At 37.8% G+C, this 72,089-nt stretch overlaps 1 pseudogene; it reads right to left on the bottom strand.

Annotated features, from left to right (window-relative positions):
• Positions 1 to 47,739: 47,739 nt before the first annotated feature.
• On the bottom strand, positions 47,740 to 50,378 carry LOC122746656 (annotated as a pseudogene).
• Positions 50,379 to 72,089: the final 21,711 nt, after the last annotated feature.

Here is a 72,089-nt window from a genome sequence, read left to right as displayed (position 1 = left end):
TTCAAGTGTCTGAGGCTGGATTTGAACTCAGGTACTCCTGAATCCAGGGCCAGTCCTTTATCCACTGCGCCACCTAGCTGCCCACATGAGCAGGACTCTCCCCCTCTCTCTTAAAACTGTATAACCAATTTCCAGATCTACCAACAATAAATTTCCATTCATATGTGGGCTATCATAAAGATATTTAAGGGATTCTTACTTTCTTTTACAAGAGGTAGCAGAAGAGACACATGAAAACGGTATGATACAGTGAAATAGCTTTGAATTTGAAGGCAGGAGATATGAGTTCAAATCCAGCCTCTCACACCTGATTAATATGCATGACCTTAGGCGAGTAACAGCCTCTGTAGATTTTGTTGTCCTAATCAATAAAATAAGGAGGATTAAACTCAATAACCTCTAAAATTACCTCCAGTTCTTAATCTCTGATTCTGTGACAATAGACACTATTTCCTTATTTATAAGTCATAGAACTAGAGCTAGAAGAGAGAACCTCAGAAACCATTTGATCCAATCATCTTATGATTAGAAACTGAGGCCTAGGCTGGTCAGTGACTTACCTATGCTCATATAGATAGTTCTTGTCAGAGGCAAGTTATGAAGGAAGGTCCTCTGGCACCAGAGTCCACGTTCTTTCACTATACAGGGAAAGAAAAGGAAGAATACTGAAAGGAAGGTATGGTGCAGTTGTCTCCCCATGCCGCTATAGATAGTTCTTGTCAGAGGCATGTTATGAAGGAAGGTCCTCTGGCACCAGAGTCCACGTTCTTTCACTATACAGGGAAAGAAAAGGAAGAATACTGAAAGGAAGGTATGGTGCAGTTGTCTCCCCATGCCGCTGATATACTAAGATAAAAGCACTAGAACCCTCTACCAATTTAAAAAGAGGCTTGAGTGGATTCTACATCACAATAATCATTCTTATCTCTATAGTGCTTGAAGATTAATGTCATGGGGGCAGCTAGGTGGTGCAGTGGATAGAGCACTGGCCCTGAATTCAGGAGTACCTGAGTTCAAATCCTGCCTCAGACACTTGACACTTACTAGCTGTGTGACCTTAGGAAAGTCACTTAACCATCATTGACCCACCAAAAACAAACAAACAAAAATAGTGTTTAGAAGAACCAAAAATGATAACATTTAAGCTAGGTGATACAGTAGATAAAGCACTGGCCCTGGATTCAGGAGGACCTGCATACAAATCTGACCTCAGACACTTGGCACTTACTAGCTGTGTGACCCTGGGAAAGTCACTTAACACTCATTGCCCCCTTCCCCCAAAAAAACCCACAAAAGAATAACAAGTCATTTTCTTCACCAACAACCCTTCACAGTGGGTAACAGAAGCATCATTGTACCCATTTTACAGATGAGGAAACGGAGGCTTAGAATGGTCACATAACTTGCCCAAAGTCACACATCTAATAAGCAAAAGAGGAGCAGGAGTCAAATCCTGGAGCTCCTCTAAATCCAGTTTTCTTTCTGTCATATTGTCTGTGTCTCAAAATTTAATTCATTTGCAACACACATGTGATTTTCTCTGAAGTGTACCTGAATAGGGAAACTTCCATTTGGACATATTTTCTTTCTTCCTAAAGCTGGTCATGAATAGTTGTACCATCCTAGGGGCAGGAGTTATGTTTATGCAAGTCTGACTATTGTGTCCCTTATTCAGTGCTATCATCAAACATCAAGCCGTGGCTCTGACAGATGTATATTGTGTGGTTTTCTGGTCAGTCAGAGTACAGTGGTGTCATTTGTTATTTGTAAAACCATCAATATGTGTCCTTTTGCGCTTGGTGCTTTCCTTTTGTCAGCACAGAAAGTGAACGACTGTGGCTCTGAGGTCAACCATAAATACAGCAGCAGCATTTCTCCCTGAGAATTTTCAATAAAGGAAGCACAAAAGATTGGAGAGAGATAATAGTTTGCATTCAGCACCTCTAAGGAAGTCTGAGATAAACAAGATTCAACCCTATTTCTCATAACTTTACCATAAAAAAAAAATGGAGCCGTTTGGTTGTCAGTAGGAACAGAACACCATTACAAGTTCATATCATCCTGAGTTCATGCAGCCAAATACATTGGCATTTACAGCATATTCTCCTAGGGCACATTTCAAACTGAAACTGAAACTTGATGGAGCAACTGCACTCTGTTAAAAAAAAAATGTTGGGTGGGGGAGGGGAAAGTACTGAGGAAAATAGCCATGAAAAATTACACAAAGTTGGTCGTGTCTCCCAAAAGACTAAGATAAAAGCACTAAAACCCTCTACCAATTTAAACAGAGGCTTGAATTGATTCTACATCACATGGCATAGTGCATGAGAAAGTACAGAATAATATAGCTATGAGAAAGGGATAGTTTCCAAACCAAATATCTTCCCTCTAGAAATCTATATGTTGAAAGTCAGTCCAAAGACACAAATCTAAATATTTATTTTGTGTGAGATTATGACTTCCACTAAGATGAATCAATCCTATTTTTTTCAGCACTTGCTTCTAGTTCTCTAAATGTACATGGGGCCATTTTATTGATGCCATTATTTTCAATATATTTGGAAACTAGGTTGGTCCCCAAAGGGCAGCATCTCTTCTAAGAACAGTAGGACACTCAGTGGACCAGGTAGATTGAAATTGAAGTAATGATACATTTTTTAATAAATATGAGGGCAAATTCTACCTTTAGAAATTTTCTCATGGTAGCCCTTATATTTTTCTTGGGTGGAAGCCATCGCAACCATACCTATTCTGTGCACACGTAAACTACCTAATATACTGCTTTGTTATATTCATCACCGTAAAGATGAGATGCTAAGAGAATAATAGGCAATATACCCAAATCAGAAACAGAAAACTTTTGCCACTTTGGAGTATTGTAGGTTCATAAGCCTATTGCAACTAATAATAATAATTAACAATAATAACATTTATATGTTACTTTAAGGTTTGCAAAGCACTTTACAAATATTATTTCATTTTATCCTCATAATAGCCCAGAGAAGTAGGTGTTATTATTATTCCTATTTTTTAAATGAGGAGACAAAGGGCAAATAACCTACCCATGCTCACACAGCTAGTAAGTGCTTTAGGCTGAATTTGAAACCAGTTTTTTTTTTTTTTTTTGAAACCCAAGGCCCAGTGGTTTTCCACTGAAAAATCTAATTTCCTAAACAAAAACACTTTTCAAATATCATTGAAATGTAGTTTATGTCAACCTTAGGACTTGTCAAAACTACCCACCTGAATAGAAACACAAATATATCTGTGTGTCTATGTATTTAGATACACACACATTTATGTGTATATATGTGTGGAAAGAGAGAGAGAAAGAGAGAGGGAGAATGCATTTTAATAGTATTTGTCCACTAAAGTGTCTCAGAAAAGATCTCATGTCAAAATTCAAGGACTTGGATACACATAAATCATAGCTAACGACCAAATATAGGCCAAACAGCAAATCAATTAGCAAATGCATGGATTATATTTACATATTTTTTCTTTTATAGAAAATAAATATTTATATCTTAATTCCAAAAGTTTGTTCCTTTGTTCTGTAGTAGTAGTGGTAGTAGTAGTGGTAGTAGTGGTGGTAGTAGTGGTGGTAGTAGTGGTGGTAGTAGTGGTGGTAGTAGTAGTGGTAGTAGTAGTGGTAGTAGTGGTGGTAGTAGTTGTTTTTGTTTAACTAAGATGACCTGCCCTAATTATAGGCTTTTTGTGATATTAAGAAAATGATAATGTGTTTAGACTTTACAAGTCTATTTCTGAATCACCCAAAGAGCAAATGAATAGGCACATGATGAGTATGAGCATGCTCACATGTGTTTGCAACACATTACAAAAAAAGAATTATACAAGAAGAGACATCTAAGGGAAATCATTAAAGAAATGTATGACTTAGGATATTGGGAGGGCAAGATGGGAGGGTCACACTGTAAGAAGAGAATCTAGTTGATGCATCAGCCTGTGTACATAGTCAGTAGACATACAATAATCCAAAGAACTCAAGGAAAGCTCTCAGAACTTGATTCTTTGGGATGAACTTTCAGAGTTCAGGATGAACATCTATGCATGGGTTGCTATCCAAGGTGCTGAAGGGACTAACACATGTAGAAGTATATTTACATCACTGTTTTGCATTTTATTCCAGGAAGCCAAGGCCATTTACAATGTTCATTTCTGAGCCAGGTATAAAGCCTTTTACTTAGAGGACCATCATTCTCAGAGGTAGTGCAAACACAAGGAGAATTAATGACTTGGCTATTCATCCTTCTCTGTTTTGAATATTTAGCAGTGGCAACATACATCCTTCCAGGGTAATACAGCAAAGACAACAGCCTCATCCCTCTCTGAGAATATTCAATAAAGAAAATACAAAAGACGAAATAATAATTTCCATTTAGGAACCCCAAGGTATACAACCAACATACTAGAATTCTTTTATTAAACCTGCCTCTCAAAAGGTTTAACTTCTTTCTAGGTGTTGCCTGCTATGGGAAACCTTACCATATTTTCCATCCCTTAACCCAAGATTTTAGTGCTCTTTCCCTTTACTAAGTAGCTTGAACTTACCAAGTAGAATATTTGCCTTGGAGACAGGAACACTTGGGTTCAATCCCACCTCAGACACTTATTAGCTATGTGACTATGGGCAAATCACTTAACCTCTCTGTGCCTCAGTTTCTTCATCTGTAAACTGAAGGCCTCTAAGGCCATTTCCAGATTTAAAACTATGAACCTATGATTAATGATCAGTACAAAGTTAGCTGTCCTTGGTAATAAAGAATTTTAAAACGTAGGGGTGGGGGGAGAGAAATAACAGTTGTAACAATTGGAATGATGCCACCTGTTGGTGACTTACTGTAGCAAAGCTCTGCCATGAGGAGAAGGTCTCTGAGGGCAAGCCATGTAGTCAGGGTCCTTAGCATCAGGAAGTGACATTTGCTCATGGGTACTGTCTATCAAGGCTACCAGCCAATCAACTTGAGGAGCCTCCCATTTCTGGGAGGAGGACACAAAGTAGGAAGCAGACATGGGTGAAGGGGTGCTGTCTCTTTTTGGTTCTTGACCTCACCATGGTGGGTCGCATGATAGGGTCTCTTAGAAATAGTTAGATTTTTACCTTTCTCTCTGATCCTAATGCTCTTTAATAAATACTTAAACATTTAAATACTCTTGCTAAAGCTTATAATTTATTGGCGACCACTCATTATATTTTAGATAGTTTAGCTAGAATTTTAGCCCCTTACACAGTTCAGCAAAAACCAACCAACACATCAAGTGAATATGACAGCACATAGAAATTTGTATACTCATAATCCCCCATTTGCAAAAAAGGGAGGGAAGTGCATTAACTCATCATTTTTCTGGGGCCAATTTTGGTAAGCCCTGAGTGTTAAGTTTTATGGAGTTTAAAAAATATATATTATACAGGTAATGATTTTTTATATATATATATATATGTGTGTGTGTGTGTGTGTGTGTGTGTGTGTGTGTGTGTGTGTGTGTGTGTGTGTGTTTGGTTCCCATAACTTACCTCTATATCAACTCATAAGTCTTTCCATTCTTCCAGTTTCTGCACAGTCATTTCTAAGGCAAAGATGTATGCTGTGACATTTGTGTATCACAAATTGTTTAGCCATCCCCCAATCAATGGACACATAATTTGTCTCTATTTTTTTTCGAAACATGACCTCTGAGGGTCAACTTTAGGTGCCTTGTCATTCTCTATGCACCAGTACAGAGTGGAGATAAGCCATGGCCCTGAGAGTGACCTTGCCTCTTTGATCAAATTAGTCAAATGGAGACCAATAGCTCTATAGGCTATAGTTGGATGAAACATTTCCTAATGTGCTTTTGGGAACTTGCCTTCCCCTTTGATTAAAAGCTTCCTATGGCCAAACACTACATTTTGTTCAAGCTTATTATTGTATATCACAGTGTTATACACAGGGAACAATTAATTCTAATTTGCTTGGCCTACAACAGCAGGCATCTAGAGTCTTGTAGAGATGTGCTAAATGCCAAAAAGCACTTTCACTTGATCATATTTTGTGAGGTGAGGGGGGTGTTCCTTAAGCCTATAATCACTGGGTCACAGAATTGATATTGGAAGAGTCCTTAGAAGTCATCTAGTCAAACATACCCATTTTATAGCTGAGGAAACATTGGTCCAGAGAAATTAACAAAGTGACCTGAGGTAATCCAGATAGCAAGGGGCAAAGTTAGGATTGGAATCCAGGTTCTCCAATTGCAGATCCAGAATTTTTCTTCTCCTTAATTCCCCCACTTCTCCATGCCACCTCCAATCATACGTGGGGCAGTGAAGTGTCTTATGTGAGTAACAATAATGGTTGAGTGTGGTTGGATTGTGGGCAGCTAGGTGAGACCATAGTGGATATAGTACTAGGCCTGGAGTCAGGAAGACTCATCTTCCTGAGTTCAAATATGGCCTCAGATGCTTATGAGCTGGGTCACCTTGGGTAAGTCACTTAACCCTGTTTCTCTCAGTTTCCCCATCTGTAAAATGAAATACAGTAGGAAATGGCAAACCATTCCACTATCATTGCCAAGAAAACCCCAAATGAAGTCACAAAGAGTTGGATATGGAGCGGCTGTGTGGCACAGTGGATAAAGCACCAGCCCTGGATTCAGGAGTTCCTTAGTTCAAATTCAGCCTTGGACACTTGACACTAGCTATGTGACCCTGGGAAAGTCACTTAACCCCCATTGCCCTTCAAAAAAAAAGAAAAAAAATAGAAAAAAGAGTTGGATATGACTGAAATGATTAAACAACAATGATGGTTGGAATATAGAAATTGGAGAGGGAAGTAACATATAGGAGGGGACTGGAAGCATAGGAAGGAACCATGTTATATAGAGCCTTAAATAGGGAATGCTAAAATTCTTAGTTCAGGTTAATCTCTTAATCACATAATATTACATTAAGATTTTTGGGATAAAGACAATTCTAAAGGATTCATTACAGAAAATGCTCTCCACATTCAGAAAAAAAAAACTGTTGAATGCGAATGCAGATTGAAACATACTATTTCTACTTTTGTTGTTTTGTTTATTGAGGTTTTTCCCTTTTGTTCTGATTCTTCTTTCACAACTTGACTAATGCATGTTTAATGTGATCATGTATATATATATATATAATCTATATCAGATTGCTTGCTGTCTTGGGGAGTGGGGAGGGAAGGGAAAGAGGGAGAAAAATTTGGAACTCAAAAAATAAATGTTGAAGACTATCTTTACATGTAATTGCAAAAAATAAAATACTATTAAGATAAAAAATAAAAGATTTTGGGGATACTCTGCATTTGATCTTTGAGATCAAATTTACTGGAGTTTATTGAGTTAGGGAAAAGGGGATAGGTATAACATGATTAGCTTTGTGCTTTAGGAAAATTACTTTGTCAGCTGTTGAAGATCTATTGGAATGGGAGAGTCTTGAGGCAAGAAGACCAATTAGGAAGATATTATAGTAGCCTGGCTAAGAGGTTATAAGAACCTGAACTAGAAGTAGAAATAATACTATTCACCAACTGATTGGATATGTGGGGTGAGTGAGAGTGAGGCAATGAAGATGGCACAAGGGTTGTGAACCTCAGTGCCAGGAAGAATAGTTGTACTCCAAATAGCAACTCAGGAGTTCAAAAGCAGGGTGAGTTTAGGGGGGAAGATAATAAGTTCTATTCTGGATATGTTGAGATTGAAGTGTCTCTGGAATATCCAGTTTGAAATGTCTAATGATCAATTTGTGCTACAGGACTGAGGCTTGGGAGAAAGACTCAGGCTGGATATATAGGTCTGAAAGTCATCTGCTTGGATGATAACTGAACCTTTTGGAATCTGATAATACCACTAAATATGAGAGTATAGAAAGAACAGAACATAAGGGTAGGATAGCGCCTTGGACTTTACCCATGGTTAGTGAGTTTGTTGATCCAGCAAAGGAGAGAGAGAGATGTATTCAAACAGGTGAGATGAGAACCAGGAAAGAACAGCAGTATAAAATCCCAGAGTATCAAGGAGTAGGTGATTGACAGTCCATAATATTATTGACAATTCAAGGAGGGTGAGGATCCTGAAAAGGCCATTTGATTGGTTGATTAAGAGATCATTAGGGGCAGCTAGGTGGAGTAGTGGATAGAGCACCAGCCCTGGAATCAGGAGGACCTGAGTTCAAATCTGACCTCAGACACTTAACACTTACTAGCTGTGTAACCCTGGGCAAGTCATTTAACCCCAGTTGCCTCACCAAAACAAAACAAAACAAAAAGAGAGAGATCATTAAAGCTAAGAGTTTTAGTTGAGTGAAGAAGTTAGAAACCAGATTGAAATGATGATAGATGGCAGGAGTAATCCAGGGTTGGATTTTGGCAAGGTGTTAATGGCAATTAAATAAGGGAGCAAGGAAATCAAGAATAGAGGGTAGCATAGAGTTGAATGATTTCCTGTTGCCCTCAAAGAATAAATTTGAAATTCCTCAATTTGTTAAAGTTTGCCACAATCTGGATCCAGCCTACCTTTCCAGGAAAAGTATCTATTACTGCACTTTATACTTTCTATGTTCCACCTAAACTGTCCTGGCTGTTCTTTCACAAACTTGCCATGCCATCTACCACCTCTAAGCCTAACATGCATTCCCTCCTTACCTTCCTTTCTTAGAATTTCTAGCTGCCATTGAAACTCAGCTCTTGTCCTCTCTCCTACAGGAAGCTTTTCCTAACTTCCTTTGTTTGTAGTGTTCCATCCTTCTTCCCCCAAATGATCATGTATGTTCTTTTTCCCCATTAAAAAGCATTCTGAACTTAACAAACAACAAATAAAATGATGACTGCACAGTAGATCAGAAAGAGGAAGTTGTATATCATGTGTATTCTTATCTGTTTATATGTTGTATTTCTGGTTCATACTAGTAGAGCATAAAGGTCATTCCCAAAGACTACTCTTTGCTACACATGATAATGATGAGAGACTGGCTAGAAAACCTGGGACTCTAGGACACTGAGTGACTGGAATGCTGGGATGCACCTGAATGAAATACCTGCTTTCCAATCATTTTACCTAAATTTTTAAAAAAGTGGCCAGAGATTAAGGCATGTTTTATATACTATATGGCCTTGTAGAGAAGGCCCAAGTTTTTTCCTCTTATACCATTGTCTCTGATTGGATACCGTCAGCAAAGGAAGCAAACCAAGAGTAGAACAACCACAGATTAACAAGTGCTGATGTACTTGTTGCTAGTCTTTTGTGAATGTTTCCAATCAAAGAGACTCCCATTTACCATGTAGCTAGCAAAACAGAATGAATTACAGAATGTCAAGGGATGCTCCAGCATCTTTCCAAGGCACTTCCATTAAACATCATCAGGATTTTCCCACAAGCAGAAACCCTAGCCCCTTCACATGTAGAGATCCTGCCAAAGCATCTCTCCAGCTGTGCCATACCATTATATAAGTATTCTTGATATTCCTAAAGTATTTTTGAAAAACTATTTGCTGGATAAAAGATTTTCTAACAATCTTTGAATCTAACTATTTCTAGAGACAATGTCAGTATTTGGTAAGCTGAATACATCATCTTAAGGTAGTGTGACTAGTGAATAGAGTGCTGGGTTTGGAGTCCAAAAAACCTTGGTTCAAAAGCAGCCTCTGACATTTGTAAGGGGCTAAAATTCTAGCTATGATATCTAAAATCTACTAAAATCTGAGTGGTCGTCTTAAATTAGAAGCTTTAGCATGAGTTTAGACTTTTAACTATTTATTAAAATATATTAGGGGTTAGTAAAGAGAAACACGTGGATAAAAAATTAGCTCTGCCTGCTCTCTCCCTAATCTCCTTCCCCTGCTCCTAAGCCAAAGTCTCCAACCCAAAAGAGACCACTCCTCAGGGGTTCCTTCCCAAAGTCTCCTGCAAAACAGGAAACAGGGCTGTCCACACACACAGCTCCAAGCTAATTGGCTGGTAACATTGATTGACACAACTAACAGGCAGTTCTATAGATGTAAGTTCCAGACACTGGGCAACTTCCAGATGCTAAAATCACATGGTTTCTTTATCACATGCTTTCTCCTCATGGCAGCACTTCCCTGCAATATCTCTCCAGCAGGGGTTGTCCTTTCAATTCTCACACATTTATGAACTTTGTGACCCTGGAAAATTCACTTATCCTTTACTTGTCTCAAGCAATTTCCTAAGATGTAAGTACAAAGTCATAGAAAGGTTACTATTTCTATTAGCTGTCCATAGTTCCCTAGGCAATATCGTCATGCTTTGCACCTATGTAGGAGCTCAGCAAACATTAATGGTAATGAAAGTAATGATTTCACACAAAGAAGCTATGATGTAAGCGATCACATAATCATAGATCCAGAGCTGGGAAGGACTTTAGAAGTCATCTGTTCAATTTCCTTCTTTCACAAATGAGGAAACACAAGCCCCAAGAGGATAAACTATTTGCTTAAACTCACATCGGTAGTAAGAGATCCTCGAGATTTGAACCCTGGCCCTCTGACTCCATTCTTCCTTACCTTAACAATCTGCCTCTCTGTGGTTCTCATAATCCTTCCATGATTGCCAGATATCAGGAGGTAACAAGAATAATCAATTGAGATTATAACTGTTTGGTTTTTAGTTATCTCTCCTTTTATTTCTTCGTGGGGAATCTGGAGACTTAGAAAGCAACAGCTCTTGGAAGGATGAGAAGTGTATTCAATTAAAATATACAGCCTACTAAGATTTTTTACTGTAAGGCAGCCATGAGTAAGAAAAGGCTCCAGTCTTTGGCTGGTTGAATACACATATAAAATACCTGAAATGTGGCTAAGTCAGGGAAGATGGCTTCCTTGTACCCTGGGCTTTTCCTTGTCTCTGGGGCTTAGCTGTGCCACCCCTCCCCCACTTTAATAGATAATTCCCCTGACTATTGTGCTGTAAGAAACGATGAGCAGGAAGAGTTCAGAGAAACCTGGAGGGTCTTGCATAGGCTGATGATGAGTGAGATGAGCAGAACCAGAAGAACATTGTACACAGTATCATCAACATTGAGTGTTGATCTACTGTGATGGACTATATTCTTCTCACCAATGCAATGGTACAGAAGAGTTCCAGGGAACTCATGATAGAAGAGGTTCTCCAAATCAAGGGGAAAAAAAAGAGCTGTGGAGTATGTGTGTGTATATATATATATATATATATATATATATATATATATATATATATATATATATATATAAAACCTATATCAGATTACCTGATGTCTAGGGGAGGGGGGAGGGAGGGGAGGGAGGGAGAAAAATCTGAAATTGGAAAGCTTGTATAAACAAAAGTTGAGAACTATCTTTACATGTAGCGGGGAAAAAAATAAAATACTTTATTAATTTAAAAAATAGATAATCCCCCTGATTATTTGCCAGGGATAGTAGAAGGAGGTTTCCAATTGAAAAAATTGGGTGCTCCACATCCCTAGAGTCCTTGAAAATCAAGTATACTTTAACCACTAAGGATTAAAAGAGGGTGGCATAGGGAATTAATTCCCCCACACTGAGACCAAAGCCACTGCACCAGGAAGTGGAATTCAAGACCAAAGAACCTGGAAATACTAGCTAGATATTTAGGCAACTGTCTCTGCTAGGTGTTCCAAAGAGCTTAGGACTTGTAACAAAGGATTTCCTGGTGAAAATTAAAAGGTCTTATGGCCAAGAGTCTGAGAGTAATAAGACAGGCCTTAAAGGGAAAAAAATGCCCATGAGGTTTCTGTTTGTTCCTTTTTCCCAACTTTTGCTATTCCATGAATAGAAACTGAAGCTTGCTATAGAACATGCTATAAAACATTTCCAAATTTGAAATTAAAGGAAATGGCAGATTCCACTCACATCAAGAGGCTGAAATAGCACTATAGAACTCGAGTGGAAGCCAGAAGTTGGCAATAGGGAGTACACTCCACTACCATGTTTTCAACAGAACTGAAAACAATGTTTATTAGAGAGTCTTTCTGGGCAACAGAACACATCCTAACTAGCCAGTGTAGCAGTGTCCAGTAAAGACAACCCTTCTGGTAGAAATTGCCCAACCTGTGCAAGGTGGCAGGTCCTGTAGAAGCAATATAATGAAGTCACCAGAAAACATCCATGTAAGGAACTGAGGTAAAAAGGGTTAAGTGACTTGCTCAGGGTCACAAAGGTAATAAGTATCTGAGATTGGATTTGAACTCAGGTCTTCTGGATTTCAGGCCTCACACTATCCACCACCTAGTTGCCCTCCTTGGAGTTGTGTAAATAAGAGTAAATGGGTGGGGGGGCAGCTAGGTGGCACAGTGAATAAAGCACCGGCCCTAGATTCAGGAGGACCTGAGTTCAAATCCGGCCTCAGACACTTGACACTTACTAGCTGTGTGACCCTGGGCAAGTCACTTAACCCCCATTGCCCTGAAAAAAAAAAGAGTAAATGGGGCAGACATCTTCACACACACATACACACAAAATGAAGAAGAAGAAGAAGATGATGCTGCTGCCACCAATATAGTTAGTCATTATAACCTGGCTTTTGATTTCCCCCTGGCAAACTAGTTTGGACTTAGAAGATAGACTGAAGGGAACTCCATAAACAAAAACTATGCATGTAAAGCAAAGTGATCCGAACCAGGAGAACACTGTACACAGTAAGGAGTATTTTAAGAATGATCAACCATAAAATACTTAAATATCAATTATCCAAGATAGTTCCAAAGGACTCATGATGAAGAGGGTTATCCACTTCTGGAGATGAACTCAGTGCACATTAAAGTATAATTTTTCCACTTTATTTTTCTTGCTTTTTTTACAACATTGATAATATGGAGATATTTTCCGAATGATTTCACATGTATAATTGATACTATATTGCTTGCCTTCACAATGGGTGGGGGAGGAGAGAATTCAGAACTCCAAAATGTTTAAATGAATGTTAAAACTACATAAATAATAAATTTATATTTTAGAAAACTTAAAAAAAAACTTTGCATGTGATCTACCTGGGAAGACAAAGGATGAAGCTACCAATCTGAGACAGAAGCCCTGTCAAAGGGAGATAATTTAGGTGGTCAAATAAGAGTTCACCCTTATACTTAACTTTTAAGGTTTGAGAAGTACTTTACAAAGATTATCTCATTTGTTTCTAACATTAAACTGGAAATAGGTGCTATTATTATCCCTGTTTTACACCTGGAAACACTGAGTCTGAGAAATGTTAAATAATTTGGTCCAGAGTCATGCTACTGATAAATAGCTGAGGCAAGTTTTGAATTCAGGTATTCTAAAGTCAAAGCTCTATCTACTATAACAAGCAACCTCACTAACAGGGAAATGCTTCCTTATTGTGAAAACCAAAGGGCCTTATTCTGACTTCTCCAGACCATGGCCATAGTTGGACATATTGGATGTGGCTAAAACATGCTTATAGAAAGGCTAGAAGAAAGGATTTTTCTGGAGGAGGAGAGGATTAATTATATTATCTACTTGACTATTGAGGGGGAATTAAGACAGGAATCAGACCTATGACAAGTTCCAAACAAAGGAGTTAAAGGTGAGGAAGTCAATTCTAGGAGAATTTCCATGCCTAACAACTTTGCCAAATCAAACACATCAGAAAGAAATCTAGAATTAATCAAGCATTCAGTCAAGACAGAAATGGGCTGGCTGACTTTGAAGAAAAGACTTGATAAGGGCTACATTTTATCAGAGAGAGAACTCAGAATAAGGCCTAGTTTCTTGGAGAACCATAAAGATTCACTTATAAGACCTTGTTAACCCCATTGTTCATTATTTTAGCTCCATGTGCATGCTTAGTAGTACATTAAAATCTCAGGAATTCAAGATTCTGATTTCATTCTCTCACCAATGCAGATGGAAACTCCTCCATTCCTTTATTAAGTGATTTACGTATGGTGGCCAAAAGAACAAGAATCCATGACCTTTTTGAATGAGGAACTCTAAATTTGTTAGGCTGATTAATGGATGACATATATAGGAGCATATACCTATGAGATAAATGATTATTAATAACCAATGATTTGGAAAAGAAACAAAACAATGATTTAGAGAGATTCAGATTTCCCCTTTTTCATTTGTTCTCATTTCAAGACCTCAGTCTCTGAAGGTTGAGCTAATCTCCTCTATCCAGACCCCACACAAGTGGGGAAGCCATTGTGTTCTGTTCCAGTTTGGGTGGGGATAAATCCTTTGAATAAATTGTCTAAGTCTGGGGTAACTTAAAAATAAATGACATAATCCTAATATTCATTCTCTCAGAGATTTTCAGCCATTCAGATTTGATTGCAGCACTCTTCCAATGGTCATATACACCATGAGTGTGCTGCCATGATTGTCATTGGTCTAAGACAGAGACAATGCTGACATTATTAATAAAATTAGTAAATTGCCCAGAAGTGATGTCTGTTGAAACTTTTGAAATGCCACACTTAATATTAAATCCCTTAAAATCAACAACTCTTCAGGGTTGTACATTATTTCTGGGGAGCACAGCAAGAGAAAAAAAGAAAAACCCAACATTCTCTCCAGTAGGCAAAGTACAAATGTCATGAAGATGTAATGGCTCTGAGAAACCAAATCAGAGATTTAGCGCTGCTAACAGTTCAATACCTTCATTTGACAAATGAGGAAACTGGTACCCAGAGAGTTTAAGTGACTTGCCCAGATATACACAGCTTTCTTTGAATCTCCAGCACTTAGCACAGTGCCTGAAACATAAATACTCATTGATTAACTGAATGACTGAAGTATCTGGGGTAGGGAGGAGGTCAAACCCAGATCTTCCTGCAAAATTCTGGGACTTGGTAGTGGAGAAGGAACAAAGACACAGGGTAGAGAAAGCCCATGGTGCCAGAGTTTCATTTTCCACTGAAATCTTCTGAAATACATTTATTAACATAAATCTAGTTTTTCATCCAAGAAATATAAGCTTTCTGGCCAAGTATTGATTCAAAGTACCTACAAATCTGCAAAACCAAATTGGATTTTAAATTTAGCAAAGCATATAGCATTTAAGGGCAAAATGCAGTAATAATTTGAGGAAAGGAATCACTTTATTTACCTAATCTGTATTACCTGGGCCAACTAGATGCTCTGAGCATATAACCATAGTCCTTCAATCCACTGCCTACAACGCCTAGGAGAGTATAACATGTTAATAGGCACCTATGACAGAATCTCTTAGCACCAAATATTATTTTCCCCTATAGCTGCATTTCTCTAAGAAGGCAGAAGTCTTAATTATCCTATTAATTCAACCAATATTCCACATCATTCACTTTGGGGACATAGTTTTATTGTAAAGGAAAATTTCACCGCCTGAGGTAAGTCATACCTAATGGACACATATTTGTGTGAAAGGGTACCTTTGGGGGCAGCTAGGTGGGGAAGTGGATAAAGCACCAGCCCTGGATTCAGGAGGACCTGAGTTCAAATTTGGCCTCAGACACTTGACATTGACCAGCTGTGTGACCCTGGGCAAGTCACTTAACCCTCATTGTCCAGGAAAAAAGGAGACAAACAAAAAAGCAATTTTTTTAAAAAAAGATAGCATACCTTTGCCTCAAAGTTATTTGTATATCTTATGTAGTTGTTGATCCCTTTACCTTTAGGAAATTTAATGATGTGCTATAGACCAGTAAGCTTCCTGCTAAGCATGGTGGGATGTAATTGACTCCTGACAAACTTAGAACTCAATAGCTTCTCAACAAGTTGGTACCCAAAGAGACTTGAAATTTTGCTTCTGAACAAGACTTAGCAAGTGTAGGAGCTTCTGCTCCAGCTCTTAAAACATTGCTCTTATTGTCAGTGTCTCTGATTTGAATGTATGGCAACAAGCATCCAACAGCCAAGCCATGGGTATTTGTTGATTAGATCTCACAGCTCCCTGGGAAGAGGGCAATTAGTGCACGATGGTGCCAGAAGGAAATAGACTGTCTGTGGATGGTGTAGATTCATTGTTTTAAAATTCACTAGATCTTAGTTAAGTGCTGAGTTGTAAATGCTCTCCCACTGCCAGATTGACATTGACAGAGAAACAGGGTAGGAAAAAAAAGCTCACCCTTTGAAAGTTTCTGTAGTCCACTTCAGGACATTATCCAGGTAGAGACTCCTGTTTCTTTCTTGTTCAAATGCATTTTAACTCACCCTCCACCCCTTCCCCCATCCTGAGAAGTCTGAGTTTATTAGACATCCATTATAATTGACATATTGTTGCAGTGGGGGTGAATAGATGCATTAGACAGATGATCTTAATTGGCTTCCATCCAAAAGAACTTTAAAAAAAAAAAAAAAAACGGAGACAGCTGAATTTCATTCACATTTACAATTAGCAAAACTTTCTTTCATTATTGTAATGCTTACTGAAACAGCAGCCACATCAGGGTGACAAATCCCGTTATCATGCTTTCTGCAATTGTCTTCCCCAAAGACGCCTATTGAAAGTATTGTCTGGGTTTGTGCATAATGCTGACAATCAGGCTCAGGAAAAGGGGAAAGGGTGGGGGGAGGCATGTGCAAACTCCAGAGCTTGTTGGTTGTTGTAGTGGTTTTTGTGGGTTTCTTTTTTCCCCCACTGGTGATTGCTCAGTGTTGAGATCTAAGGTTCTGGAAATATATTATGATACCCATCACATTTTAACAAGATCAGTCACTAAGCATTAGTGGAATTCTCATGCCTAGCCCCTTTACTTCATTCTCTCTCTCTCTCTCTCTCTCTCTCTCTCTCTCTCTCTCTCTCTCTCTCTCTCTCTTCCTCTCCTTTTCTCCCTCTCCCTTTGCAGGTGCTATTCGTTTTTCAAATGGTTACAGAGAAAAATGGGGAGATCATTTTTTTTCAATGAGCAGTTAACAGCTGAACTCCCATGGCTGACAATAGGGTTAGAAGAAAAAAAAAAGAAAGAAAAGAGTGTAAAAGATGATCCTTTAGGAGTCTTGTGAAGCAAAGTTATTTCCTGAATGTAGTAAGAGGGAAGTGCTTGTATGGAACCTTTTACTTCCAGTTGGATGTTTCTAGCTGACTAGGCTGGACAGGTGGTATTCCAGGCTTTGATACAGCCACCTGGATTCCTTTGGCAAACTAAGAAATCCTTTCTCCTTTAAGAGAGGAAGAAAAAAACCTAGCCACAAGACAGTGATTGAAAGGGGAAGAGAGGGATTATACTATAGAATTACAGAGTTAGAGGTGGAAGGGATTCTAGGGTTAATCTACTCCCACCCCCTCAATTTTCATGTGAGGAAACTGAGATCCAGGAGGATGAAGGTCACACAACTAGCATGAGGCAGGTTTTGAGCCCATATTTTCCTAACTCCCAAGTTAACACTAAGGAACAGTAGAATTATGCTGATCACCTACCATTTCAGTTCAGCTGGGAAATCACTCACAGTTCCTTTGCATTATATGCCATAAACCAGTTGTACTACCTGAGGGGTGTTTTACTGAATACCTTATTAATTAACTAATTAATTAATTTAATTGTCCAGCTCTCTGAATGTTGTTTTCCAGATCACTCATCTCTTTGTCTTTGATAGGTCCATTATCAATTGTGAATCTACCTGATAGCAAATTAACCAATAGATACTATGCCCCACAACATGAGAAGGTCAGTTTTAAAGTAGAATTTAAACATTCTGTCATGATCTATTTCCTACCTTTGTTCTGAAAAGGAGCCATGTGGATTGTGTCGCTGGTTTGTTCTGAGAAATATATAGATGATGTTGGCTATGAGTTAGGAAGATAAATGGTTCCTTGGAGTAATACAACTATTCTGTGAAATCTGAATATCTTCACTCCTCCTGTCCTCCACATAGACTGAAGTGAAATTTGAGTACAATTTATGCTTGTAACCTATATTTCTTTAAATTTCCTCATGCCTTCAGAATTCCAGTACCGCAGAGTTGGAAGAGGTCTCAGAGACTACTTAGTTCAATCCACACCTGAATAAGAATCTCTTCTAAAACATTCCTAACATCCCTAAGAAATCGTTAGCTTTTGCTTGAAGACCTCTACTACTTCTAGTAATAGCAGTAGTAGTAGCAATAGCACCACCACCTAGCTGGCATTTATATAGAGCTTTAAGATTTACAAAATACTCTACAGATATTATTTTATCATCATAACAACTCTTGTGAAGTATGTGCTATAATTAACCTTTTTTTAAAGATGAGGAAACAGAGGCACACAAAAGTTAAGTGACTTACCCAGGGTTACACAACTTTGTTCTTGAAGAAGACCAAAATGACACCACTATGTTGGAGTTAAGGTACAGTGTGTCAGAGTAATACGAGTTTGGAAGGCTCTACCACAGGTCAGATTACAAAGAGTCCATATGAACTTTTGGGGTGGAGATGTTACAAAATTTGCACATCTCATGTTTCTTTTGAGCTACTGCAATTCTGCTTTGCTCATAGAGCACAGCACCTTCTTTGATTGTGGGCACAGTTTGATGGGTAGTTGTTTGTCGGTGTCTCCCATGTCACAAAATTGATTTCAAAGTTCTTCAGAGAGACCTTGAGAGTGTCCTTGTATTGCTTCTTCTGCCCATCCTGTAAGCACCCTCCTTGCCTAAGTTCTCTGTAAAACTGTCATTTTGGCATACATGCATTTGGTATTTGAACAATGTGGCCAGCCCATCAGAGCTGTGCTCTCTGCATTAGATTTTGAGAAGTTAGCAGTTTAGTTCAAGACAGGACCTCAGTATCCTTTATCTTGCCCTTTATCTCAGTACCTTATCTTGTAAGGTGAGCTTCAGAATCTTCCCTAGACAATTCAAATAGAAGAGATTCAGTTTCCTATCATGGTCCTGGATCACTGTCCAGGTTTCACAGACAAACAGCAATGAGGTCAGTACAACAGCTCGGTAGACCTTCAGTTTGGTAGGCAGTCTAATATTCTTCTCTCCCACACTTTCCTAGGCCTCCCAAACACTGAGCTAGCTCTGTCAATGCATGTGTCAACCTCATTATCAATGTGTACATCCCTGAAAAGTATACTGCAAAGACAAGTGAACTTATCCACAGCATTCAAAATATCTCCATTTGCTATGACTGCTGGTTCCATGTATGGATGGTGTAGTGCTGGCTGGTGGAGAACCTCTGTTTTCTTTGTGTTAATTGTAAAAGTAAATGTCTGAGACAGGATTTGAATCAGGTCTTCCTAATTCCAGACATAGCAATGAGCTCTCTAGTTGCCTCTACCTCTCATGGCAACCTATTCAACTTGGACATGTTTCTGACAATTAGGAAGAGGTTTGTGGTTGTTTTTCTTTACTTTTTACTCTGAGTCCATTTCTGCTTCTTTTTATCTTCTACCCACTGTTGTTAGTTCTGCCATCTGGAACCAAACAGAAGAATTCAAATCTTTCTTATACCTGACTCACATTTAAATATTTGAAGGTCACATATTAGACTCCCCTCAATACTCTACCAAGTCTATTCCTTTCCTTTAACTGCTCTTCATATGGCATGATCTCTAGACCATTTGCCATTCCAGGTGTCATCCTTTGGAAGTTCTCTGACATTAATATTTATAGACAAACTAGTGAGAATGACCTTATCTTACCTATACCACAGGATTATTAGGGAGAGTGTTTTATAATAAAAAAGGGTAGTGAAGTAGGTCAAGAAACCTGTATTCTGGTCCCAAGCAATGGGAACCTGGGACAGGTTATGTTATATTCCTTTGTCTCAGTTTCCTCAGTTAAAAAAAATAATGAATGAGCTAGACAATATGACTATAAGGATCACTTCTGGCTCAAACATTTTTAGCTTCTATTATATTCAGCATATATCTTTCCGTAGCCAAAGTATGTCGAACTTTTCTTCAAAGACGTGTGCTCTCTATTTAGTATGGTATAGCATATGGAGAGCTTGCCTCAGAGTCCAAGAGGTCTGGTTCCCAGACCTACCTTTGAGGCATAACAGTGAGCCCAGAGAAAGTCACAAAACCTCAGGTGCTGAACTATATTAGTAAAGGGGGTTCCCTCATATATGGAATTCTCAGTACCATTGAAATTGTTAACCAAAAACAATATCACAAGTCCATGAGATATGCATTGCAACTAGATTTATTATAAGAGAAAGGTATATGCATGTCCCTATACCAAGAAGACCAGTGGTACAAGGAAAGCCTCAATATTTAAGTTTCAGGGAAAAGGGAAAGGCACAAGGGAGGGAAGAAAGGACTATTCCTCTCCCAAAGGGGATGAAAAATCATGAGTAAGTAAAATGGCAAAAGCAGAATTGTTTTACCCTTGAGATCTGACTAGACTATGAAGATTTGATAGTCTGCTTATCTTCAAGGGTCCCAGCTACAAAAACAGTTTCTCAGTCTTGTGCACTCTGTTTGGTGCCTGTTTTGACTTTCAATGACACACAAGAAATCCAGCTTGAGGTTCCAACAACAAATCAGGTCAGCTCAGTGAGGGGTAGTGGGGCTTCATCCTTCACATGTTCAAGCGTTCCTGCATATGCTGGATCCACTGTTTCTAGAAAATATGACAACTCAAAAAGACAAGTTCAGGAGACCTGTTAACAAAATTATAGATCTAATCCACCAAAAATATTCAATACATTATAAAAAGACTAATCATCTGCACAAAAGCCTAAAAAGAAAAAGAAACCAAGATAGAACAAAGGAAAAATCAGCACTGGAGATTCAGGTGGAATGGAAAGGAATAAATATGACTTCTGGAGAAAATCTCAAAGTTGGCAAATTTTATCCTTTTTATAAAGTTTTCTATGTTACCCCTCAGCATCCTCACACCAAATATGCTCTCCTTTGACCTAGTTTCCTACAAAAACCAAGTCACAAACAAGCATTCCAGCCTCAGACTTAAAATCTTTTGAAAAGGATCTTAGAGTCATTTAGTCCACTTACCTCATTTTAGATGTGAAGAAACTAAAGTTAAGTGATTTGATATCAGTTATTTATAGCTTGGTGTACATTTCTTTCCCCATAGATGTTAGCATTTAAACCTCATTTCTAGTTGTGACAGGAAACATTTTGATACCAGGTAAAAAGAATTTCCAGTAGTAGCTAGTATCTATTTTTCCTCTCAAAAAATTTTTGTATTCTCTTAAAAATCCATTTTTTCGTCCAAGCTCCATCCTCTGTTGGCTAAACCAAACTACAGCACTACTCTATCTGTGGGAGAATCAACTCCTTCCTCAAAGAAGAAAGAATAAGGATGAATCATCAAGGGAAAAAGAAAGAGCTTCCCTAATGCTGCTCCTCTCCAGCTTGGGAATCAGTGTCTACATCTCTTGTTCTCAATCACTTTTCATTGTCCCACACCTGTATAGGAAATGGTTTAGGGATAAGTCTGACATTGAATACTGGCCTTGTGACAGTTGACAAGTGATAAATGGATAAAATGATCTCTGGTGTTGTCAAGTGGTTTTTCACAGTAATTGAGTATTGACATTGTCACTCTCCTAGGAGACACTGGGCATATAGAGGGAACTTGTCCGTGTTGCCTCATGATTCCAACTCCTTTCTACATCATGTTTCTCCGTGTCTGGGAACAGCATTTGCTGTTATTTCTTGTAAGCATGTAAGGTCTTTCTTGGCCCTGAGGCTAGCGGAAAGTCAGACTAGGAGTCACTCAACCTTGAGTGGTCAACTTTTAGGAAATGGTTTTCCTATAGGAATGGTAATCGAGTACATTATCTTAGTAAGAAGTTAATAAAAAGTAAGAAGGGATATAGGTTGGGAGGTTTGTCCCAAACAATGGAAAGATATGAATTCAAGAAGCTGTTGGTCAAGTGAAAAAAGAATGGTATATTGTGTTAGGATTTAACATCTAGGAATATATTCTTGGAAGAATTATATCATTGTACTTCATAACTTTCTGAAGTGATGCTAACATGAAGATGACAGGAATAATCAAATTTTGAGCCTAAGTTATCAGAAAAAACTCCCCAGCATTTTCTTCATTCTAAGTTCAGTAGGAAAGTGAAACAGATTTGCTATGCATTGTACAGTTATAGAGAAGTTAGAGGTATTTATTTACAGGATATGTGCATGACAATGTGAGAAAAATAGTGGGGTTTTGGGGAGACCCAGAGGTCCCCCACTCAAGGGAGCCTTGCTTGACCTCTTTTAAGGCCAGCCCAGAGGCCTTAGAAATAGAAATCAGATTATCTCAGTAGAGACAATAGAGATTAAAACCTCACCTACCTGAAAGCCTTTCCCCACAGAGGGTCTATCCTCTGTACCCTGACCTCAGCACATACTGCTCCTTTTAATATGAACGACCCTCGAGTCCAGTAAACCAATAGATTTGAATGATGCTAGCCAATTAGCTTTGAGCAGTGTGGAAAGGCCTCCTCTCCTCTGGACCATAGGAAGATTACCTTCTCTGACTCTCTCTTGGCTGGGACTCCAGAGGATGCAGCCACATGGCCCCCCTTTCTCCTCTGTATCCTAGGTAATGTAGGACTTCTGAACTTTTGGAGCTATGCGCTCTCTTTTTACTAACATTTAATATGATTTAATAAATACTTAATGCCAAAGACTGGTGCTGTAGCCTCTAATTTATAAGTAGCAATATTAGAAACCCCAGCTATGTTCCCTATACCTTAGCACAGAGATGTGCACCCCCATATATTTTCAAATGACACAACAAGATGGAAGAGTAGATACATTTTCCAGAACCTATTAAAACTGCCTCAAATAGTAATTATTTGCCAAATGCAGGACAATTATAACTGAATCCCCAGAAAAACAAAAAAGCTCTGAAAAGCTAAAATTGTTATGGATTAGCACTGAAAAACATGTCTCCTTAAAAGGCTCATTCAGTATCCCCACATCTCTACCATCCTTCTTGCTTCTGGCAGGGATAAACAAAATGACCCACAAGCTTGAGCCTAGGGTCCATATTATCATATTCTCTTACTGTAGAGATTTTACTGGCACATGTCAGACCCTACCTATACCCCACTAGCAAGCAGAAGCAAAAGGAAACATTGAGTGTGCTCAGCCATGTGAGGAGAATTGGTAGTGGTGGGGGGGATGGAGAAAGATAGCCACTTTTAGCCTAGGGTGATTCTTGTTAGTGATTCCCTTCCCCCATAGTCCCACTACTTTGAAAAAGTAGCTGATTATGATACTGCCCAACTATAGAAGGAAAAAAATGAATTCTAAGGGAAGACATGGGGTGAAAACCAATATGTGTGATTTTTTAAGCTAAGGCTTAGTAATAGGCTAAAATAGGCATTCGCCTATTTTAATGTACCCAGGGAAGTCCTGTCCACTCCAAAAGACAATGATCCAGGTCAATGTATCCCATAATATGGGAGGAGATTGAGACAGTTTTGTAATCCAAACCTGAGGGGTATACCTATTAGCAAAGACGAAAGATTCAGAAAGTGAGTGATCTGGAAATTTATAGAAAAGAAGGGTAACACATCTAAATACAAATTTTAAAAGGACTAAAAACCCAAAGTACAAAACAGATATATCAACAGAGAGGATTCTAAAAGAAGGAAATATGGGTAAGAAATTCTCAAACACTTACAAGGCTATTTGTTTTTTTTGGCGGGGCAATGAGGGTTAAGTGACTTGCCCAGGCTGATACAGCTAGTAAGTGTCAAGTGTCTGAGGCAGGATTTGAACTCAGGTCCTCCTGAATCCAGGGCCAGTGCTTTATCCACTGTGCCACCTACCTGCCCCACAACGCTATTTTAAGGAATATTTTCAACATTCATTTTCATGAGATTTAGAGTTCCAAATTTTTCTCCCTCCCTTCCTTTCCTCCCCCCTCCCCAAGACAGCAACCAGGTTATATATGTACAATCCACAAGTGCCCTTTTTACCAGTTCTTTCTATGGGGGTGGATAGTATGCTTCATCATGAGTCCCTCGGGATTGTCTTGGATCATTGTATTGCTGAGAATAGTTAAGTCATTCACAATTGTTCATTGATCAATACTGCTATCACTATACACAATGTCCTCCCAGTTCTGCTCACTTCACTATACATCAGTTCATGAGTCTTTCCAGGTTTTTTTTGGATCATCCTGTTTGTCATTTCCTATAGCACAATACCATTCCACTACCAACATATACCACAGCTTCTTCAGTCATTCCTCACTTGATGGACATTCCCTTGATTCTCAGTTCTCAGTCACCACAAAGAGTTGCTATAAATATTTTTTGTACAATTTCTCCCCCCTTTTTTCTTTTTCATGATTACTATTAACTGTTTCCCTTCCATCCTATTCCCTTCCCCATGATATTTATTCTATTATTCATCTTCTTTCATCCTATCTCTCTTCAAAAGGGATTTGCTTCTGTCTGTCCTCTCCCCCAATCTCCCCGTCCATCTTTTGCCCCTCTCTCTTTATCCCCTTCCCCTCCTATTTTCCTGCAGGGTTAGAGAGATTACTCCACCCTATTGAATGTGTATGTTATTACCTTCTTGATGAGATTGAGGTCTTTGAGCCAATTCTGATGAGGGTTAGGCTCTTTTACTGCCCAGATGAAATAGATTTCTCCACCCAGTTGGATATGTATGTGTTAATCCTTCCTTGAGGCAACTCTCATGAGTTTAAGGTCTTTGAGCCTTTTTTGAAGAGTGTAAAGTTAATTTACTGCCCTGCTCCTCCTCTATCTCTTCCACTCCATAAGTCCTTTCCTCTTTCTTTCATGTAGGATTTCACCCCATGCTATGTCTGCCCTTCCCCCTCCCCCAGTGCATTCCCCTCACCCCTCAATTTAACCCTAGAGATGTCATCATGGGGCAGCTAGGTGACACAGTGAACAAAGCATCCACCCTGGACACAGAGGGAACCCAAACAAAACCCAGCCTCAGACACAAGACAGTCACCCACTGCATGACCCCAGGTATGTCTCCCAACTCTAATTTTTTATGGTTCTCTAGGACCTTGTATTTGAAAGTCAAATTTGCCATTTGGTTCAGGTCTTTTCATAACAAATACCTGAAAGTCTTCTTTTTTCATTAAAGTCCCATTCTTTCCTCTGAAAGAGTATGATCAGTTTTGCTGGGTAGGTGATTCTTGGTGGTAATCCCAATTCCTTTGCCCTCTGGATTATCATATTCCATGCCCTCCAGTCCTTTACAGTAGAAGCTACTAGATCTTGTGCTATCCTGACTAGTGCTCCAGAGTACTTGAGTTCTTTCTTTTTGGCAGCTTGCAATATTTTCTCCTTGACCTGAGAGCTCTGGAATTTGACTATAATATTCCTAGTTTTCCTTTTGGGATCTGTTTCTGGAAGTGATCAGTGGATTCTTTTAATTTCTATTTTACTTTCTGCTACTAGAATATCAGGGCAATTTTCCCTGATAATTTCTTGGAAGATGATGTTTAAGCTTTTCCTGGATCATGGTTTTCGGCAGGGATGAAAAACCCAAGTTCTGCCTCAGCACCAGCATAGACCCCTGTTGTCTCCCCCCCCCCCCCGACACTTCCAAGGGCTCAGCCCTCTCACCAGACTGTGAGCTTGGCTCCAGATGACTGGCGCTTCAGATGATTCAGAGGTTCTTGGGGTCTCCTTCTCTGGTGAGGCCTCCCTGGGACTGGATCTGTGTCAGGGTGACTGTGGGGTTGGGCTCCACTCCTGTCTCAGCATAGCAGCTCCCTCCTTCCGACCTTCCAAGCTGTTCTTGGTTAGAAGATGATTTCAGCAAATTCTTCTGTGGGTTTTTCTGCTCCAGGCATTGTCCTATGGCATTATTTCTGTGTTTTTTGGAGAGATCATTTCATGACTTCCTATCTTAATAAATATTACAAGGCAAAGGAAAGTAAAAAAAAATGCCTGATAAAACACAGAATCCTGTAAAATATCAGGGGATTATGGAACACAATAATGACATTCCAGAATGGTTCAAAAGAAAAATGAAATCTATATCTGAAAAAGTCAGCAATAACCAAATGTCAGAACTTATAGAATACAGAAACCTTTTAATTTAATTAGCAGATTAGCAAAAAAGAAAAGAATCTATGGTAGACAATTCTCCAAGGAAGTATAAGAGTAATAGATTCAAAATATACAAATATAAAACAGAAGAAAATCTGGCAGAAGAGAAGCAAAAGCCAACTGATTTTCTCTATGTAAATCAAAGCCATTGACCTTAAATAAAGGATATATAGAGAAAAAGATTAAGGGTCTCACAGAAGAATATGATGAACTAAAAAATTTGAAAACTATAATGCAAGATATAATATGAGAAAATTGCACAGAATTTTGGGATACAGAAAACTAAACACCATTTGAAAAATCTTAAAAATTGTCTCCAGAAAACAACAACAACAAAATGTATTCTTCAAACCCCAAGGTAAATAGTGATTAACATAACTATTAAAATAACAAACAGAATCACAAAGTGGCCAGAAGAAATACCTTTAAAATATAAAAGAAAGAAATTCAAATAACACAAGATTATTCCACATTCTCTAGCAATAGCAGAAAGGAATTAAATAGCAAATTCTGATGAACAAAATAGTTCAAGATGCTATAGAAAATAACATCATAAAGTCTTAAGTCTTATCGTTACTGAATAAAGATAGATATCATAAAAGAGGCATCTGAGGGATTCTTGCATCAACTTGTGAGTGAGATTTCCCCCATCTCTTAGATACAAGTAATTTAACAGTAGTACTAATCAGTTTATAGACTACTAATTATGATTTAAAGTATCTAGATATTCTTTACTAGCTTAAGAATAAGTTAGATATTGAAAGGAGCTAAGACAAATGATAACTTGTTTATCCCACAAGCTTAACCAAAGATTCAAATATTTGACTTCCAATTTTGGTTAGGTATAGACACCAATCAGTTTGAAAGTCAGATACCTAAAATAGTAATTTCTGAGCTATAAGGGTCCAATTAGAGCAGGAGAGAAGTTGGAGAGCCAAGCTTAACCAATATGATGGAATGTCTTGTTAGGTGAGAAACAACTCAGAGAAACATAGGCCAGAGAAGCTGCATATGAGATGACAAAGACGCAATCTAGTAAATGGTTAATTATAAGTCTGTTGCTTAGTAACAGGGCTATTTTAAGTAGGATATATAGAATGGCAAGTGATTGTACTAGTATCTGACTACTGGTTTCCTTTTTCCTATTCCATACTTATTGTATTTGTACCCCTTGAATTATTTTAAATTGTGGGAGGAGTTGTCATGTATAAATATCCCTGGAATCTGAGGCTTGGGGTCTTTGGGTCCTAGACCTGAGACCAGTTTTATTGTGAGACTGGATGCCTCTCTCAATAAACTTATTTTCTTTTGGCTTGGAGACTTTGGTTTCTTCTTTGTCCAACACTGCAACTTAGAAATTTTTGCAGCAAACCTTCCTTCCCACCCTCTATTTTTTTTAAAGTTATGAACAGAATATCTGACTTTCAAGAACCTCAAACAATAGAAACAAAGGATAAATAAGTAAAATTACTAAAAGATTAAGTATTGAAATGAATTATCACATACTTAGAGTTCATTATTTTAAAGATAAAATGGACAAAGATACATCAGGGGTTTTTTAAGTGTACAAATGGGAAATATGTAAAATTCAAGGAAATAAATTCAAAGATGGAAGAGCAGGATAAAAATATGGAATAAATATCACACTCCCTCAATAGAGGAATTAATGTATTGGGGTGGGGAGATTGTAGAACAATATGGTACATAAATGGTAAAAAGGAAAATTGAGGGCAAGGGAGAATAGGTACCCTTACCAAGTCCATGGATGAACAAACTCTAATAATCTTTCAATGATATCAAGAACTGCAGGAGGGGTGGCTAGGTGGTACAGTGGATAAAGCACCGGCCCTGGATTCAGGAGTTACTGAGTTCAAATCTGGTCTCAGACACTTGACACTTACTAGCTGTGTGACCTTGGGCAAGTCACTTAACCCCCATTGCCCCACAAAAAACAAAAACAAACAAACAAACAAAAAGAACTGCAGAATGGAAAAAGAAACAAAAAGGGATTACTAAAACTGTGGGGAAAGAAAAGGAAATCTCAACCTAATAGGAAGGGATCCATTGAAGAGCACTACAAGGGGGAAAGAGGTGAATTGTCTGTGGTGGAAGTTGGAAACCTCATACTTAGTTTAAATGAGGAGAGTGGGTACATTGGGAGATCCCCTTTTATGAGAGAATGGTGGGCACAATGGACTATACTCCTCACCAGTAAAAGGAATATGTGAACTACTAAAAACATCTGAAACTCCAAAAGGAGAGGGTGGGAGGAAGCATGGATGCAGTTATGAGATGACTTGCCAATGGAAAATAAAATTATCATTGGGGTGGGATTGGGTAAAATTGGACCATGTAATTTAGGATACAGTCATTTCTACCATGGTGCACTGTTCAGTCACATTACTTTCATGATGATGTGATACTTCTAAAAGTGAAGTAAAACCTGAAAAAAGAATAATGGGGAATGAGCTCTAAAGGCAATAGAATAGAAATTGGCTTAAAGAAGGAGCTCCAAGTTGGTACCTTAGAAGCTTTAGCCCCAAGAGGAATACAAAGACATTAAAGAAGTAATTAAGGATAGAGACCATAAATCAGAGAATGAAATCTGAGAATAGAGAAGAAGGGAAGAGAATTAATGAACAGAACAAGCTAAAGGAAACCTTGTAAGAAAAACAGTTGGGGCAGCTAGATGGCACAGTGGATGGTGCACCGGCCCTGGAGTCAGGAGTACCTGAGTTCAAATCTGGCCTCAGACACTTAACACTTACTAGCTGTGTGACCCTGGGCAAGTCACTTAACCCCAATTGCCTCACTAAAAAAAAAATTTTTAAAAAACAAGAAAAACGATTAAGAAAAAAAGAAAACTAACAAATATACAAAGTTGGTTGACCTACTAAACAAGAGGAGACTGGGAGGGGGCTTTGAACCATTCACTTACCTGAGAGGGGGAAAAAGGAAGAAAAAAAGTAGGAAGAAATATATAATAAAAAAGGGAAGAAAAATAAATCAATAATTAAAGTAAAATGACCCAACAGAGGAAAGTGTTAATAAATGGGAGCAGGAAGTAATAGAATAGGGTTAGTAGCTAAAATAACACTAATCATAGAAGAAAAATATTATTTTAAAAGAAGGTGATTTTATTAAATAAAAAAAAATTAGACACAATCCTGACTCTCATGAATATCAATAGACAAAACATTTCAATAAAAAGAGTTTCAGAAAGGATAAGAAAACAAAACCTTACTTTCTGTCATTTATGAAAAATAATCTAAAAAGCAAAGACCCAGAATATGAAACTGGAACCAAGTTTACTATGAATCTGGTGAATCCAAATAAAACAGGAGTTCTAATCATGGTATCAGACAAATAAAAAATAAAGTATCACAATATCAATAGAAATACATATAAGAATTATGAAAATGATTAAAGCAAACACAATGAACAAATATTAATATTAAACATATGTGCCAAATGGTATGATATCTAAAGTCATAAAGGAAAAGAAATTAACCAAATTGCAAAAAGACACTAACATATTGGTAACTGAAAACTTTAAAGTATCTCTCTCAGAGTTGGGGGGCGGGGAGCAAATAGAACAATAAACAAAAGAGAAAATATAGGAATGAATAAACTTTTGGAGAATTTGTAGATAAAATATTATGGTATTTTCTGAATGGTACCACTAAAGAATACAAATATTTTTCAGTACTTTATGACACTTTTGAAAAGAAATAGACCATGTATACAATACAGGGAAATTGCAAAAATATAGAAAAATAAGAGCTATTACATGTATCTTTTATAGTACAAATACTACAAATACTAAATGGAAACAATGAAATTTTAAACAATGATTAGCTCAAAGATGAATTATAGAAACAATAACTAAATACATGAAAGACAATCATATTGAGATAATAGATCAAAATTTCTGACACTCAGTAAAAATGGTCCTCAAATTGTATGACTAAAGTTGTGAATTAAAACAAAAGAAAATGTATGAACTGAATGTTCAATTAAAAAAATAAATCTCAAATAAGTGAAAAAGAGATAATCTTGAAAATTGTAGCAGAAACATATAAATTACAAACCAAAATGATTATATAACTGATAAACAAAACTAAATGTTAATTCTGCAAAGGGACTAATAAAGTTCAATAATGTTAAACCAATCTGCTTTTAAAGATAAAATACAAAGAAATTCAAACTAGAAAAAATAAAGAAGTTACTATAAACAACAAAAAATAATTATCAGAACATTGTTATATGTCAAAGAAGTTAATGAGAATTTAATAGAAATAGAAAAATATCTTTAAAAATACGTAGATACTAAATGAAGAAACACTAATTAAAAATCTTAAATAATTCAACCTCAGAAAATAAAATTGAAGTAGTTATAAAGAAAGTGCCAATGGGTAGGAAGGAATTTCATCCTCATAGATCTACAGGAAATTGTTATTGAATTTTAAATAATTAATACTTATACTGCACAAATTATTCTCAAAGATCAAGAATGAAAACACTCTACTAAACTAATTTTATGAGACAAATATGGTCCTACAATTGAAAACAGGGAAGAATATAGCAAAACAGAGAGAGAGAGAGAGAGAGAGAGAGAGAGAGAGAGAGAGAGAGAGAGAGAGAGAGAGAATTATTGATCAACATGGGGAATATTTATTCAACTATTTTAATTAAAATCGTTTTTTTTTTTTGGTGGGACAATGAGGGTTAAGTGACTTGCCCAGGGTCATATAGCTAGTAAGTATCAAGTGCTTGAGGCTGGATTTGAATTTAGGTCCTCTCAAATCCAGGTTCAGTGCTTTATCCACTGTACTACCTAGCTGCCCCCTATTTTAGAAAAAAATCTTAGCACAAAACTATAGCAATTTTTTTTAAAAAAAATAGTCAGTTTCATCATGTTGGATTTATACTGGAGATGACAACTTGATTCAAAATTAGGAAACCAATTAACAATATTATTAAAAACAAAACTATCCAATAGCTTTAATACAGCTCTATAAAAAATACTTTGACAAAATAACACAGTCATTTATGCTAAAAATCCTAACAAGAAAGTATAAGCATAAAGAGATATCTTGTTTTTAAATGACATTAAAGTATCTATCTAAAACCAAAATCTAAGAATGTTTGCAATTGGGGAAGACTAGAAGTACATTATAGGAGTAAAGAAAGGATGTCATCTCTCCCCTTGTTATTTGTCATGGTTCTAGAAATGTTAGCTGTAGAAATAGGGGGGAAAAGTAAAAATAAAAGCATAAAGATATGCAAAGGGGGGACAAAACTATTCTTATTTATTAATAAAATTATGGTTTACTTTAAAAAACATAGTAAATCAGTAAATATACTTATTGAGATAATAGCTTTTCAAAAGATGTAGGCTAAAAACATAATTAAGAGCCTCCACCAAAATCAGTAGCATTTCTATTTAGTAATAATGAATGCAGGAAGCAATAATAAAAAGTGAAAGCTTATTTAAAATAACCACAAAATACATACAATATGTACCTCCTAGCTATGGTTTCCTCACTTTCCTGGCCTCTTTCAGGTCTCAGCTCAAATCCCACCTTTAGCAAGAGTCCTTTCATGCTCCTCCCTCAATGCTAGTGCCTTTCCTCTGAGATTACCTTCAATTTACCTTGTATAAATCATTTATGAACATAGTAGTTTTCATGTTGTCCCCTCCATTAAAATATGAAGGCTCCTTGAAGGCTATTTTTTTTTTTGCCTTTGTATTCCAAGCACTTTGCATGATGCCAGGAAGATAAATTCTTAATAAGTGCTTCTTTACTTGTTGATTTTGTTTTACAGGAATAGGTTATATATATATGATATGTGTGTATACATATATATGAATGAGTCAAACATTTATTAAGCACTTACTATGTGCAAAGCTCTGGGAAAATCAACAGATTACAAAGATTAAGATAGTCCTTGTTTTTAAAGAGCTCATATTCCAAAGGGAGAAACAATGCTTATGGAAGTTCCCAGTTGTAAGTCAGATGGAAAGGTCCTGTGCTCCTTAGTAGCAGTAGCAGCATGGTAATTTCCCTTCTGTAATGACATTTTGACTGATTAAATTATATTATTTTCAAATGTTGACTCATTTGACAATACCAAGCTCTTGGGTTCAAGGTTCTGGACTGCCCCAGTCGGGGTCCAAGGAGAGATGATGGTCAAAATAGGAAGTGGTAGTTTGACTCACCTTTCACATGCTTGCCTCCTGTCTCTCCCTCAGAATGCTTCACTGTTTCAGCTAGGCTAAATTGCCTGCCCTACATATAACAGTTGATTGACAGTTGTGGAAATGATTGGCACCCTTTCCACAGAAGTTTCTTTCCCAGATGATGACTATGAGGGCTAGGCTAAAAGCAGGAATGGGAGTATAATAGGTACCTCACCTCCCAGGCTTCCTGCACTTATCTGCTCATTGGTGGCAGTTTGTCAGTAGTTATTTCTGTTAGTGATGAGGAAGGGGACCTTGATAGATATAGAGATATAATATTACTTTATATTATATTATATCATATAAACACTTCTCTATATTGTATAAACCCTAAACATTATCAATGAATTCCATTAATATGCATATAGTTCAAGAAGAAGTCTGACTCAGATTTCTTAGCAAAACTTTAAATGTATTATTCATGGAACAATATAAAATACCCACCCTCCTGGCAACCATAAAGTTGAGAATATAATTAAATAAAGCTTCTAATGACAAATCTTTTATCCTTAATGTTTTTTTTTTCTCCACTCATTCCCACAAGTCACAAAAACAATTTAAAAATTAAATGTGGGAAGATATATCATATAAATTATAATTTAGGGATTCTATAGAAGTGCTTCTGATTTCTATCTCTATGCTCAAGAAAGAAGAAAATATTTAGCAGTGACCTTTCTGGTCAGAGCAATTACCTTTGCATTCTCTGTGTTTATGTCTATATTCTTTTCTAGCTCTCCATCTCACACCCTCCCTAACCTCCGCCCTGGACAACAATGATATAGAGAGGTGGGGGATGAGGGGAGAGGATGTCCAGAAATTGGATATACTTATTTCTTTAGCATTTTGGTTTTTGTTACTTTGCTATTTTCCACACTCATGCCAAACATACATACACACACACACACAGAGCCCTTCCTTTAATATATGGTTTATAATTTGCTTTAGAGTGTGCCTGGGAGTTCTAAATTACAGCCCTAGTTTTGTTGCCCCTTCTCTTCTTCCTGAGAAAGTCACTTAACTTTGCTGGCTGCAAAATGGAGCTTACCATATAATTTAACTTTGGTTCACTGGTATTCTTAGAGGAAGTAGAAGTGTGGAAAGATGAGTTTGTAAATTAAGGGATTGTTTTCATTTTTATTCCAATGACTATGTTATCATCTCAATCTACTATTGTGATGGGAGCCTTCTGATTACATGAGAAGGGTGCTTTCTGAATTGCCTCCAAAACTTTCTCAGAATCCATTTTTACAAGACGTCCAAAGATTATATAGGGATTTCCCATCTAATATCTTTAAATGATTTTTCAAAGACATGGTTTTAAGTGAAACATCTCTACAGGGGGCACTTGAGGCATTGAAGAAATGGAATAATTAAGGGATGAGCCTATAGAGTTTCACAAAGAGGATTGTTTCATTAATGCTACTGGAAAATAACACCAACTGGGGTAATTTTATGTAGGATATGTCTTGACCTAACATTGTTTGCTGTTTCTGGGAAATCATAGTATTAGCTGAAACAACATCAGAGGGGGCATTAGCTACTTCCATTGGAACAATATCATGATGTTATAAATGTTATTTTCAAGATTTTAATGAAATTTAAATAAATAACTAATAAGTACTCCAATGCTAGGTATAGAGGAAGCTACAAAGTTTATTGTGCTTTTGAGCAGCTTACAGTGTAGTGAATTAAGAGATGACAATGGGCTAAATGATATCACAACAGAATTAGAGACTTTAGCCTGCTGTCTGGTTAAAATTTGTCAATGGTTATTTCAAAATAATGTTATTTTTAGTGGTTTGAGGGAGAAGAGTAGAGAGACATTGGACCAGATCTGTAATTTCATTAGTATGGGGTATTTCTAGTAGGGAAACCCCCTCTACCAATGCAGATAGGTAGCTATTCTATAACATATATCCTTGGAAGGTTGCCTGGAGCATTGAGAAATTCAGTGCCTTGCTCAGAATCACACAGTCAACATATGTCAGTGGCCTTGTATTAACTGATGCAAAGTGAAATGAGCAGAACTAGGAAAACATTGTATACAATATCAGCAAAATTGTGTGATGGTCAACCATGAATGACTTAGCTCTTCTCAGCAACACAATGATCCAAGATGAGTACAAAGGACTCATGATGGAAAATGCTATTCAAATCTGGCTAAAGTACTGATGGACTCAATGCAAAGCAAAGCATACTTTTTTTATTTACTTTTTTCATGGTTTTTTCCCTTTTGATTTGTTTCTTCTTTCACAACTATGACTAATATGGAATATGTTTTATATAATTACACATATATAATCAATGTCAAATTGCCTACCATTTTCAGAAGAGATAAGAGGAGAGAGGAAGAGAGAAAAATTTGGAACTCAAAATCTTGTAAAAAGGAATGCTAAAAATTTTCTTGACATATAATCGGGAAAAAATAAAATAGTATTAGAAAAGAAAAAAAAATCTCAGTGGCAGGACATGAATCCACATCTTTCTAACTCCAGGCCACTTCTCTAACCACTATAACATACTGCTTGAGTGAGATATGCCTGTTTGTGAAGTTACTCCAATTGTTAAAATAAATGATTCTTCCTTGCTGTCCATTTTTGCCTTATTTTTAGGGTTTATTTTTCTTCAGTGATTTTTCTTACTGATACAGTAAAATGTCAGAGGACCTGGGTTCAAACCCCAGTTCTGACACTCACTGACTGTGGGAACTTGGGTAAATAATTTGCTTCAGTTTTCTCATCTATAAAATGAATGTATAGGACTAAATAACCTATAAGGGCTTTTCTAGCTCTAAACCTTTTATTCTTCCATTTTTACCTGTTTACTTTTGTTATATATTTCAACACTTCAAGGATCTGTGATTTCATTGATATGAAATGTTGTAGTTATTCATCTCTCTATCCATGCTGATTGCAACTTCTTTGTACCTTATTCAATTGTCTTCATAAGTTTCTGTGGAGAGAGGGGGAAAGGGAAGGAAGGAAAGAGGGAGGGAGGGAGGGAGGGAGGGAAAGAGAAGGGGAAAGAGGGAGGGAGAGAGGAATAAAAGAAGGAAGGAAGGAAAATAGAAAGAAAGAAAGAAAGAAAGAAAGAAAGAAAGAAAGAAAGAAAGAAAGAAAGAAAGGAAGGAAGAAAGGAAGAAAGAATGAAAGAAAGAAAGAAAGGAAGGAAGGAAGAAAGGAAGAAAGAAAGAAAGAAAGAAAGAAAGAAAGAAAGAAAGAAAGAAAGAAAGAAAGAAAGAAAGAAAGAAAGAAAGAAAGGAAGAAAGGAAGAAAGGAAGAAAGAATGAAAGAAAGAAAGAAAGAAAGAAAGAAAGAAAGAAAGAAAGGAAGGAAGGAAGGAAGGAAGGAAGGAAGAAAGGAAGAAAGGAAGAAAGGAAGAAAGGAAGAAAGGAAGAAAGGAAGAAAGGAAGAAAGAAAGAAAGAAAGAAAGAAAGAAAGAAAGAAAGAAAGAAAGAAAGAAAGAAAGAAAGAAAGAAAGAAAGAAAGAAAGAAAGAAAGAAAGAAAGAAAGAAAGAAAGGAAGAAAGGAAGAAAGGAAGAAAAGAAAAAGAAAGAACGTCTACCTGGTGCCAGCATTCCATTAATGAGTTTCCCCAACTTAGCTAGGCTAGTGCTTTGATGACCAGCATCCAATCCACTGCTGGGTCTGCAGTCCAAGTCCCTTCAGCCTTGAAGAACCTCAGAACTTCTACTACTGTCACATCTCTTAAGAATACAGGGTTGGGGGCAGTTAGGTGACACAGTAGATAAAGCACCAGACCTGGATTCAGGAGTACCTGAGTTCAAATCTAGCCTCAGTCACTTGACACTTACTAGCTGTGTGACCTTGGGCACATCACTTAACCCTCATTGCCCCAAAGGGAAAAAAAGGCTCAACTCTTTACCATCATGAGCTTCAAAAAGGATCACAGCAGAGGCCTTTATCATATATGTAATAATTTTTAGTTATTATCCCTATATCCTGAATCTCTACACATCATAATTTTGATTAGCACCATGATCAACCATGTGCCAACAAAAGTCAAAAGATCATGTACTGAGAAGTCTTAAAATTCTATGGAAGCTATCCAATTCAATGAACAATTATCCCTAGCTCTAAGCCAGAGCCCTTGTCTAACAGTATAGGGGAAGGCTGGTGGCTGGCAAAACATTGATGATAAGAATGAGGTGTATGCATGTTTATTGCTAAGCAGGAAGCAAATGCTCAGCCTGTTTCTTTCAGCATAAGAATTTTGCACATGAAGCTCTAATATATACCCAAAAGAATAAGGTTGGCAGTAAGGCAAAAATCTCTTTCATGATCCAATCATTCTACTTTTACTCTCCTACAAAGCCCAGGTGATTTGTCATGTTTAATCTTCAGATTTAGATGCTGCCAATGTAAACATAATCTCTGAGCAAATTCTAATACCTCATAGAGATCGCATGATATTGTGGAAGGCAGGGGTTGGGAGTCAGACCCCCTATGTTATGGTCCTGGCTTTGCTACAAGACCACTGTATGACCCTGGAAAAATCATTTAACCTCTCTGTGCTTTGACTGCTCATCCCCAAATAGAAGGGTTGGGTGAGATAATCTCTAAGGTTCCTTCAAGCTCCAAAATTCTACATTTTCCTATATCCTGGTGCAGATTGCTTCTGTGTCATTATTTTAGTGGGTTTTGTTTGTTTGTTCTGTGGGCAATGTGTTCATTTGTTTGTTTACAGAGGGGAAAATACCAACTCCAACTTGATCACTAAGGCTTTCCATCTTTTTAAAGCCAAGGTCATATTAGTTGATGTTTTGGTCAGCTGTTTCTGTGGATTCTTGGGCTGCCTTCCTGACATGCAGCCAATCAGCCTCAGTGCCCAGGCAGTCTATAAATCAGCAGACGTGTTTTAATGATACATTAAATTACAGTGTGCCCTAAAGCAATATACCTGATCCTGCCTGGCCATGGCCACTTGCTAGTGGTGTCAGTTGGGATACAGTTTTTAAATGAACTGCCATGTGGGGGACAACAGGAGAGAACAGGAGGAAATGGAGAAGTAAATTCTCTTGGACAACAGAAGGCAGCTGCAGTATGCCTGATACTTTTTAAGAGAGTGACTATTTTGTCTATGGGATTTAAAGAATGGCATTTTAGTACCAGTGACCAGGTTGTTTACTTAAGGTCAAGGGACCCCAAAAGTAAGTCAAACACTGGTTGGTCTCTCATGGTACATGAGGGTGTCCTTGTTTCTTGGGAGGATAGTAAGGAGAAAGGTCAGGGAAGTGAATTGTGTTCAGCACTCTGCATAATCACATAGGGCTACCCTCTTAAAGGAGGAATTTCAGGGTGATTAAGAGAAGTAGGTTCTATCCCTGCCTGTCACGCGGGAGGCTGGGGTTCGATTCCCTGACGGGGAGCATTTACTTTGGGAAAGCTAGGTGGCTCAGTGGATAGAGCACCGGCCCTGGAGTCAGGAGTACCTGAGTTCAAATCTGGCCTCAGACACTTAACACTTACTAGCTGTGTGACCCTGGGCAAGTCACTTAACCCCAATTGCCTCACTAAAAGAGAGAGAGAGAGAGAGAGAGAGAGAGAGAGAGAGAGAGAGAGAGAGAGAGAGAGAGAGAGAAGTAGGTTCATATTTATCTGTAACTGGTCAAATCAATGTATGTATTGAGTGAAGAATATGCTGCAGGAAGAGGTGCTTCATCAGCCACACAATAAACCCCTTATTTCTTTCCCCAGGTCACAGGATTCCTCAATTCTGACATACATTATGGTACAAATGTCACTAGAGAATTTTTTTAGTTAGGAGGTAGCCAGGTACCTGACGGTCCTGTCAGAGGTGAATGAAGAGATGATTGCAGGTGAGGGCTTTTTATTCTGTAAACAACATGGGTCAGCAAAACCTCAGACCAATGAGAATCAAAATCGAGAGCATGGCCCAAAAATCACAGACACATAAACTCAGATTTGGAAGAATGCTACAGTATTACTGAAAACTGGTCATGCATTGTCTGATAGTATTTAATATTCTGTGTTATTTATGTTCAGTCAATGTTCTTTCTCATTTCTGATTGACCATATAATATTTTTGTCAGTGACATAGATAAAGGAATAGATGACATGTCCATCAAATTTGCAAACAACACTAAGCTGATAAGTATAGCTAATATGCTGGATGTCTGTCAGGATGCTTAATGATTGTGAAAGTACCAAGTATTGGACAGTGTTTGTGGGTGACATTTTGGTCCATATCACGGATTTCATCATCAGGGAGAGAACTCTTTGAAGAGGAATTTTCCTATATTGAAGCAGGTCAGCAACTGTTCAGTAAGGTATAGTCCTAGAGAATTGTCTGGTCCATTGAAAGGTTAAGTGATTTTCCTAGAAATACATAGGCAATATGTGTCAGAGGCAGTAGTAAAACCCTGGTCTTGTTCTCTCTAAGGCTGACTCTGTCTCTGCTGTGCCAAACTGCATCAGAAGATGATATTTAAGATAAATGGATATTTGGGTTAAAAATACCAACTTTATAAGTACAAAGTAGAAAAAGCAAGATGAGATGATACTTTCAATGAGGTCTAGAGGGTGGGATAGGGTTAGTGTAATATAAACTCAGTAGGAATTTACAATGGGATAAGTCATCTGATTATAATTCCTGACTGGCCGGTGAATCTTGGGCTCTTCTATTCAGGGGACAATTAGTCTTTCCCTTTGAGTGACTCATTTTCTTTTTCTTGTTTCCATGTTGCTAAGTTAGGGTGTCCCCCTAAGGATAATTGCTTCTAAACTCAGTACTCTCAGTTTCCTTGACATAGGTAATTTTTGTTATAATTCTTACCAATTTTGTAGTTCATGTGCCTTTACCATTATATTACCCAAAAATAAATTAGTTATGATTAATAATTTGTAATATACCAATCAGTTTTGCTAAAATGGAAAGCAAAAATCATAAAACTAAATGCAATTCCACCTCTAAATCTGACCACTCTCTTGGTCATGGGTAGAGGGGGTCACACACTCAAGGTCTGAGGGTGGTAAGGCCCATGTGTAGAACTTACTTACTTTACATACACTTACATGTGGTCAAGCCAAGTCAAAACTATTATTGTACACAAAAAAAGAAAAAAAACTATTATTGTAAACGTCGATATCTTCAGTCAATTTTAGGAACTGCTCATAAAAGTCCCATGATATGCATAGTTTCTATGTGAACAAATGCTTCCATTACTAAGTTGACTTGCTCCATGCTATTTTGGCTTGATCCCTCTTGGGCAGGATATCTCAGCCGATTGTCTTCTGGTGGTCTGCTGGTCTGCTTCTCTACTTCTTAGTTGTTCCTTTGCTGACCTGGCCTTGCTTGTCAATAGGAAATAGGAGATGCTCTTTTAGGAAAACACAGCAACTTATCCTAATATTGGTTAAAGAAAAAAATGTCCATTAACTCTGCTTCTTTGGCAAAATGCTTCTTCTTTCCCACTCAGTAGCACCAGGGGAAACTCAGAGAAATACCTTCTGTTTTCTCTTCTCTTCTCTATTCTATTTGTTGTCTTCTCAGCAGCAACTAATAGTTGAAAACAAAGTATATTTTCTCTATATCTTCTCCTCAGTGGCAAGTCATATATACATAATGAGCAGCTGCTCTATTACATACAAATCAGAAACTGTTTCCTTCAGAATATTCAGTGACTGCTTTGGTTAGGATACTAAAGCTGATTTATTTCCCAGTCAAGTGAATTGGCAAGGGTCGACCCCTCTCCACAAGGAAGCAAATGTGATTTCAGGATTCAATATGAAAGCCTAGTACCTAGTTCTGGAGAGGTGATAGCCCCTCTGTACTCTGACCTAGTCTGAATATATCTGGATAACTGTGTTGAGTGCTGGGTGCCACATTTTATCAAATACATTGATGAACCAACAAGTATTCAGAGGAAAGCAATTGGGTGAGTTGTTGAGTTTTTGCCATAGGATGATTGGTTGAATGAACTGGGTATGGTTAGCCTAAGAAGAGAAGACTCAGGGAAGAATATAAGCCTTTCCTGTTCCCCCTTAATAATAGCATGCTCTTATTGTTTTCACTTTTTAATATTTTTTCTTTTATTTTTTTCATATTTTACAACATGACTAATCTAGAAATATGTTCTACATGATTGTACATATATGACCTTTATCAAATTGCCTAAGGAGGAGAGAGGGAAGAGAGAAAGAGATAAAATTTATAACTCAAAATAATTGAATGTTAAAATTATCTTTACATGTAATTAGAAAAAATAACATACTAAAAATACTAGTATGCCTTCCTTCTGTTAATTATATCTAATTTATCCTGCAATTATTTTATTTGTATGTAATCATTTGCATATTTCCTCCCCCATTAGAAAGCAATTTCTTTTTTTTTTTTTGTGAGGCAGTTGGGGTTAAGTGACTTGCCTAGGGTCACACAGCCAGTAAATGTTAAGTGGCTGAGGCCAGATTTGAACTCAGTTACTCCTGACTCCAGGGCTGGTGCTCTATCCACTGCGCCACCTAGCTGCCCCCAGAAAGCAACTTCTTAAAAGAAAGAATTACCTTTTACCTTTTTTTTGTATCAGTGCTTAGCATGTTCAGTTCACAATAGGTACTTAATAAATGTTTGTTGAATGACTGGATCAGAGAACAGTTTTCAGATAGTTGAAATTCTATCACATAGAAAAGTCAGTCAGTTGAGCATTTAAGTGCTCATTATGAGCCAAGCACTATACCAAGTAGTAGGGATACAAAAAAAAAAAAAAGTAAAAACAAATGTAGTATCTGCTCTGAAGGAGCTTATACTGTACTGGGGGAGACAACATTCAGACATTTATGGACAAATAAGATAATACAAGATATATTAAAGACGATTTCAGAGGGAAGGTATAACAAACAAGGAAAACGAGGAAAGGCTTTTTGTAGCAAGTGGGACTTTAGATGGGATTTGAAGGAAGTGAAAGAAGCCAGTGGACGTGTGAAGGAAGAAAAGTGCCCAGCATTGGGAGCAGCTAGTGAAAATACCCAAAGTCATATTGTGGAAGGGACAACAGGTGGGCTGGTGTCTCTGAATTACAGTTTATGTAGGGGGAAGTAAGGTTTAAGAAGATTAGAAATGAAGAAGTGGATCAAGTTTTGAGGGGCTTTAAAAACCAAATAGAGGGGCAGTTAGATGGCACAGTGGATAAAGCATCAGCCTTGGATTCAGGAGGACCTGAGTTCAAATCTGGCCCCAGACACTTGACACTTACTAGCTGTGTGACTCTGGGCAAGTCACTTAACCCTCATTGCCCCGCCAAAAAGAAAAAAAAAGAAAAAAACAAATAGAATATTATATTTAATTTTGCAGGCGAGATGGAGCCCTAGAGTGTATTTAATGTGACAGAATGATGTGGTCAAACCTGTGCTTTGTGAATTTCTATTTAATAGCTGAATAGAAGGTAGACAGGACTAAGGAGAAACTGGAGGCACAGAGACCAACCAACAACCTATTGCATTAGTACAGGGTCTGTCCCAGCATGGTGGCAGTGTCAGAAAAGAGAAGGAAATATATAAAAGAAATATTTTGGCAGTAGAAACAGCAGGACTTGGCAACAGATTGGATATGGAAAATTAGAGAGTGAGAGTGAATACTCAAGGAGGACACCTAGGTTTTAAGCCTGGGTGACTGTGAGCATGATGTTACTATCAATAGTAATAGGAAAGTTAGAAGAGGAGATAGTTGGGGGAGGGAGGGAGAGATTGATGCTAATGAGTTCAGTTCTGAAATAAATTAAGGATTTTACTTGTTCTACTTGACCTATGGGGGGTCTAACTGGGACTACAGGGAGGAAGTTGAAAAAAAAGACAAATTTTGACCAAATGTAAATAAAAACTTCCTAATTTTAAAATCTATCCCAAAATATAATGGATGTCTCAAGATAGAGTGTCAACCTCTCCCTACCCACTTCAGATTTTTTGGGGGGGTGGGGCAATGATTGTTAGGTGACTTGCCCAGGGTCACAAAGCTAGTGAGTGTCAAGTGTCTGAGGCTGGATTTGAACTCAGGTCCTCCTGACTCCAGGGCTGGTGCTTTATCTACTGCACCACCTAGCTAACCCCCCACTTTAGACTTTCAAACAAAAACTAAATTAGCATCCATCAAAAATGCTGTACTGGATGCTCTTATTCAGCTGCATTTTGAATTAGGTGGCTTCTGAGGTTCCTTCCAACTCTGTGATTCTACAAAAAGCGTGATCACCACTTTCACATGATTCTCCTAACCCTATTCTTTGTTTTCTAGGCCTACAGCATCCCCTTTCTTTAAGTCTTTCTTTGCTTCTAAGACATTGTCATCACCACCATGTAACGATTGGAATAACGCCACCTGCTGGAGACTTACTGTAGAAGAGTTTCACCCATGAAGCGAAGGTCTTTGAGGGCAAGACCAGGAGTTTTTTCTTTGGCAACAGGAAGTGACGGGGACTAGTGGGAGGAGGAAGGAAGAGACTGGCGCTCACTCTCACTCTTTCCTGAGGACTCTGGTGGAGAGCGGAGCTAGAAATGTGCTCTCCCTCTAATAGATAGGAATCTAGGCCTTTTTCTCTCTCTTTACCAAATTCTTATTCTCCTTAATAAATGCTTAAAAGTCTATCTCTTGCTAAAGCTTATAATTTATTGGCGACCACTCATTAGATATTTTAGACAGACTAGCTAGAATTTTAGCCCTTAACAGATGGCTGACCATGAAGAGGAAAGCTAAACCTCAGTCTTCTGATCTTCTGGTTGGGTAAGAAATTTCCCCTACCCTCTCCTTTTAAATGCTAAGTACTGGCGTACTGGCTGTGTTTTCCCTTTAAATTTTTTCAAATGGACCTTTTAAACTCCTTAATTACCCTATTTTTTATTTTAGTCTGTTTAACCAGACAAATGGGGCATAAGATCATGTTAATGCTTTGTTTTTGTGGATTTTCTATTTTTCTTTTTATTTTTGTTAGAAGAGCCAGCAATGTACTCACACAAGGAAATATCTCCCCTTCTCCCAACCATGCTTTTTCAGAGAAACCTGAAGAGATTCCCACAGCTTTTGCCAGTTCTAACACTAATTGTTGCTTTAATTTTGCATGCCTGGAGGCAACGACCCACCCTCTAGAAGCTTTTAATCCCCTAGAGCCAGGAGGCAAAGTGGGGGAAGAGGAATCCAGGCCTGAGTTCAAAATCAAGTCTGATTCAAATTGCCCTGGTCCCTCCTCTCCTCTCCAAACCCCACCCTCTACTCCTCCCATGGCCAAGCCCATTACTTCCCCTGCCTGGGAAGTCCAGAGATCTGATGCGCATGCTCAACTTTCTGTAACTACATTTGCAGCTTCAGGCTCAGCCCTTCCCCAGCCTGGATGTGCTTCTGAGACAACCTTAGAAAGCCCTTTAAATTCCACATATGCCTGTTTTGTTCATAATTTTGCTAACCTGCTTTTGTCTTTAATTAGTATTCTTATAAAGCATTTGTACGGTGAAAAGACTGACAGACAATATAGAGGGGTTGAAGAAGAAAAACTTAAGCTGAATAAGAATGACAACCATCAACATAGTTCAAGACTCCACTTCTTTTGCCATGGAAGGGTATATATTTTACAGAAATGTAGAAGTAAGCAGCAAAGTATTGATATGAGTATTGGGGATTTTAGATATCAGAATCAAAAGTGTTCTGAATTCACTCAGAATATTAATGTCAGTTCAGAGGTTACATAGGATTTCTATGCTATTACATATACATTTTGAAATTAATGGTATGGGTCTATTTTCATAGAGATTTTCAATGCTTTTGAGATTGTGTCTTATACTTAGTTTTTAAAACAAGGAGAATATTTGTAAAAGCTTTTAATAGTCATGTGATCAAGTTTATATTTTATAATACTCATTAATATTAAGTTCATGTTCATTTAGATTTCCTTAGTTTGAATTTCACTGTCTTTTATTGTTCCATGTGTATTTTCTTCTATTCATTTATCTAATTTAAAAAAAATTGCAAGATGGTTTTGATTTCATAATACAGTGTTAATTCTAGGAGTATTGTGCTCCCATATTCTGAGTTGTTTGTTTCTGTTATTTTTTCTCAACTGATTATTTGATCAAACTCTTTAAAGCATTTCCTTGGCAAATTGGTTGCCATGGCAAGTGTAAATTGATTCTAGAAGTATTATTTTTGATAAGCATATTCCAAAAATAAAAAAGAGGGGAACATTTGTAAAAGTTTTCTTTTTTTAAAAAAAGTTTTCTTTGAGATTCTGTTGTGCTTTAACTTGTATTTAAATATGTTCTGATTTTTCACAAAAGTAATTGTATACTAAGTACAAAAAAGGGGTATTATTTGAAATTGTTGCATAATTATATATTGTGTTCTGGGTCAAGATGTATTCACATTTTTTGCAATCATTTATTATCCTCAATTTTTAAATCCATATGAGACTTGGATTATGGGAACTTGTCATTTAAGACACTAATTACCTTTATTCTGAGTTATCAGATGCCAGTTGGCCAAGATGCCATCCAATCACAAGAGGAATACATGCAAGAGCAGACACTGAACTGTCACATGAGGGGAGACATGCATGAAGTCAAGGTATGGCCGAGGGAACAGCTTTTGACAAATGTTGAGGTTGGATTCTCTTGGTTTAATATTTTATTCTCTTTTTCTCCACAATATTGTACAGATGGCTGGAAGTTTTGATCCCACCCATCTCACTTCTACACCTGGCTTCTATGCTCCCTCCTATATGCCTGATGCCATGGACATCTCAATTCCATGCATCTGATTAAGTCTGACTCAGTTTCTTCCAATATGTTCGGTGGCATGGACATATATTCCATCCACCTATTTTAAGCCTGGCATACTGTATGGGCAGTACATATTGCTCAAGTGTGGGAATGCTCATATCCCATCATTTCTCTGTTCTTTTATGGTAACCCCCATAATTATCTCAGGTGTCATGATAAATAACAGTGTTGAATTTGGCCTTGACATCTGTTACTAATTATATTAGATTTTAAAATTTCTCATAATGGCATGAGGATAATTAGGCAGATGATGCAAAAAGTGATGAAACAAAGATAAAAATTATTTTTAATAATTAATATTGCAGCAATTGTCTTCTCAATTACCCTCCATAAGGGGGACTATAGTAATATTATAATTTTAAACAATGTTTCAATTTTTGTTTTATTATATGTTTCATGTGTAACAACTAAGATTATGAATTCCCTTAGACATGTTTTTGAGAACTTTCATTGTTTGATTTGATTATTGACAAAGCTATTTTAAAGTTGTGTTAAGCTCAATTTTGTAGGAAATTTCCTGGCTGATTACCAGTATCCACACATCAACCCCTGAAAAGACTTCCATTCCACGACTACACCTAGAGGACAGCTGAGAAAAGACTTTCAGAGACTTTAAATGAACAGTTTTGTTTTGTTTTTTTTCTCTTTTCTTTTTCGGTTATAATATACACCATCTGTAATATGTACTCTCTGCAGAGGCCCTCCCTTTGCAAGACCAATGTCAAAGCGTCGGTTCATGAGGACAAAAAATCGCCCCTCTGGACAAAACTTTCCTCTCTTCCTTTTCTATATTGTTGTTCACATATTATTAGTTAGCAATAGTTATTATATTCTTTTTACTGTTCCGTCAAGGAAACATTTTGTTTCTTGAGGAACAACAGGGGGGACTGTAACGATTGGAATAACGCCACCTGCTGGATACTTACTGTAGAAGAGTTCTGCCCATGAAGTGAAGGTCTTTGAGGGCAAGACCAGGAGTCTTTTCTTTGGCATCAGGAAGTGATGCGGACTAGTGGGAGGAAGAAGGAAGAGACTGGCGCTCACTCTCGGGCTCTTTCCTCTGGACTCTGGTGGAGAGCGGAGCTAGAAATGTGCTCTCCCTTTAATAGATAGGAATCTAGGCCTTTCTCTCTCTCTTTATCAAATTCTTGTTTTCCTTAATAAATGCTTAAAAGTCTAACTCTTGCTAAAGCTTATAATTTATTGGCGACCACTCATTAGATATTTTAGACAGACTAGCTAGAATTTTAGCCCTTAACAGATGGCGACCAAACTCTTCTACAGTAAGTATCCAGCAGGTGGCGTTATTCCAATCGTTACAACCACCATCATCATCAAAATTGCTAACATTTATACAGCACTTACTACATGCCGGACACTGTGCTAAGTTTTTTACAAATATCATCTCAGTTGATTCTCACAGAACCCTGGAAGATAGATGCTATTATTATCCCCATTTTACAGATAAGGAAACAAAGTGACTCACCTAATATCACACAGCTAACAAGTTGTCTGAATTTAGATTTGAACTCAGGTCTTCCTGACTCCCAGCCCAGAACTCTATCCACAGCACCACCTAGGTGCTCTAAAAATCTTATATTATGATGAATAAAAGTGATTATTTATTCCTACTCTGGAAAGTAACAGGTACTATCTAACCTAACAAAACCATAAATAAACATGTTACTTTTGTGGATATGCTCAATCCAATCCAATTACATCCCATGCAATAAACAGTCATTAACCACCTACTATGTGCCAAGGTCTGGGGATACAAAGAAAATGATAAATCATGCCTCCCCTCAAGGAACTTACATTTTACTTAGAGGTAAAATATTTAAATAAATAAGTAAACACAAGATCATTTGAGCAGGAGAAGAGAGGAACTAGGGGATGCTTCCAGTAAGAGGTGGTACAAGATATGTCTTGAAATTAGCTAAAGAAAGTGAGAAGGAGAGATGGGGGAGGCTAGCATTTCAGGCATAGGAAACAGTCTAAGCAATGGTGAAGAGGTATGAGACTGAATGTTGAACTTGGAAGATAGTAAGTAAATCTGTTTGGTTGGATTTAGAAGGCATGCCTTGAGGGATTGTGAATTAAGACTAGGAAAGTAAACTGGAATCAGATTGTTAAGGGATTTAAACTACAAGCAGAGGAACTGATATTTTATCAAGTCAGGAAGCATTTATTAGGTTTCTACTATATGCCATGTACTGTGCTAAATTGGAGGGGCGGGTGAGATACAAAGAAAGACATAAAGTCATTCAGTCAATAAGCATTAAATGCTTATTATATGCCAGGTGCCTTGCTAAAAACAGTTATCCCAAAGATCTCTCTCCTCTGCATTCTAATGGGGGAGACAATGCAAACAACTAAGTACTGACAACATTACAGAGTAAATTGGAGATCATCTCAGAGGAAAAAAACAAGCATTGAAGGATCCCAGGAAAGACTTCTTTCAGAAGGTAGAATTTTAACTTGTTCTTGTTTGTTCTTCATTCTCAAAGAGGACCATGACATTAGGAGGTGATGGCATGACTTGCAATGAACTGGATTTAAGGAGGAAAGGCTGTGCAAGGTCACCAACCTCACTCTCCCCTCCAGAGTCATCTTGGTATAGTGACAAGATATACCTCAGGACAACTGGAGATGGCCCCAGCTGTTTTTGTTTGTTTGTTTGTTTATTTTTGTCCATTCTAGCAATTTAATTACAGCCATGTAATTTTTACTCTTGCATTTTCACAATTGTTTCTTCCTTATATTTGCCCTTTTCCTTTCCTACTTGGCAAGATTTGGCTTTCTGTTCAAGGACCTTTTTGTGATCTTTCTCCAGTTTTAGCCTTGTGATAACCACTTTGCTGGGATGAATGCCCACATGGCCAGTTGTGCCATTAGCCTTCTCCCACTACACATGCTCAGTGTAGATCACATACTTCTTTCTGTAAATGTGGACTACCTTGCCAATCTGCTGTGCTTTGCAGTGTCCTCAAACTACCTAGACTTTTTCATCTTTTCAAATGGGCATGTAACAGGCATTGTACTCCTGCCTCAGCTCCTTCAAAAGAGGAGAAGACATAATCTTCCTCTGTATATGGGATGGGGCATTGAAATGCCTCTTGCGATTCTTGCTCTGGTCAGATGTCACAAAAAGATTGAACTTCATTTTGACCTCAGAGCCACTGTGGAAGAGAAGAGGCTGAGGAGCTACTCCCACCTCCTGAGGAAGGTGGGGGGAAATGGCCCCAGATCTTTTTAGGGTATTTGGAGTTAAGTGATTTATCCAGGGTTACACAGTAAGCATCTGAGGTGAGATTTGAACTCGGGTCCTCCCAACTTCAGGGTCAGTGCTCTATCCACTGTTTGCCTAGCTGCCCCAGAATTTTAACCAAGTATTGAAAGGAGCCAAGGAGGCCTTGAGATGGAGATGAGAAGTGAGAGCATTCCAGGCATGAAGAAACAGCTGGTGTATAGGCATGGGGAAGTGGAAACATAGAGCATGACGTACAAGGAACAAGGAGGAGGTCAGTGTTGCTTTAGCAAAGAGTACAAAGAAGGGAGTAAACACAATAAGAAATCACTAAAGCTTCTTGAATGAGAGGGGGTGATTTGGCCAGACCTGTACTTTAGGAAGATTATTCTAGTAGCTATGTTTCAGTGTAGGCATATATGTGGTGCTTATACAGGAATGATCACAAATTTGTCAAGGGGTGAATTGGCAGGGAGATCACCTGGGGTACTTTTCCAATAGTGCATAGAAGAAATGAAGAGATCCAGAACTTGGTAGTGGCCATGGTAGTGTACATAAGAAGAGAGAGGCAAGTGAAGTTGGAGACATAATCTAGACAAGACTTAAGAACTGATTTAATACATGCTATCTTGCTTAACAGAATGAGACCTTCTTGAGGGCAGGAATTATTTTGGTTTTGTCTTTGTATACTGAGGACCCAGTACAACTTGTCAAACATAGTAGGTGCTTAATGAATACTTGTTGGTTGATGAATTGAGTGATGGGAAATGAGGGAAAGTGAATTGTTGGACACTATTCTGAAACTGCCTGCTAGAGTAACTGGAAAGATGGCTGTCCTCAACAGAAATGGGAAGGGTTGTTTTTCTCTTCTCTTTGATGGGTTCTTTCCATTTGCAAATGTTAATCACACCCAGTTCAAGGGAAGTCTTTCTTTTCAACAGTAAATTTTTAGCATCCACAGTTCATATCCTTAGTGTAGTCTGTCAACATGGTCCTTTCCTTTCTCATATAGTATAGTGCACCTGGACACACACTGAACAATTCCTGGCACATATTAGCTCTTAATAAATGATTGACTGCCTATATAAACATAACTTGACGACATTGAGATTTCACTGCAGTACTGCCTGTATCTCACAAAAAATCATGTGCTCCCCACCCCCCAACAGGGCAACGATCCATTTGGCATCTGGAAAGTAAATAACTAAGGGAGGTCCAGCTTCCACTCTGCAGCCACAATCCAGGCTCTCAGGAGATGCATTTTGATGAACTCAGACACCTCCAAAAATGCCGGCAAACATAAGAAATAAAAATGGCCTAGCTGTCACAATAAAAGAACAGCATATGTGGTTTAACCGAATTTGTCTGGAGTCCAATTAAGCAATAAGACACGATAGGGTGTGTCATATTACAGGGCCATTAATGCAGGCCTCTGGAGCCCTATGAGGCATAAGGCCAAAGCCAAGTGCATTAATGGGCCAATAATGTATGCTTGGTCATGTCCTACTGCCATTAGAATATGAATCTTCCCTATGAAAAGAATATCAAACCAAATTTTTAAATAGTTAGAACCCTTACTGATCATTTTCACTGCCTTTTTTATGGGTTTTTTTTTTTCCAGTAAAGAACAGAGTTCAAAGACTGCAGGAGCTCCTAAGTCATTTGCCGTCATTTGAGCATCTACTACATGCAAAAAACTATGCCTTAAAACAGGGATTCTTAACCTGCAGTCCATGAACTTAAACAAATGATAACTATATTTCAATATCATTGGATTCCTTAGTAATGTTATGTATTTAATTTTATGCATTTAAAGATATTGTTCTGGGTGAAGGGGGAAGAGTCCATTGGCTTCACCAGATGGCTGAAGAGGACCTGGACACAAAAAAAGTGGAACACCCCTGACTTAGTAGATAATATCTAATTTATCCATGATAATTGCCCAAATGTATCTAGCCACTTCCTTCTGAAACACCCAAAACTGACCTTCCCATCACCAAGGGGAGAACTTGCAGCAATTCTGCCTCCACCTCTTCTAGAGAATTAGACCCTTTTTTATTTTCAGGTTTCCCTTTGTTTTTAGTGGAGTAGCCAAAATTTCCTAATGTTTGACACATGGATATCTATGCAGTAATGATCAGAAGATGGGAGCTTAGAGATCATTAAATCCAACCCTTTTATTTTCTAGATGAAGAAAGGGAGATCCACAGAGGCAAGTCACTTCAAGGTCCCTAAGGTTTTAAATAGCAGAGGTAGTCAGAGAATATCAGAACTGGAATGGACTTCAGAGGCATGAAAAGAGCCCATAACTGGTCCAGAATTCTTTTTATAAAATCACAGTCAAGTGGTCATATAGACTGATCTTGAAATCTTCCAGTAAGGGACATATCATGTCTCCTAATTCTAAATCCATTTCTCTTTCCATTATATCATGATGCTTTTCTACGGGATGGTAGAATTTTAGACCAGGAAACAGGGGTGTGCTGGTGAATGTTTACCAATCATCTCTTGAAGAGCAGAACATTTTCCAGCTTAATCTGCACTATTAGAATTTTCTCTACCATTTTCCTAAATCTATGCAATCACTAAGACAACAAATTAATCTTTGATTTGTAGAATTCACCAATCTCAAGGTGTAAATACTCATGCAGAAAATTAAACAATCAGTTCTCCCAAGCCTACACAAGTTAGCCCATGCCTGGGAGGGGAATGAAAGGTCAACCATGTGAACTCTTTCCTTTTTCAAATTATGAAATCCAAGCCTGGAGAGATGAAGTGACTGGTTCAAGGTGACAAAGTTACTAAGTGAGAGCCAGCTTTCAAATCCAGGCTTTCAGACTACAAATCCAGCACATTTTCCATAGCACAAAGCTAAAAGTAAAGTAAAAATTGGACACATCCCATTTCCTTCTGGTTAGACAGAGGGATTATGAATCACATTCATCTATGTCTCAATGATGACATTAGCCTTAAGTGGTAAAACTGAGCCACAGCACCCACACCTTATTACCAAATAGTTATAGAACAGTGCAGTTTGTGCTGAGTGCCTTGACTTGTATAGGCTTCAGAATTTTTCAGTGCACATTTCCTTCCCCTGAGGCAGACCTAAAATTACCCCTTTCAGTTTGATTGGCTTGTGGTCTTTGGGGACTCTTGCTCTTTGGTGCCTTACTCGTCAGGCTCCCTCACTTTTTACTTTTATTATGGGGTCATTCAAGATATGAGTGAATTAAATGAATGAATGCAGGCATTTCAGTGCTAGGAAGGTATATAGTGAGCACTCAAATATTTTTTCAAGACACCCATTTAATTCACTTTTTTTTTTTTTGCACGGAGCAATGGGGGTTAAGCGACTTGCCCAGGGTCACACAGCTAGTAAGTGTCAAGTGTCTGAGGCTGGATTTGAACTCAGGTCCTCCTGAATCCAGGGCTGGTGCTTTATCTACTGCGCCACCTAGCCACCCCTTAATTCACATTTAAATGCTGAGACCGGTCTGTGAAGCTCCTTCCAGCCTTGTTAAGATATGTCAGCCAGGCTGTTCTGGCCTCCTTTGACTATTTCACCAAAAGGCCACTTGAGATGTCAAATGATTTTTATTTGGTGGAAGTCAGGGTTTTCTTTGGAAATCAAATCTGTATCAGTGCAACAATCAGTTCTCCCCATGAAAGTACAATTAATAGGCATTTTTGACTTTCTAAAATACCTACTGACCTTGTTCCCCAAATCTCCTCCTGTCCCTGCCCTTCTAAGCCCCAAGGTTTTATCTGAAATCTCACAAAATTACCTCTAAATTTATTTTCAAATGCATATAGACTGGCATTGGCCTGTTAGTTTCTTTGACATAGGAAATGCTCCCTAGCAAACCACATTGGCATTTTCCTCTGCAACTTATGGTCTCAGAGAATTGCCTAGAGGACTAAGACATTATATGATTTGCCCAAGATCCCACAGGCAGTATGAGTCAGAAACAGGATTTGAACTCATGTCTTCCTGATTCCAAGGTAAGCTTTCTATTTCCTATACCACAGCTACTTTTCAAGTGGAAATTGATGATGAGGAAGATTTTTTGTTTGTTTGTTTTAAATGCCAGTATGACTTCTCAGTGGTTAAACGTTACTTTAGCTATCTTTTGGCATCCACTCACACTTCCTTGGAATTCATAAGTGTAGGTTACTAAACACAGCCCTGCATCAAAAGATTCCCCAAATATCTTCTTACAACAAAAAAGGGCAAAGGGGAAATTACACATGCAAGCTAGATGTTCCTGTTTTGAAAGTCATAAATTGCTGGCCCTGAAATGACCATAAAAGTAAAGGTCATGGGGCATTTGATCAGATCTGCCATATTGTTTGGCATTAATAAATGTGTGTTAATGGATAAATGTGAATAGTCCAGGACCTGCTTAGAATGATTTTCAACTTTCTCCCTGTTGACCTAAAGGAAGACCATTCATTTTATTTTTTTCTTTTCTTTTCTTTTTTTTTTTTGTACAACAATTAGGATTAAGTGACTTTCCCAAGGTCACACAGCTAGTAAGTGTCAAGTGTCTGAGGCCAGATTTGAACTCTGGGCCTCCTGAATCCAGGGATAGTGATTTATCCACTGTGTCACCTAACTGCCCACGAAGACCATTCATTTTCCAATCCTTCAACAGGAGCTGTCTTCAATGTAAGTTCCTTGAGACAAAAACGGTCTTTTGCGTCTTTTTGTATGCCCCATGCTTAGCACACTGCCTGGCAAAAGGTAGGTACCTAATAATGTTTATTGATTGATCAGAAAGACTATGCAGCATTGTAGATTGAAATTCAGCTTTGGAATCAGAAAGTTCAAGGTTTAAATCCTCCTTCTGACAGAATTCTTGCTTATCTTCCATCAGTAGAGCATTTCCTCACCAGGGTTTGCCTACATTGATGATCTATTAAGTTTAAAATATAATACTATTTCGCACTCATCTCTTGACTGAAGAGGCAAAAGCTAAAGCACTGAAAGCCCATGCCCTTCCTTGTCTTAGAGGTAAGACAAAAGGGAAGGAATTTAAAAGGGTATAGCCTCAGTTATGGACACGCACAATTATTTGATCTGTGGCATAGCACTTTGAGGTTTGCAGAGCTTCCCTGTTTATCTTCTTTGATTCTCATAATAGTTGTGGAAGTTAGGTGCCATTATTATCCTCATTTTACAGGTAAGGCTACTGGGACTGAGGTCAAGTGACTTTCCCATGGTCACACAGCTGGTCTCTGAGACAGGATTTGAATTCAGGTTTTCTTGACTTCAAATTCAGTACTCTATCTACCCTCTCTCTCTCTCTCTCTCTCTCTCTCTCTCTCTCTCTCTCTCTCTCTCTCTCTCTCTGTGTGTGTGTGTGTGTGTGTGTGTGTGTGTGTGTGTGTGTGTGTATGAGAGAGAGAGAGAGAGAGAAAGAGAGAGAGAGAGAGAGAGAGAGAGAGAGAGAGAGAGAGAGAGAGAGAGAGAGAGATCGATTCAGTATAGAAATAACAAGAAGAAGAGGAGGGAACTTTTAAATTGAATTGAACGACTGGATTTGCTTTCCTCTCATCATTTCTTTGGGCTTGCCTTCTGAAAATGTGCTTAAAGAAAGGATCATATATTTGGACTTGCAAGTAACCAAGAAAAGTTTCAAGTCTGACTTCTTCAGTTTGCAAATAGGGAAAATATGACCCAGAAAAGTAATTTACCTAAGTTCAGACAGGTAGAAAGTGGAAGAAGGTAAAATTAAAACCCATATCCTCTGACTCCAAAGTCAACATTCTTTCTTTTGTGCCATGAGAGTTGTCAGTTACATTGGGAGAGGTCATTGGGCACATAATTATCTGACTTCTTGATTTTTTCTCTTGTCATTGGGACAGGTTAACTCTCAAGGCTGAGAAATGTAGCCTATGATATGTAAATATTACATGTTCCCCAACATCCTCCATCATTTCCCACTGAAACTGAATGAGGTATCTATTTGTAGCACAGAACTTCCATCAACAAGGAGGGTTCGCCTCATCAGGGGTTTCAAGAATGCATATCTTCAGTGAAGTGCTTTGAGATCCAGAGATCAAAGACACTTTTAAGCACATCATATAATGATTATCATTAATGAGTATGAGACAGCAAGCCCTAAACTCCCAAATTTTCAAAGCAACAAGAACAGCACAGCTTTAATGGGACTTTGAAGTCAGCTAAGTCTCCAGGTATTTTCATTATAGAAACTCAAAGCTAATTAAGGAAAACGATCTGGGCCAATGTTTAATTATGTTGGCCTGTCTCCCTGTGTCATGTGCATTTGTCTGAATGTGGAGAGATGTCAACTCAATTGTACCAAAAGACTGAACTGGGACCAGTCAGCAGATTTCATTTTGAGCAAAACAGTTCAGGGTTGGGCTGTTTTTTAAAGGTATTTTAAGGAACTCTTTATTAAATAGTGGCTATGATTTTTAAAGTCTATCCCCCTAAAATTTTACTTCACAGACTTTTCAGAGCAAATGTTTCATCTGTTTTTAAGCTACAGTAAGACATTCATACATCTACTTTGGGAAACATCACATAAACTCTGATGTAGTCCTGAGCAGGGACAAATAGCCCTGACACTTTGTCTAAGGTCAGGTGTCTAACAGAAAAAGTGTTTATAAAGCAGAGAAAAAATAAGTTAGACTGGTCAAGGAGGTTTGTGAATTCAGCATGTATAGAAGTAGGTGCTTACTACTTCCTTTTGCTTCCATTGTCCTTCACCAGATCATTAGTGAATAAAAGAATACACATTTATAAAACACCTACTACTTGCCAGACACTATGATTGGTACTAGGGATAAAAATTTTAAAATGAGGTAATTACTGACCTTCAGGAACATATATTTTAGTCAGGGATCAAAAAAATGCCTGGGAGAATATTGGCCAGAGAAGGAGTTTTGGTCTGTGGATTAATGAGGATTGGGAATAGATCCCTGAATTGTCATTCAGTTACAACTTTTCTAGTGGTGTTGATTTGATCACCCTTTCCAGAGCCAGAGCAAGAAGGCAAAGGGCATAGGGGAGGGGAAGGGGACCATAGCTGGCAAGGAAAATAGCAAGAGACCAGGTGAGTGGCTAGATGAAAAGTCAAATCTATAAATAGCATCTCAGGACAGCTAGGAAGAGTAGGTTAAGATGAACTTTTATTCCTACAACCTGCTATCCTCATCTCCCAATTGGGACAACTCAGACACAGAAGAGTGACAAAACTGAGTAGATTAATTCCTCCAAGATTAAGATTTCCTGATGGCAGAATGGAGATGCCACGGAGCTTCAGGTTAGATGAATCATGCCTTTTATATTAACTGGTAGTGTACTGGGTCTGCTACACATCTTCAGTATCACACTCCAGTGCTCACTTTTGATACTGACTTACAGACAGCAAGGAAATTCATGACTTTCCAACTTCTCTCTGTACATCTCCCATCAACTTGCTGAGTTGCAGGTTGTTATTTCATTAGTCTCATGGGGCAAGCCCATCTGACCAGTGTCTCATTATAGCAAAGACTAGTGTCCTCCTGAAAGGAGAGGAAGGAACCCCTGGGGAGGAGGGAGCTAGTAACTAGGAACTCTTTAATTGCTTACAACCGGTTGTCCAGGACAGTTGAGCAATGTAACTTTGTTATAGTTTGTAAAAAGAGGACTCTAAAGTTTAAAAATGAAAAAAAAAGATGGAGTTCCTAATATACAGAATCAATCACAGATTCCTTGCTGGTAAGAAAGAGTAGCCAGTATTATACAGTGCTCTTGTGAGAGCCAAGCTAATACTGTAGAGTAGTGACTTATGTGTGGGTTCATAAAATCCACTTCACAGGTACAGGATGGGGACAGTGAGGCTAGACAAAATTCCTGTGGAACTGATCTGAGAGTTTTAATGGATTGAAAAGTCAATATAGATCAGCAATGTGGCATGGCAGCCAAAAAAATAATGCTATACAAAGATGCATTAAGAGAGACACAAAGGCCAAAAGGAGGTGATATTTCTGCTGCTGTGTGTTGTAGTTAGCCTCTACCAGCAGTACTGATCAGATTGGGATGCCATATCTTAGAAGAGATGTTAATATTCAGGAGACCCATCCAAAAGAGGGCAACCAGCTTGAGGAAGTAATTAGACCCTAGGCCAAATGAGAATCTGTTTCAGAAACTGGAGAAGAGAAGACTCAGGGATGAGTGTGGCCATAATAACTGTCATCAAAGACTGTCATAGAAGAGTCATTAGATCCATTTCACTCATCTTCAGTGGGCAGGACTAAGAACAATTAGAAGTTTCAGGGAGGCAGACTATTAACTAAACTCAAGCCAAGGTATTGAAAAGTTCAGTGGTAGTGTAATTTTTTATTCTCAGGTTTGCCCATTCATAAAAACCTTGCCTTTGACCTTACCCTTGAGCTACTCTTCCATTTCTTTCTCCCTTGGACTATTAAACTTGTTAAAAGAGTACAAACAAATGAAATCCATATTAATCAGTCTCTTTTTAAAAATTGAATAGTATTTTATTTTTTCCAATTACATGTAAATACCATTTTCATCAGTCATTTTTAAATTTTTTCCAAATTTTTCTTCCTATCCCTCCCCCAAGACAGTAAGCAATCTGATAAAGATTTTACATGTGAAATCATGTAAAACATATTTCCATATTAGTCATGTTGTGAAAGAAGAAACAGAACAAAAAGGAAAAATCCATGGGGAAAAAAACAAAAAAAATTGAAAATATTATGCTTTGATCTGTGTTTAAACTCAATCAGTTCTTTTGCTGGATGTGGATAGTATTTTCCATCATGAGTCCTTTGGAATTGTCTTGAATCGTCACATTGCTGAGAAGAGCTAAGTCCTTCATAGTTGATAATCCCATGATTCTGCTATTACTTTGTGCAATGTTCTCCTGGTTCTGCTCACTTCACTTAGCATTTATTCATGTAAGTCTTTCTAGTTATAAAGCATTCTCTTCAGTTAGTCAAGAAGTACTTCTGTTATGGTATAAAGATTAAAAAAAAAAAGAGTCCCTGACCTCAAGGAGCTTACTTTCTAAGAACACAAGTATGAGATTTGTTTTGTTTTTTACAATTAATGGCCTGCCAAAGAAATCAAAATCATCTATAATTATATGAAAAAGTGCTCTAGGTCACTATTGATCAGAGTAATGCAAATTAAGACAACTCTAGGGTATCACCCCACACCTATCAGAGTGGCAAATATAACAAAAATGGAAAATATTGGATGTGGGAGGGAATTTGGGGAAGCTGAGATGATACTGGAAAGACTCGTGTGAGCTGATGTATAGTGAGTGACATGAGCAGAACCAAGAGAACATAATGCAAAAAAGACAGCAATATCATTTGATAAAGAACTGTGAATGCCTTAGTTATTCTCAACAATACAATGATCTAAGACAATCCCAAAGGACCATTGATGAAACATACTATCCACCTCCCAAGAAAGAACTGATATTGATGAAACAGACTGAAGCATGCCATTTTCACTTTCTTTAATTTTTTCTTTTATTCAAGTTTTCTTGTATAAAATGAGTAATGTGGTAATGTTTCACATAATTGTACATGTATAACCCATATTTGATTGCTTACTACCTCAGTGAGGGGGTAGGGGAGGGAGGGAAGGAGGGATAAAAATTGGAACTCAAAACTATAAATACAAAATTTTGTTACTTAAAAAACAATTAATGATCTGCTTTCCTATCCACCAACTCTCTCCACAACCACTTTGTAATCTGACTTTTATTCCCATTGTTCTATTAATACAACTCTCTCAAAGTTACCAGTCTGTTCACTGTAAAATGAAATTATCTTTTTGTTATATTCTCCTTCACCTCTGAAAAGCATTAGAAGCTATTGAACATCTCTTCTTTCTTGATACTCTACACACTTGGCTTCTATAGGACCACACATGTCTTTCTGTTCTCCTCTGTCTCCATTTCTTCCTCTAATCAAAAGAAACAAGTATGAAGAATTCACAGAACTATGGAAAGATTTAGATCATAGATTCATATATTTAGAATCAGAAAGGAACTTTATAACTCAGCTAGGGCACCCCTCTCATTTTACATATAAGGAAACTAAGGTTATAAGAAGTTAACTGAATTGAAGCAATACAAAATCTGCACAGCCAAGATTACAATACACATGATGACTATAATAATGAAGATGTGCTCAAAATCAAATTAATTGGAATAATTGATCTCATAGATTTAGAGCTAGATGGTACCATAGGGTCATTGAGTCTAACTTCCTTCTTTTATAATTGAGGAAAGTGGTCCACAGAAATAAAGTAACTTAGGGTCATACCACTAGGAAGTATCTGAGGCATAATTTGAACTCACTTCTTCCCAATTCCATATCCAACAATATACACTACACTATACTGGCTTTCTGCCATCTCAGTCCCAGAGAAGGAATGATGAAGCACCTTCCCTTCTCTTAATATAGATTTAAAGAATTTCATCATGTTATATCATCTATATTGGATGTCTATAGGATGTCATCCTGACTCTGTTGGATTGGCTTGAATATTTTTCTTTGTACAGAGATCTTGTTGCATGGTAGATAAAGGATAAACATCCACTTTCAGTGCCATCCATCATCTTTGAACTGCAAGGGTCAAGGCTATGTATATATATTGTCATGGATGCTAGACAAGAGTTGCTGAATACATTAGTAGAGAGAGTTTCCTCATTAGGAGATTCTTATCCTAGTGAAATTGCAGGTTTGGATAACATACTCATACACACACACACACACACACACACACACACACACACACACACACACACACACACACACTTTGTAATAAGGGAGAGTTCCATGTGATTGTAAGGGCCAAATTTAATATGGGGAATTAATTGGGCAGCTTGCCGTAATATTGGGATAAGGAAAGAGATTAACAGGCTCGTTCAGAAAAAAAACAAAACAGGGTTTATTGATGGGAACAAATTTAAAACACAAGTAAGGTTAATAAAATAGGGACCAAGAAAAAAGGAATAAGGGAAGAAAAATTATACGACCTGCAATCATACCACCACCCAAACTCAGTAGTTCTCAAAGAGCAAACACCTACATCCTGTCTCTCCCTCTCTCCCACCAGAATGAATGTCTCTTCCCTTCCTAGTTCCACTCTCCCTCCCCCATAGGGGAGGTCCTTCAAGCTGATTGGTTGAAAATGGTCTCTTGCTGACGTCAATAGTACACCAACATTCAGGGCCTGCCAGGTGTGGCCTCCATCCAATCATCCTTAAGTAGGTACTTAGTTTCTCATTCTCACCCAATTCAAACAATACTAAATCAATCAGGTGGGGCCCCAGGTATCTGCCAAATTCCATTATTTTATCACGTGATAAAGTTAGTGGAATTTACTATGGTTTAAAAACATAAGGAATCATTTTTAAAAAAATTTTCAAACTTAGTACCATAAGCCATTGAAAAGGGCATGTAATTGAGATGTTCATCTGTAACATGAGATGACACTGTCCATGTTATACAGGTACTATAATATTGAGTTCATTTTAAAATTATGAGCCAGAGGGGGCATATGGAGCATAGTATTCTATGTCCCCTGAATGGTTCTCCAAGGAAACCAAGATGGAGAATGGGAAAACATCTAAAAGAATATTTTATCAGTATCAATTTTACCAGAATCTCTGGGAGCAAATTTTAGTAAGCCAAATAGAATCATAATACGCAGGAAATTTTTAAATGAGGAGAGGAAGGGAAGGAAAGAGAGAGAGACAGAGAGAGAGAGAGAGAGAGAGAGAGAGAGAGAGAGAGGGGGGGGGGGAAGGAGGGAGAGAGAGAGAATGAACATATATCACAAGTTTTCATGAAATCAAAGGAGGCATGTTGGGCCTATATGTTTCCATAAAGAAATATCTGTTTGGGTTTGGGACCCCAGCAATACATCTCGGGTTCACTTTTTCAATGTTGGAAGGGGTTTTCCATTCAAAAGCCCTCAGGCAAATGAAGCTAGTCATGCTTCCCCTAGAGAAAACAAGCTGAATAAATGATGCTATTTTGGTGCCAACTAACAGAACTTCATACTAATGTGTTCCCATATTTCAAATCAGTTACATTAATTGTCATGAATCAAAGTATCTATTTGAAATGTTGTCCATTCTTTCAATGGATTACCTAGGATGGATTGTGCTCCCTGATAATTTATGCCAATTATGGAAAGGATTGGGGTAGTCTCTTTGCTTTTCTGTTGGATAAAGTCTCCAATGGCTAAATTCTTCCATTTTTCTGGGGCCCAATGACTAACAACCCAGTTACATTTAACCAGTTAACATTGGATTAGTTCTTGCAAATTATATTTACTTCAAAGATATAGCAAGAGCAAACTTACAAATATTTTCCCTATTCCCTCAGGGGCATAATCCTCTATACACCACCTTGGTTTCTGGGGAGGGTTTAGGTTTATAATTTAGGTTATTTCCTACATAACATGCATCCCACAAAGTTGAGGTTCAAAACCATCTATGTCTGCTTTTGCTGGGATGGGGTTGCAGGACCCTTGATCTTTGAGGCATTGCTGCTAAGCTGGCCACATCTCAGATCCCTACAGTTCATATTCCCAGTAGGATGGAAGACTACTCCCTACACCTAGAATGGAAAAAAAAAATGAATGATAAGCCCAATGACCGAAACCAATTTCTCCAGGTCTCCTGAGTAGGGGAAGATGGAGGCTTGTAGCGCTCTCCCCCTTTACCACATAGTATGAGTGAAGGAGTCACCTTCAACCTTAAATCCAAATGCATCAAAATCCACAGCTGATCCTTAGGCAATTTTAAAGATACTGACCACTCAAGCTGTACATCCAAAGTAAAAATGCTGCTTGCAAACATGTGATAGGTCAGTGCAGACTGCCCACATATATTCCAGTCCTCCAGTCTCCCCAAGGCAGTCCCCTAGCATTTTACAAGAGGGTTATTCCACTTAGGTTCTCTAGACATGAACCAAACCTCAATTATACCTAAAATTACCCTATGAGGTAAGTATTAACATGCATGATAAAACAGAGACTCAGAGAGCTCCAATGACTTTCTCAGGCTAAGATATGTAGTCAATGCCTAAGATGAGATTTTAACGCAGGCCTTCTTGAATCTGGATCCAGCACTTCACTGACTGACTTTACTATGCTGACTCTCAGCATCTCACTTCTCTAGATTATTTCAAAGATCACCAAAGGGAACTTAGCAATCACATTAATCAATTGTCACTGCATCCATGAATATATTTTATCTGACTCTGGTGACATGAAATGATTGACGATAGCAATAGAGAGTCTTACTATCTCCCCACTTACCTTGGGTAATTGATCCCTGCTAATCATTTTTGTATTGTACTTCCCAATCCAGATATCTCTCTTTCTTGGAACAAAGAAAAGAAAAGAAAATTACTTAAGTAGTTTAGCCTTCTTGTTGCTATCCATTATCACCATCCAATCTACTTAGAGCCTTGGTCCTGCAGTCCTAAGCTTTTTTGAATTACTAATTACCCCAAAGACAGCTAAAAACAAACAAGCAAACAGACAAAAATAAACATTTTTATTGTTTTTTGTTGTTGTTATTGCTATCATTTGGATCTTGTCCTTGGAATTTCTTACCAGCTTCACATGATTATGGGCTCTAGGACCCTGTCACAGTCTTTTACAGTGATTTATACACATGGTCCATACTGTGTTACTCTTTTCTATTCACCATTAGTAGCTTGACCTCACTTACATCTTCTGTACACATCTTATTAAAATATAAATTAATTTGGAATACTATGCTATAAGAGATGCTGAGCAGGTAGGTTTTAGAACAACATAGAAAGACTTGCATGAAATAATATAGAGTGAATTGAGCAGAACCAAGAGAATATTTTATGTACTAACAGCAACATTGTTTAAATAACTGTGAATGATTAAGCTATTCTGACTAATATGATCCTTCAAATCAACTGTGAAGGACTGATAAAGGAAATGCTATCCATCTCCAGAGAAAGAACTGATATATAAAAGTAGAGATTGTATGGTTCCACATATAGAGAGATATAGGGATAGAGATAGAGAGACATGTAGATAGAGATAGATGATATAGATATAGATATGGATATAAAATAAAATGTTTGCCTTCTTTAATGCAGGTTAGGAAGGAGGGAGGGAGACAACCCAGAACTCAAAAGATAACAAAAACTGAATATATGTGTGATATATATGTATATGTATAAATATGCATATGTATACATACATACACACTCATAGTATTATTTTTCTTTATGTCTTCAGAATTTCTTTCCATCCTTCCTGTGCTAACTTGCATATATAATACTAGTCCATGGGATCCTATCTATTCCTCCTCTGAACCATTTGAAATCTGTTCTCCAAAACTCTAGCATGCATGTCAGGTTATGTCTGACTTTCTTCTCCTCTATCACAAATTCTAAGATGGATTGGTCTTTCTCCCAAGGTCCCTTTTTCTATCATCTCCAGCATATGTCCTCATTATTGGTTAGAATCATATCCAGAATAAAATTTTCCTTTGTTGATCTCTTTAGCTTTTGAAGGATAAATTTAACAAATAGGCTAGTCAAGAAAATATTAGTTGCTCTGCTTTTGGCAGAAAGAAATTTCTAACAGATAACCTAATAGTTGAAATCCCCTAACCCTACTCTAGCATGCTGTTGTGAGTAGTCAGTGGTCTGCTTCTTGAATACATTGATTTCTTCTTTCTGTTCAGGTGATCTACAGTAAAAAATGGCACTAAGATCAAAGGGTCATAGACTTAAAATTAAAAAGCACTTTAAAGGTTATTGAATCCAACCCTCTCATTTTATAGGTAGGGAAACTGAGACACAGAAAGTTAAAGTGATTTGGTGAGGGTCACCCAGCTAGTGAGTGTCTGGACTAGAGTGCTATAAGACTCTATCTGCTATACACTTGGATAATGTCTGCTATGAATTATTAATACTTAAAATCACCAAGTCTCAGAGTTGGAATACATTTATGTGTTTATAGACATAGAGTTAAAAGAGGCCTCCAAAACCACCTAATAATACAGCCCCCTCATTTTACAGATGATTTTACAGATAAAGAAACTGAGACCCGTGGAGGAGAAATGATTTTCTCAAAGTCACACAGGCACTATGTCAGAGGTAAAGTTCAAATATTAGAAAACAGTCTGCCAGACAGTGTTCTAACCACTAGAAAGACAATTAATAAAAACCAAGATGGTTCCTAGACTTAAAGACCTTATAATCTACTGGGGTAAGGGGGAGAGACAATATCCAACAGAAAGCAAGAAAGTAGGGATGAAAGAAATCAGGGGGTGCCCCCCAAGAAAGCATCTTGTTCCGTGGAATTGTAAAGAGGCAGAGCAGTAGATACAAAGTGGAGTGAGCTGAGAATCCAGTTTCTATCCTCTATAAAGGAAGGCATTAGGAGAAGTTTGGTACTCCTCCCTCCATCCCTCCAATCAGAGGGGAGAGGAGGCTGAGAGAGGCAATGTCAATCAAGGCTTGAGCTAGCAGTTTGGTGATGAGATTAGATGTCACGAGCTTATCCTGGGAAGGGAATCTTGTTACTTGGAGTTAAAACCAGGAAGATCAGTAGATGTGGAGAAACAGATGTTCTTTCACCACAGACTATAGAAGGATGAAAGTGAATTTAGGGAAATGAATTGGGAATAACTACACAGTGTGAGCAAATTGTTATAAAGTTTAATGAAAATACAGATTTTTTTTTAACATCTTAGCTCATGACATTGGCTTTCTTCTTCTTCTTCTTCTTTTTATTTTAGTGAGGCAATTGGGGTTAAGTGACTTGCGAGGGTCACACAGCTAGAAGTGTTAAGTGTCTGAGGCCAGATTTGAATTCAGATCCTCCTGACTCCAGGACCGGTGCTCTATCCACCATGCCACCTAGCTGCCCCTCACTTCTGACTCTATAATAAAATACATAGGGGCAGCTAGGTGGTGCAGTGGCTAAAGCACTGGTCCTGGAGTCAGGAGGACCTGAGTTCAAATCCAGCCTCAGACACTTGACCTGTACTAGCTATATGACCCTGGCAAGTCATTTAACCCTCATTGTCCTGAAATAAAATAAAATACATAAAGACTACTTTTTTGTGAGCCAAAACTGGAAAAGTGTACCAGAAAAGATATAGTCTCAATGTAATGACTTAGATGTTTTGTTTTTAAATTGTTTTACAGGGAAAACTGTAAGAATACCTGCAGATGAGCAAGTTGTTTTGAGTGGAATTTTTCAAAAAAAGGATTATGGTCTAAGGCTACATATATGGCATCACACATGAAATTCATTCCCTCCATCACTCATAAGAAAAACATTGCAGAAAAGAAGTTGGAGCCAGAAATGTACAAAATGCTACAAGATGCCATTGATGTGATTAATTAAATACAAATCCTTTGTAGAATGGAGTCTACACAATGTTTTGTAATGAGATGGGGAGTGTCCATGGAAATCATTTGTACTACTTCTATAGGGGTTCTGGCTATCTTAGGGCAAAGGGCTTGAAGGAGTTGTCAAGCTTATGGATATTAGCCATTTACCTGCTACAGAAAGACAAGTATTACCAATTTTCTGACCTTTTTGGTGATGACAAGTTGTTGTTGTCCATCCTTCATTCTCAAAGAGGACCAATGAGGGTGATGTCTTGACTTACTACTGATTGGAGCACAGAACAGTGCAAAAGTGTCAGCCTCACTCTTTCCTCCAGAGACATCAAGGTACAGTTGCAAGACAAAAGTCAAGATAACTATTGATGGCCCAGGCTGACAAGTGGCTGTCAGGAGTATGTTAACTAAAACCCATTTTAGAAAAAGAAAAATTCTATGTCATGTTCCAGTAATGGTAAAGTTTTAACAAAGAAGGAGTTACTGTTTTTTTTGAAAGAAACATACTATGGAGAGAGCAGTTTTAAAATTTCCAATTTGATATGGTGTTATGAGTAGAAGTGACATAAGGAGATTCATTACTATCTATTTTTCTATTGCAGCCAAAGGGCCTTGAAGTCTTTCTATCAGACTTGCAACTGAAACTTTCTATGTGTGTTGTCTCTCCCAATAGACTGTGAACATCTTGAGAGCAAAAACTGTCTTTGTTTTCTATTTACATGCTAGCCCTTTGCACAATAGTTATGTGATTGTGCTACTAAAAACAATATAAATATGTCATCTATAAGAACTTTCCTATTTCACACTTTAAAAACTTAGAACTTTCTAACTCATTTAAAAATCTTCTAAATGTGGGGTTTTGGTGGGTTTGAATCCATTCATTATAAAAGTGGAACATGTTCTGATTAGTTTCTAAAAAACCAACTGATTGACATAAGGGAAGTTGAGCTACCTAGAAGGGATTGAAAAAAAAATGAGCATCAAATATCCACAGCCAACATTATACTTCTTGCATTTGAATTTATGTATTTTTATGGAGTCTATTTTTCTGATTATGAAGTATAAACTCTGTGAGTTTAGGGACCATTTTATTCTTTGTGATACCTAGCTAGCATGGTGTCTGGCACCTAATAGGAATTTAATAACTGTCTGTTGATTGGTTAACTGATTGATTAATTAAGCTACAAAAAGTACCCATAAAAACCAAGTATCAAAGCTAAAAATAAAACTAAAATTTCAAGTCATTTCAACACAGTATTAAACCAAGATTTTTTTTTTTTTTTGGACTTCATTGGAGACTTTTTGTTTATTTTACAGGACCATAATTTCTCCCGGTATCCTTCCCCAAACCTATTCCAAAGACCATATAGTGTTCTATATAACAAGTTTTATTTTGAAGACAAAAACAAAGAAACTAATCAGTACATCAAAAAAAGTCTGAAAAGACATGTAATGTGCAAAGCTGTGGACTTACCACCTCTTCAAAGGAGTGGGATTGGAGTGTTTTCTCATATGTCTTCTCAACAATCATGTATTTTTTTTTTATTTTGGGGGGGATTGTTGTTGTTGTTTTGGGGTTTGTTTTTTGTTTTGTTTTGTTTTTTTCCAGGGCAATGAGGGTTAAGTGACTTGCCCAGAGTCACACAGCTAGTAAGTGTCAAGTGTCTGAGGCCGGATTCAAACTCAGGTCCTCCTGAATCCAAGGCCGGTGCTCTATTCATTGCACCACCTAACTGCCCCTACCAATCGTGGTTTTTAAAATAATTTGACAACATTCCCTTTTGACTTTTAAATGGTGAGTTGCTGTGATGTGGCTAAAATTCAAGCTATACTGTCTAAAAATCTAATGAGTGGTCGCCAATAAATTAGAAGATTTCACAAGAGTCTAGACTTTTAGGGGCAGCTAGGTGGTGCAGTGGATAGAGCACCAGCCCTGGATTCAGGAGGACCTGAGTTCAAATCCTACCTCAGACACTTAACACTTACTAGCTGTGTAACCCTGGGCAAGTCACTTAACCCCAATTGCCTCACCAAAAAAAAAAAAAAAGAGTCTAGACTTTTAAGCATTTATTAAGGAACATAAGAATTTGGTGAAGAGAGAGAAAGAGGCCTAGATGCCTACATCTATCTATCTCAGAGAGCCAGCATTTCTAGCTCCACTCCCCACAAGGTTCTGGCAGCCTCACCCCTTCTTCATCCCACAAGTCTCCTGTGAAACTGGGGGCATCCCATCCACATGCACACACAGCTCCAAGCTAATTGGTTGGTAGCTTTGATTGACAGTACCCATGAGCAAATGTTACTTCCGGAAGCCAAGGAACTGACCTTGCAAACCACATGGCTTGCCCTCAGACACCTTCTCCTCATAGCGGAGCTTTCCTACAGTAACTCTCCAGCAGGTGGCATCACTCCAATTGTCTCACTTTTGTATGTGTGATTATTCTTTCTGTTTATATTGTTGTAGTAATTGCTTTCCTGATACTTTACTTCATTCTGCATCATGATTCACATAGATCTTCTGTGCTTTTTTCCATTTCTATAATGTATTATAGTATAGTAATATTTCACTACATTTGTGTACCACAATTTGTCTAACCACTTCCTAATTAAGTGGCATCTATTTTGTTTCCAGTTCTTTCTTATCACAAAAGTGCTGCTACAAGTTTGTAGTTTTTTGTTTGTTTGTTTGATTTTTATGGGGACTTTCTTCTTATAGTGGCATCCTTGGGGTATAACCCTAGTAATGGAATCTCTGGGTCAAAGAGTGTGGGAATTTTAGGTATCTTATTTACATAATTCAAAACTGTGTTCCAAAATGGTTGTGCTGATTCCCAGCTTTACCAACAATGTACTAGTGTGCCGAAATTCATACAATCCCTCTAACATTGTCTATTGCCATCTTTTGTCATCTCTGCCAGGGAGGTGCAACTTCAGTTGTTTTGATCTGGGTTTTTCTTGTTAGTAGTAATTTGAAACATTCTTTCATGTGGTTGTTAATAGTTTGCAATTCTTTTGGGAATAGCCTTTGACCATTTTTCAATTTGGGAATGGCTTTAAACTGAGATTTTCCAAAGTAATGAAACATTGTATCATAGTATTCTGACATACTATTGATAAATTGTTTAAAATATTATTGATTTTATTATATTTCCTACTTTAAATTTATACTTATATGTATTTTATAATATATACGATGCACTAGTTGAGTAATATATTTATATAATTTAATTTCATTTAATTCCTGTAGGGCACAGACCCAGTTGCAAGTACAAAAGCCTTCCTTGTACATGAGTCCCTTGGCCTCTCAGGGCTGCCATCCTGAGCTGGCTCACTGCACCATCACACCCGAAATACTACCTTCAAGGTCATCATATACTTCCCCTCTCACTGGTTCAGTTCATGGCATACGTGTTGACCTTTGTAATCTTCATCCTCTGGATGTAGTAGGTAAGAATGGCCAAAGATAGTATCAGAAAAAGAAAAAAACATCTCTGTCTTGTCAGTTTTAAATATTTAGGCAATCAATCAAAGGAAACTACTCCCAGCAACATGGTAGGAAATGAAGAGGCCTCCATGTTAGGTAATCTGGACATTCTCCAAAGGCCCCTCAAAGGTGTCTCCATGTTAGGTGAATTTGGCTTTCTCAGATATGCCTGGATTTTTCACACACAGGCCCAGTCACTATAAATGTAAACACACACACACACACACACACACACACATATGTATATATATATATATATATATATATATATATATATATATATACACAAAGATATATGTATGCATAAATATATGTATGTGGATAGATAGATAGATGATAGATAGATCCACATACAATTGTGAGTCCATGTGAGTGTGGGTGTATATATGTATATGGTACATCTATAAAGTGTTTGACCTATAGTCAGAAAGACCTGAATTTTTTTAAAAAATCTGGCCTTATACACTTCCAAGCTGTGTGACCCTGGAGGAGTCATTTCCTCTCTCACTGCCTCAGTTTCCTCATCTGTAAAATGGAGATAATAATAGCACCTACCTCTTAGGGTTATGAGGAAAAAATGAGCTGATAGTTGTTTTGATTTATCATAAAAGTATTTTATTGTTTTCTAGTTACATGCAGAGATAGTTTACAACATTTGTTTTTATAAGATTTCTAGTTCCAAATTTTTCTCCCTCCCTTCCTTCCCTCCCCCCTCCCCAAGAGAGCAAGTAATCTAATATAGGTTATATATGTACGATCACATTAAATATTTTTTCTGCATTAGTCATGATGACTAGAATAATATTTACAATTATTCTGTGTGTCACAGTTCAAGAAGAACTGATAAAGCTGAACTGCCTAGAGAATCAGACCACCAGAAGGGTAAAGGGCCTCAAGTTCCTGACATGGAGAATTGGTTGGAGAAAGTCATCATATTTAGCCTGGAGATAAATGAATTGGAAGGAGGGATATGCACTTAGAGATTTTTTCAAGCATCTAAAGTACTACTTGAGGGACAGGGGTGGGGCAGGAGGTGGAAGGATTTACATTCATTTTGCTTGCCCCCAAGCTGCAGAACTAGAATAAACTGATGGAAATTACAAACACCACAAATTTAGGCTTGGTATAAGGAAAATAAGTCCTGACAATTAGAGTTATTCTCAAATAGGATGGACTGAAGCAGGAAATAGTGCATTCCCTCTCATAGAAGGACTTTAAACTAAGACTGAATGACCACTCTTTGGTTGTGTTGTAGTGGGAATACTTTGATCAGATATAGTTGGGACCAGAAGGCTCCTGAAGTCCTTCCAACTCTGTGATTCTTTAAATGTGATGGAAATAATACAAAGGATGGGTTTTTCTGGTTCTTGTTTATTTGGTGCTGACTTAGGTATGGCTTGAAGTAAAGAGGATGAAATAAGTGACTTTTCCAAATTCTTCCCAAGCCTATGATTTTACCACTTCGTGACTGGGTTCACAGAATTTCTGATCGTTCCCTGCTGACTAAAAACAATGTAAAGACTGCCTTTCTTTTTTGTTGGCATTTGTACATCCAGCTGGGATAAAACATGTGTGCACGTGCGCGCGCGTGCACACACACACACACACACACACATACACACATATCAATGCAATGGCAGCTGCTTAAATTGCAACTGACCTAGAGGTAAGGAAAGTTCCCACATTCCTTTCAAATCTCAAGGAAAGGTGCTATACAATTTTGGTTTCAGAACTGGGAGGTGTGAGGACTCCTGTTTCATTGGGGCCACTTTGCCCACATTTAGCAATAATCAGGGAAGGGAGAACATTCTGCCAAGTAGAAAACCCACTCAGACCTTGTGGGATTTGAGTTTAGCTCTCGTAAAACAACATTTTGATGAGTTGTGTGTAAATGAATCAGAAACATATGGATTCAATTTCCTTTGAAGTGCATGTGGGCTGAAAAAATTTTTTTTAATGTGTGTGGTGTTTGGGTGTGTGTCAAAGCTGAAATGTTAAAAAATATATAGTCTTAAGATGCTTTGCAGAACATAAAGCACCCCTTGGTTTTTCCCATCAGAGTAATTGTTGCATACTGAGAAGGCAAAGTATATAATGGGCCCAGCCGAGGAGAGCTGACACCATCATATACTGATGGTGTTGGGATGTTATTTTGTTACTCAATCATTTCAGTCACACCCGACTCTCCATGACCCCATTCGGCATTTTCTTTGCAAACATACTGAAGTGGTTTGTTATTTCCTTCTCCAGCTCATTCTACAGATGAGGAAACTGAGGCAAAAAGGGTTAAGTGATTTGCCCAGAGTAACATAGCTGGTCTGAGGCCAGATTTGGATGCAAGAAGATGAGTTTTCCTAGTGCAGGTCTGGCACTCTATCTCGTGTGCAACCTAGCTGCCCTTGGCATATCATGGATACTCTTAAGACAAGGTCTTTTAAATATAATACAGACACTACATTGGAGGGAAGGAGACTAAATCATGTTGATGATAACAAACCATTGCTTGTGCTCCATGGAGTTTCAAGGGAGGTATTTGCACTCTACTTTGAAATGACTTTAATTGTAAATGGAGGACATTCTGCAGGTCTTGGCTTAGTTATAAACTCTGCCTTTTCTCTTATACTCTAAGGGCCCAGCCAAAGGCCACTGCAATTTTTTTTTTAAAATGAAGGTGATGCCTGAGGTAATTGAGGCTTTGCCAGTGGAAATCGGGCCAATAAACTCTTTCAGGCCTTTTGGACACATTTTATAAATTGCCTTCTCGTCATCACTGTATATTTCCCTAGTTGCTGGAAAGAGTCAATGTATTTCCCCAAAGTGAACATTTTTTTTCCTTTACTTGCCAATAGGATCAGACCTATTCATAGTCACATAGTACACATTGCTCAAAAAATGTTATACTCTGATATAAACCAGGGCTCCCTGACAGGTTGGTTGAGATTTACTAGTTAATTTGGAAGTTTTACCTGGTTGATTTCCAAACTGGCTGCCAGCAGGAGAGGTATCCTCTCCTACGACAGCTCCCTAGGATTCCCCGTGGGAAGGAGAACATAGTTGATGATCTCTGACATTCATCTTCTACTGTGGCTTACAGGATTCCCAAAAGGAAGGGGGAATTCAGCCAGGCCTGAATAATTCTCCAAAACAATCCAGACTGATTTCTTCCTCCTTATTCTATTCTGGGCATAGTTAATTTTCTAACTTGTTCAAAATAGATGTGTATGATGGGTTAGTTCGAGGGACCATCCATCCAACTGCATTTCAGAGAACAAACAATTAGCATTCTTCATCCAGCTGCATATTTTCTCTTTTGTGGATAAATAAGTTGAACTCTTGCAAATGAGTTTGTATTTCATTAAGTAGACATGATAATATTCCAGGGCTGCTGCCATCGATGCTATGTCATCTATAAACAGAAGCATCTGTAGGACTTTGCACCCTTTGAAAATGATCTGAGAATTTCAGAGTGTTACAAACTCAACACCAGTCAATACATCCCTCTATCATGCAAAGTTTGTACTGAAAAGCCTCCATATCAGTGGCAAAAAGCTTTGACAAACATGTGTCTTCCTGTTTTATGCCTCACTTGATAGTTCAATCAGGTCATGAAAGAGGAAAAAGAGAACAAGCATGTTGTGCTTTCTATGTGCCAGGCACTGCACTAAGAGCTTTACAAATATTAGCTCATTTGATTCTCACAACAACCCTGTTAGGTAAGTCCTATTATTATCCCCATTTTACAGATGAAGAAACTGAGGCAGACAAAAGCTAAGTGACTTATGTAGGGTTATACAACCAGTAAGTGTTTAATGTCATATCAGAACTCAGGTCTTCCTTACTCCATTCCTAGGACTCTATCTACTATCTCATGTTGGTATCTCCGTTGTTGTATCATTCAAGGAATCTTGTCTGACTTAAATATATCCATGAG

Source organism: Dromiciops gliroides, chromosome 1, assembly GCF_019393635.1.
Source record: "Dromiciops gliroides isolate mDroGli1 chromosome 1, mDroGli1.pri, whole genome shotgun sequence".
Taxonomy (NCBI): Eukaryota; Metazoa; Chordata; class Mammalia; order Microbiotheria; family Microbiotheriidae; genus Dromiciops; species Dromiciops gliroides.
This window is presented reverse-complemented; position numbering and strand designations above follow the sequence as displayed.